At 45.6% G+C, this 72,089-nt stretch overlaps 1 protein-coding gene across 1 annotated transcript; it reads left to right on the plus strand.

The window, feature by feature from the left end:
- Positions 1 to 12,890: 12,890 nt before the first annotated feature.
- Positions 12,891 to 38,895, plus strand: LY86 (lymphocyte antigen 86). The gene is made up of 5 exons (XM_005434889.4): positions 12,891 to 13,163; positions 26,519 to 26,605; positions 28,083 to 28,211; positions 35,197 to 35,249; positions 38,139 to 38,895. Exons 1-5 carry the CDS (start codon positions 13,049 to 13,051, stop codon positions 38,232 to 38,234), a joined length of 480 nt encoding a protein of 159 aa, XP_005434946.1. The 5' UTR covers positions 12,891 to 13,048; the 3' UTR covers positions 38,235 to 38,895.
- The last annotated feature ends 33,194 nt before the right edge of the window (positions 38,896 to 72,089 follow it).

Consider the following 72,089-nt stretch of genomic DNA (forward strand, 5'->3'; position numbering starts at 1 on the left):
CTGATGTGAGGGAGCCAGGCTTGCAAGGGGGGGCAGGCTGTGGGAGCGGGGGTGTCGCCAAGCACTGCTCTTTGCCTGGGGCAGTGTTACTGGATGCTGATTCAGGGAGCAGAAGGGTGGATTTTCCGGCCCCCCTTTCAGCTCTCATCGTCATTCAGGATGCGTGATTTCCAGGGAGGTTGCCAGCGCTGCACTGCACCGCTTGTGATGGTTAATCCTCGTACGGGAAAGCTCCACAATGGAAATTGTGAGGAGAATGCAAAATAAATTAGGAAAACCTAGCATGCCATCGTCAGCCTCCACAAAACGTGGAGGCACCCGGATCTGGCCTCCCCCAGACCTTTTCCAAGGCACTTTCTTGAAATCGAGCTTAAAAAAACCCCATCTGTTGTTGCCCTGGGGCCTCACAGAAAGGTGAGCTCCCACCCCAGAGCCAGGTGTGCGGTGCAGACTTCCCCCCCCCCCCCCCCCCAAAAAAAAAAATCATTTATTTATTAATTAAACGCCCTGCGATAAGGCAGATCTACATGCGGGTCCGCAGCTCTGCAGGCTGAGGGCCCGCCGCAGCCGGGAACTTGAACAAACAGCACCATCAGGTGGCTTGGCTCGATATGGATGTGCAGAGCCACCCAGCACATCTCCAGCAGGACCTGGCCATCCCTCCGCTCTCCTCTTGCCAACCCTCCGAGCCGGGAGGGCCCACAGCCCCTGCTGGGAAAGCCTGAGTCCACACGACTGTAGGAGAAAGCTTCAAAGGGCAGCACGGCACATCCAGGCAGGGCCTTAAGGGAAAACTTCCAGCGTGCTTCTTGCCCCCTGCTCTGCAAGTCTCACGTCTTCTCCTTTTCATTGCTGTATCTCAGCTTTAACTACATAGTTTAACTGACTCGTTAGCAGGCTACCTGCTCTGGCACCCAGACTGCTGGTCTAAGCAGAGTACACGTCTTGATTTCCTCCATCAGCCTCTTCAAATTTGGGGGGCACTGAAAAACTGATGTTTTCACCTTCAAAAACTAGCCCCAGTGTACAAACCTCCTTTGGAGCCATTGCTAGCACCCACCTGCCCCTGCCTGCACAGGGAAGAAGGATGCCTGGTTCAGCCTCGGGCAGGTGCTCTTTCACCAAAGAAATAACTTGGCTCCCTCAGCATTTTTGCTGATTTCTCTTGCTGCTTACGTATTCAGTTAGTACAAACTGGGAGCAGAAGCACTTCCCACTAATGAGCCAGAGCCCCGTTCATCCCCTGAGAAACACGGAGCAGATACAGTCCCAACACACATAAAGATAACAAATGAGAATTCAGCTCCCAGGCTCCAGGCATGTCACAGCCTCTGCCCTCAGACTCCTGCCTGTCATCCTTACCTATCCTCATAAAGAGAGAAGAGCCCTGGATGAGACAATCTGAAGGAAAACAAAATCCTGTTTCATCCACAGTGCTGCAGTGACTACAGCCATGCCCATACTATTTTTGCATGACTGCCAAGGGAGGGACCTATGCCTTCAGTCTCAATTGCTTTTCTCATACCTGTATCATAAAAGATGTCTCTTCAGGGTGTTTTCCACTCCAGTCAATAATGAGGTATTTCTAATTGTCCCCTAGCAGAACGTAGGTAATTTAAATAGACATGCTTATAAATAAGTATTTATATTTAGTTGTTTATACATATATATATATACTTATAGAAGATAAATATTATGTCTTGTATTTATATGAGATATAGAAATAAATAAGTAAACACCTATACAGTCATGTTCACGGATTTAAAGGAAAACTACTCAAACCTGTGGTTGCTCAGTTTCCCTAGGAAACACCACAGCTCAGAGTTTCAGCCTTGAGTGCCCACAGCTAGATCTTACAGCAGCAACCCTGAAAATCAGGACCTTCCATAGTTACGTTTGTGCTCATGCATATAAAAGGATTGATTTACATATCTAATTTCAGGCCTTTAATTTTCAAAAATTTGTGCCTTAAACAGGAAGTCCCATGTTTCCAGTCATACAGCCCCATGGGGCACTTCTGTATGAAGCACATCATGCAGTCACCTTGAAAGGATGTTAAAGCATCGCAAGTTGTTGACAGCCCATCTCAAAAATCTCTGCCTTCTGTAATAAAGAGGCCTCCCAATTCCCAGATATGCTCAATGCAATAAAATTTCTGAACATCCCACATAAAGATGATAACGGAGCACCTAACACAAAAGCAAAAAAAAAAAAAAAAAAAGGAAATGAGATTATATTTCCCATCATGGCATCTGCATTAAGCTCGATAGCTGCTTATTTCTACTATAATTGTGCCAGAGTCATTTTGAATTTTGTTTTCTTTATGCACCTTGCTCTGAAGCTGAGATATTTTGGGAAAAACAATACACAAAATGGCACTTAAATTCACACGGCAATGTCTCGCCAGTTGCTACTAATGATGTCAGAGGAGGTCAGGTGGGCACAGAAGTATGAATTGTCCCTACATTTGTACATTTTTTGAGCAACCAAACAGCACCCAGGAGAACCGAAATCTTCCTGGGAAAGCAGGAACAGAGAAAACGAAGAAGGAATGTCTTTTTTTCCCACCACCTTAATTCTCTTTGCTTTCAAGCCCTTCCTCAGCCCTTGCCTTTTATTTTTCTGTAAAAGGAGAACACGGTGCTAAGGAAAGTCAGCTTGCAGCAGTGTTGGTTCATGGGAAAGCCTGCAGAAGCCCCATCCAGGCACTTCTGTAAGTACATTTTTTCTGTGCTGGGCTGTCAGTTGCGCTGCTCTATTCTAAGCGTAGAGCCATGGAGCAAGATGCTTGGGGTGGATTTGTTGGCAGATCAGTAGGGGCTCATAGTATTCCTGCCAAATTCTTTTTCTCATGTGACCTGAGCTTGACTTGGAACATGGATTTCCTACAGAGACAAGTTTAAGCAGTGCCAGGAATTTGAAGGCCAGGTGGTCTGCAAAGCTTCTCCCCAGGCTCTGCGATCCTATTTCCTCACATCATTCTTTCCAGCCAGCACAGAGCTTGGGCTGGGGTGCTCACAGCAAACTGAGTCCTCCAAACCAATGCAGTTGGCTCCTTCCCACCACCACCAATCCTCTGGAAGAGATTGCAACAGAAGTGGGAGGAAAGATGAGCACGTTTCTGCTAGGAAACGGATTCAGACAGGCTTTGACCAAGACTGCTAGTGAAACTTTTCTCTGCCAGAGGAAACTCTAAAAAAATCCCGCTTTTTCATCTCAGCAACATCCAAATTTGGCTTAGCTAGTCCAAACTGTCATGTCCTTGCTAACTCAGAAAGCCTGTATTTGCCTACCTGGAAGGGAAAGCTATCACAGAAAGCCAGATAGATAGGCTTTTCTGAAGAAAGTTATCCATAGCCACACTGGTCTCCTGGAACAAGAAGGTTCATACATTAATTTTAGATCTCTGGCAATTTGCATACTAGAAATACCTTGTGGCTCTGATCCATACTGCCTTCTATTAAGGAAACAGAAGCTAGAATAAGCTGGAAGCTCTCCCAGATGATGCTCTCTGAATACCCATTGAGAAAAAGCAGCCTACCCTAATATATTACTTGCCCCATCCCTAAGAAAATCTTACTAAAGAAAGTAAGTTTGGCTTCCTGAAGAGGCACAATAACATTGTCAGCATTATAATGTGATATCAAGGCAGGACTTGGACCAAAGATGATGCTCTTCTCACTGTTTTGTCTCAGCACCAACCAGGGGTAATGCAGAGATTACAGTTGTCTGCTTCTGGACTTAATCTTTTCACATCACTAAGGAAGGATCCCTGCTGTCCCACCCCTGACGCAGAACAGGGAGTAGCAGTCTCATTCTAAACTGGCTCCTGTCATTCTCTCTAGAAATGCTACAGAAGTGGCAATGGCCCTTCACACATATAATCCCATATCTATAATTGCTGCCTTGTTGGCAAATTCCCGTCACAGATTGCACTCAGCTCTATCCCACCCTCACATCAGATGCAATCACACCAACCTGTGCCTGCTAGAGCGCCTGGCTGAGGTAGCGGGGTAGAGAACAGCCTCACTGCACTGGCACCCTCGGGAGACTGAGCAGAGAACTCAGATTTCAGCAGGTCTGAGCCCCCCGCCTCAGCTGAAGCCATCTCCGTAGCAGGTCTGTCCCCTGAGGGCCTGAGGAAGGGATGGATCTAGCATATCCTTCCCCACCACCTAGGAAGGAGAAGCCCATACCAGGCTCTGCTCCCTCCTGTCAGCCTTGCATTTGGTTACAGCAGCCAAGTGCTCCCTGCACAGTTACAATAATGCTCGACACGGAGGGAGCGTTATTTTCCATCAAAGCAGCATTTGAAACAATGAGCCACCAAGAAAGGAACCTCCTTGCGTTCTCGTTGGTGTTGTACTGATGACAAGGGGATGCTCAGAAACCCTGTGTTCCTACAGTCTGAGAACAGTAGGATAAACTCAGGAATAGCTTTGCTGGGAGCAACTGCAAACTCGAAGAACTTAGCTAGGAGAACGTCAGCAGCAGCTATGAAATTCATTTGCATCAAACTCACAACTTTTCTGCAGTAGGCTGACCAGTCTGAAATTCACTCTTAAAACCTATCAGAAACCAGTTTAAACTTAGCCTTCCTTCAGCTGTAGTTCCTCCGCCTTCTTTTTTCCTTGCATCCAAACAAATCCAACCTCACCACCCACCAGTCAAAAAGGCGATGAGAAATACAGGTTAGGGAATGCTCAGGTACCAAGAGGGAGCAAACAGCAAAGTAGGTTGATGAAATCCAAAATTCTTGCTTAATTTAAGCCTTGCTTTCTTGCCTGGGAGGGCCTAGCTGCTTCTTCACGATGTCTGTTTCTGGTAAAAGACCTACATCTTCAGTTGTTCTCCCTTTCACAGTGCCCTCAGTGAGCAGAAACTTCTCTACATACCTGTCAACACATGATTACAAGATCATTTTTAAAGATTTCCTGTCAGGCCTGTGTGGAAGTCAACTGGACCATTTTAGGGGAGAAAGATTGTCAGTGCTAGATGATTCAGAAGCACAAAGGCAGCTATTTTGGACATTCATCCCTGCTTGTGGATGATTATTCAGTCCAAACCCCTGCTGAGTTGCCAAGTTCCCCAACACAATACTTGTGCTACTACAAAATTTCATACCTTCCAGGTGGTACCTATCAGGCTATAGGTACTTGATATCTATAGCTATCACTTCTTACCCTGTCGAGTCACCTCTAAACAGAATTTGTCTGTAGGGCCAGAAATTCTGTTCCTTACATCAAACATTAATTAGTCCCTTGCTGAGTCTGCTCCACCACAAGGTCCCAGAGCACATTATGAAAGGAGCTCCTGGACACTGCTGAGCATTTCCCAGGTGAAGAACTGGGCTTATACTACAGAAAGTCACTTCTCCCTGAACACAGAGGAAACTCCATTAGCCAGGATGGAGAAACACACACCTCCACCAGAGTTACAAAAGCCGACACCATACCTCAGTGCAACTGTCCTAGTGTGCTGTTCCAGCACCGATACTGCCTAACTTGTAACAATCTCCATCAATCCAAAGTTGCACACCAGTACTGCAATGCTGGCAAACAAATTCAGGCCATCCAGGAGGGCCATAGGGTTTTAACAAAGGCCATTGATCCACAATGATCCTGATTCAACGTCAATTTAAACATATTGCCTGGCCAAAGAGCTGCTCATGAGCACAGCCACAAAGTAACACAGGAGAGATTGACTTCCTGATGTAATGAGACCTGTGAAGTTCATGCTAAGCCAGAGGCCGTTTCATTAGCTAATTAAAGGCTTCTCACCAAAGCAGTTCCTCACCATATTGCTGCTGCTGCTGCTGCCGTGCACTGAGAGGCAGTCCACCGAAGGTGCAGCACAGCAGCGTGAAACACCCTTCCTCACCCCTTTGAAGCTTGAGGTTTCAAAGCTTCTCCCATTCTGAGCTTCATCTGAACAAAAGGAAGCCACCCCCATGGAGCTCTGTCTGTTAGACTAGGAGAAATCCCCAGAGAAGTCCCTGCTTTGAACTCCAGCCTCCCAAGAAATAAAAGAGTTCCTCGACCTATACAGGCTATTCTGGAAGGGGATCTTTCTGCTAGCTGCAGTGCATGCTTCTGGTGTTGAGAAAATTCCCCTACTAGCATGCACATTCCCACCACATTGTACCAGCAGTTCCATAAGAAGCTTTGGATTTAGTGGAGTGGTATTTTCTGAGAAGAACAGTATTCACTGGAAAATTCCCACCCACCTCAAAACCCGACTGCCACAGCAACAACTTCGCACAGCTATTGAGAGCAGTTGGTGGAACCGAGGAGGGGAGATGCAGGAGCAGATGAATGCTTTTCTCTTTGCACCAAAGCTGGTTTTGTCACTTCCATCCCTATTATGGTTTGAGAGACCACATGACTTCAAGGCCAGCATTTCTTTTCAGCCTCAGGCTCATGTACATTTGCATCATGAACATGCAATGCAAACCACAAATAAACGTACGCATGGATGAGTGCCTCTGCTCTGAGTGGTGCTAAGTCTGTTTTCCTCCTTCCCATTCCTTTATTCAAAGGTGCACACTGTGGATGAGTTGACAAGCACAGCAACACTCATCCAAGAATAACATCTCAAACTGTCAGTCACTCCATACTTGGACATATGTCACCTTAGCCACATCAAAAGTATGGCTATCCTCTTCAGAGAGCACCAGAGCAAACTCATCCTATGTCTTCTTCCTGCACGCAAACAACTGGCAGAGGGACAGTACATAAAAATCACCTTCCTGCTCCACACCTACCATGACTGAATGTTTTCTCTGTCTCTGATACCTTCTTTCCACAGGGGAAAAAGTATCAAAGAGAAGAGGCCATACAGAAGACAACCTATTTCTTTCCTTAGTGCCGAGCACAGAGTTTGTGTCACTACAGAAGAGTCCCTGGTACAGCAGTACAACTAAGGGCAGAAAAATATAGTGATAAATGGAAGGTGGAAACCAAACAACTGCTCTTGCCTCGTTACCACCCATTGACTTTATATCATTGTTTCAAATGCTTCCTCTGCTACCAGTAGAAGTCTACAAGCCCCAGAACCAGAATCTTTCCATCTTGTCTTCCAGCACTTGGTAAATGACTTAAATGGAGTTTTAACAAATAATCTATGTTTTTATATGAAGACACTATTTAATCACAGCACAGAAATTGCATATAAGTCTTTGAAATATTGGATATTATAAGTGTAAGGATTCAAACATTAAAATCTAGAAATATTTCTAGATCCACCATACAATCGTTAGGGGGGACCTTTAAAGCTCGTCTAGTCCACCCCCTGCAATGAGCAGGGATATCTTCAACTAGATCAGGTTGCTCAGAATCTGATCTAACCTGACCTTGAATGTTTCCAGGGATGGGGGATCTACAGCCCCTCTGAGCAACCTGTGCCAGTGTTTCACCACTCTCATTGTAAAAAACTTCTTCCTTACATCTAGTCTAAATCTACCCTCTTTCAGTTCAAAACCATTACCCCTTGTCCTATCACTACAAGCCCTATTAAAAAGTCTGTTCCCATCTTTCCTGTAAAACCCCTTTAAGTACTGAGAGACTGCAGTAAGGTCTACCCGGAGCCTCTCTTCTCCAGACTGAACCATCTCAACTCTCAGCCTTTCCTTATAGGTGAGGTGTCCCATCCTTCTGATCATTGTTGTGGCCCTCCTCTGGACCCGAGGAACATGGTTGCCTCAAGACAGCAGCTTAATTGCACCCTTGTTCCATGACTGTCCACCAGTTTACTCCAGGAAAAGACTAGCTTGTAACCAGAAGGAAGCTGCACAAGGTTTCTCTTTTGCACATACCTATTACAGCTCCATGGCCTAAGGCATGAATGTCGGTGCAAATGCTGTGTGCATTTGCAATTTTGTTCTATTGCAAAAAAAAATTGCTCTCATTTCTAGCAGATGAACCAGGAACGTTTAGTCTGTCTCACAGGCAGTAGACTCCAGGTGGAGTCCTGGAAAGTTGTAACAACATACAGACTTCAATAGTTTTCTGAACATTTAATATAAACGATAAAAAGGAGAAAGTTCTCCTTTTCTCCATACCACTGACTACTCCCTTTTCCTGAAAGATGTAATTTTTATTTTAAAAAGAGCAATTCAAATTAGCAAGGTAGCTAACGTAGTAGCCTGCTACTATTTAAGGTGTCAAAGTAGTTAAAGCCTGACTTGTAGGCTCAAGCTATGTACAAACAGGACCAGTGTTTCATGGGGAATCATAGGATCATTTAGGCTGGAAAAGACCTTTGAGATCATCGAGTCCAACCATTAACCCAGGACTGCCAAGTCCATCACTAAAACGAGTCCTTAAGCACTGCATCTACAAGTTTTTTAAAAACCTCCAGGGATGGTGATTCCACCACCTCCCTGGGCAGCCTGTTCCAATGCTTCACCACCCTTTCAGTGGAGAAATTTTTCCTAATACCTAATCTAAACCTCCCCTGGCATAGCTTGAGGCAGTTTCCCCTTGTCCTGTCACTTGTTTCCTGGGAAAAGAGACCAACTCCCACCTGCTTACAACCTCCTTTCAGGTAGTTGTAGAGAGTAATAAGGTCCCTCCCTGAGTGTCCTCCTCTCCAGACTAAGCAACCCCCATTCCCTCAGCCGCTCCTCATAGGACTTGTGCTCCACACCCTTCCCCAGCTTTGTTGTCCTAAGAAGCAGGTACTCCCAAGCAGCAGTCCAACCCCAGACAGCACAAAGGGGTTGTGCTGAGAGCATATCAGGGCTCATTGAAGCTCAGCCTCACAGTGCTCAGAGAAAGCATGAAACAGCAGTCCCGTCTGCAAGTCCTGCTTGCATCAAATTTTGTCACTTCGCAGCAGTCTCAGCCCCAGCTCTCAGTTTGGTCCTGAAGCAGTTGCAGGGACAAGGGGTGACTGCAGCAGCCAGGTGCTCGCCAAGCAGGTGTTGCGTTGGCAGCCAACAGGGCTGGTGGAGCCCCAAAACTTCCTCACTCTGTGGAAGGAGAAGCCTCAGGGGCTTGAGGCCCCACTGGTCTCTGCTCCTGTGGGGCTTACACAGCCCCAACGCACCAGCTCCATCAGGCACTCTGCTGACAGCACCGCGCTTCAAACTGTGGAAGCACTGTGGAAATCTCAGCAAACAGAACTCACCTTCACTCAGGTGCAGCTTGCATTGCATTTCTAGGCCTTCTTTTTTTAACTAAAAGTATTAAATACGGTATTAGAAGCACAGAAAAGCTGACTTTTATGGGGAGTGAATGTATCTACTATGAAAAGTCTCATTTATTCGCTGACAAATTTTCACTCGGTGTCTTTCACTAGCAAGAGACCCACGGTGAGAAATATGAAGCAGAAAGGTTTGGTTCAGTGAGAATTGCAAGAAAAACAAAGAAATCACTGAAGCTTTTAGTAGTGAAGCTACCCCTGTAGAAATGTTTCATATACAAAGATGCCAAAGACAAGAAAAAAGAATTTTGGCTTGAAAGAACTTAAACTTTGGTTGGGACTCGTCTTATACTGGACTTGCACAATAGAGAGGGGAAATGCCTTTAAATAAAACAAACCCTTAAGAAGAAACCCTGTTGCTGAGATCAGGTGAAGCACTATCCAGGTCTACGTTTGAAAATGTTTTGCAAATGCTTGCAAACTACTTGGCTAGGAGCATAGGAAAAACACCATACCCATAACTATCCTGGCAAAAGTTACAGGGTAGGTGCAGCTGTATGAATGCGAGCAAGAGGCCCCGCTGGAACACCAAGCCTCATGACTAGTTACACCTCTGCAGGGAATCCAGAGAGTAATTAAAACAATTCAAGGGCAATGATGCTGCGTGAGCATAAAACAGCTACTCGGGCAGAGCTGGGGAGCGGGCGTGGGGAGTGATTTGCCAATACAGTTATATCAGCAGTCTTGTACCAGTCATCCCAAGAAGCTACGAACATCAATACAAGATTTATCTGCTTACTAGTCTGCTATCTTTGTATCTTTTACTCTTCCCAATTATATTACGGATATAATAATCTTCATAAGGAACAAGAGGCTTTCTCACTATTTAATACTGCAGAAGCATCCAAACCAGGTGAAGAATGCTCTAGATACACGAAGCCACTGCCTCTCTTTTAGTAAATAGGTTTTACAGGCATTTTTTAGCTGCTTATCTCCATGGTCAAAGCCTTCAATCAGGCAGATAAAGAAACACGCTTGTTGGCCAGCTAAGCAACCTGCCAAAACAGAATTCCCACTGCCAGCAGTGATACCACTTCATTTAGATGTAGTTTCTCATCCCACAGGCTTCGGCTGTTTGAAGGGAAAGCAGTTCTCAGAACAGATGGAGTTGGTAATAAAGCTCCTTCTAGGAGATACAAGGATTACACAGGGAATGAAATGGCGAAACAGTGTCTGGAATACACGTTGTAAACTTGAACCGCTCAAAGTAAAATTCCCTTCCCACTGAGAACAACATGGTGGGGCAAAGTGGAAGTGACAGCACGGCTTTCCAAAACATTAGCTATCATGGCTGTTTCCCTCAGAACATTGGCTACCCAAAAACTACTTGAAACACACATTCCAACCCCGCACTCGCAAAAAATCTTGTGACTTGTCATTTTGAGTCAGTGTCAGGAGCACTGCCAAAAAAAAAGGATGAAGTAGCTGTCTCAAAAGAGCAAGAGAGTATGCACCAGACGGGGAAACAGTGCAGGCACTTGCCTGTGTATAGCAGAGCTCCTGAGCTCATCTACAAAGTCATAATTGGTTTCCGCTAGATCTACCCCAGCCATCCTGCTTTCCATCAAGCAAGATGACTTGTAACCTGGAAGTCCAGTGTTGCTCCGCTTCCCCAGCCTGACTGCTTGTGCTTAGACTGAAATCCCTGCAAGGCAAGGCCCAGGCTCCCGGCTATCTGCAGTGCAGCTACTACAGGGCTTCTGCAAAGACAAGACTGCTCCGAGTCAGCACTTCAGAAGCCCCAAGCACCGGCAACATGGTTACAGCAGGAGGGGGAGGGGCGGCGCAGAGGCAAGGAGAGGTAAAGAACAAGCCCAGTATCCATGTAAACCATTCTAGCCCAGACGCAGGCTCCATTTAACCCAGTAACCTGTCCCCAGGACTGCGGACAACAAGGCATGCAGAGAAGAGTAAGAGCAGGGCAAGCACGTATGGTATTTGTCCCATGTATTTTCCCAGCTTCCAATGATTCTCATCTCAAGAGAGGTCCTGTGCCTGATTTAGTTTGTTTACTTAGTGATCCCCAGCCATCTCTCTTTGAGGCATTTGCCCTATCATTTGATTTGCTTTGTTCATTGTTATTGAGCATTAAGCTGACATTTTAAATGAAGGACCATGATGATGCCATTCCTAAAAAATCTGGAGGTTATGTTCTCACAGTCCTGAAAGTACTTTGCATTTTGTAATAAATTGCTATATCAAATTTTCACTGTCTTTGTAGACCTTAGTGGGAAAGGACTGTTTTTTACTTTATGTGATTCTAGTTTAAAAGTATTACAGTAATCCCAGGCATTGCTCTCCTCAGCTATCAGCTGGGTAAAACCAAAGTTCAGTCAAATCAGACAGATCTGTAACCCAAATCTCTTTACGTGACTTGTACATGTTCCATGCCTAAGGACAGTTGCCTGGATTCTCACCCTGGCCCTGGACATGTAATTTGCCATTATGATAGTATCCAAAACCACAAAGCAGGCCTGAGCCTCATTATTCAAAGCAAGGTCTCTTGGATTGTATTGAATTGGCTTTTAAATTTAATACACCATGGTTGAAATCTTGGCCCTCTCTTCAATCTATGGAATTACTTTTATTACCTTCATTCAGGCCAGGATTCTGCCTGAGGAACAGCTCTACTGTTTAGCATTATTTTGTAATTATCTTGTTAGGTGCTTTTCTGTTTGTTGAAGTACATAGGCTTTCCCCTCTTCAACTTTACCCACTGGCAGAGCAAACAGTACTTGCAGCCTTCAGAGCAAGGAAGGCTGAGATGGCCAAAGTGGTCTTCTATCCAACTCTGTCATCCTGCAAGAGCCAATTTCTCCTCATCTCCAGCTCAGAGAAGACTATTGCAGACATTTGCTTTAGGGTTGAATTTAGCTTGTAGTTTTTTCCCAGTTGGTGCTCTGTCCAGGAAAGACCTTCTTGACAACTGCAGTTTGAAATTCTATTCCAACCCTGAATCTTAAACTGAATTGGAGAGGTTTACTGGAGATGAAGCAACCCTTCCTGCTTTCCTTACTGATCATTCCCTGCCATCTGCAACAGCCACTGATTTCTGCATAAAGCACAGTTTGAAAAACGCTACTACAAACAACAAATGCACAGTGTCACTAGTGGGCAGGTAAAAAACCAGGAAGACAGAAGGAAGAAAATTAAGTCTAGGTTTGCCTGATGGGATATATTGTTACATAGTACATTCCTAAGAACCGTTGAACAAAATGAAGGTAAGTGCAGTATTTAGCATAGTCAAGCAGAAAGAACTAATTCCTGAAAGTTTCAAGACTTATTTGGTGTAAGCTTTATCAGACACCACCACCCCTTCCCTCTAGCAGACAGGTTTGTTACTAAGAAGAACATAGAAACCAAACTGTTCATCTAGCAAAATTTGGTCTGACTTCGTGTGATTAAGATGGGGCGCAATTTGGATCATGATGTTTTGCAGCCAGGAGGGCTAAATAAGCCTGTTTGAAGTCTTGACCTAAGTGCTTTGCCTTCAAGAGAATACACTGGCAGCAAACAGAAAAGCCAAAGTTTGCTGCATTGTTCCAGCAAGCACCGAGGCAGGGCTACACCATGCAGCGAGTAGGTGTGATTAGCTCATTTATCATTAAACTAACATGAAACAGAAAGCAGAAGTCTTCAGCACACGGAAATAGCACTCTCCAGTTCCGATTAGCCTCTTGTTTATACCACGTTGTGGTAAGCTAAGGCTGCATTGGTTCACTTAACCCTTCTGCAGGCGTGACTGTAGTAACTCCTATCTCTCTTGGAGAAAGGAAGGAATACTTCCCTTCACAGAGGGTTAGCGAGAGACAGAGAAGTAATCTTGCAAGCTACTACCACCACCATGAAGACGTCAGATCTTCTCATCTTAGTCCTGCTTTATATCAATGCCAGCACAGAATGGCCCACGCACACAGTCTGCAAAGAGGACAACCTGGAAGTATATTACAAAAGCTGTGGTAAGATTTTTTATATTTCCATTTTCCTTTTATCTGGGCAACAAAGTTGTTCTTATGGATTGAGAGAGGCTTATAAACCAGGCAATGAATGGGAGGATTACACTCCCAAGCCAGCATTGGGTTTCACAGCTAGAATACTTTTAGTCTTTTAGTTATAGCTGGTTTGGTTGACACACACACACAAATCTAACTGCATTTAGAAAGATGATAATGAAGAGGAAATAATGTAACCTAATTCAGAATAATAAACAGCTGTCAAAAACCCAGTTCAGCATGAAAGGGATGACTACATTTTTTTTATCTTGAAGTTAGGGTAAAGAAAAAAAGAAAGAGGGATACCCTAGATCTTTATCTTTACACCCCTGGGACAAAACAGACTCTTCAATGCACTGATCTGCTGTTTTCTTAATGTGTGGTGAGGCTGTGATTGTGTGCTCTCTGTCCTCCCACTTGGAGTGACAAGGGACCCAGCATGACAGTGGGAAGGATTCATGTTCTCCACCACTGCCACTGTGCTAGCCAGACTTCAGCAGCAGCACTTAACAGAGGCATTTCCCAGGGACCATAGGGTTTTGCTTGTTCTTCAAATCTGTAGAGAAGAAAAGCAGCAAGCAGCAGTGGAGTGACTGAAAATGAATTCACTGAATGGTGCCTGCTTTCACCTCTTGCTTTGCTGGCCTTGTGCCTCTCCTATTGTGCTGATCTGCTTTACAACTGGGACAAAGGGAATTAGATTCACAGACGCCTCATTCATTTTCCGCACGTGATGTGAAAAGCGATTCATGGTAAATGAGCACCCTAGAGTTTGTTTTTCCAATTCATCCTGATACAAAGAGTTTCCCGGGGGGCTTTTTCTCCCCTGTAGCTTTCATGTGGTTTTGCACACCCATTAAGATAAAGCCAGTGAGGGACAAGAGAAGTAGATAAATATTTGTAATGCTATTCTTTACTGGCCTGCTCCCAGGAGACTAAAGTCAGGCTTCACATATTATAAATGTGTACACTGCATTAGGAAAATATCTAATTAGATATTGAATACAAGCTTTGGTATTACCTTTATTTTAGTAAGAATTCATTGTATCAGTTAATTCTGTTCCCTCAACAGGTCTCAGTTAGCATGAGATGCCTTGACACAGAGGCACAGGCTACAGTTGGAGTCAGTTCAAATGATGATGAAATTTGTCTGCTGGGCATGTGTCAGTCAGGCATTGCTTCTTACTATGCACACCACTGGCCTAGCTAACAAAGTGCACTTATTTATTGCTTATGCATCACTTATTTTGGTTTGCCATACACAGAAAGGTAAGAGGTATATTCATTTTGCAGGAATTCACAGTTTGAGGAGCACAAGACAGAGATTAATCAGGTCAGGTCCCAACACTGACAGTGGCTTTCTGTTCTCCCAGGCACGGCTATGGGAGATGAGAAGATTGCACAGGCATGGAAACAATGTAAGAATTAAATCAGATTCCATGTCTGAAGCCCAATTCCTACTCCCTTACAGGTCTGGTAGATTCAGTTATAGCAACACCTACGGCTGCTGAAACAATGTTCTGCCCTGCCTTTTTCCAGAGGCTACCACATCTGTAGCATCACACCAGGATGCGCCATCTGCACCTCTGTTGACCCAGCTCATAGCCTGGTAGCTTGCCTAAAGCAGAAAAGTATAAAGTGTTTGGGGCTGAGCCCAAAAATCTACAGGTGGGGAGGATAAATCTGAGTACACTAGTCCGTACTCCCTTCAGAGAAGGCACTGCTCTTACTGAGCTCACTGGCAAGCTCACAACAGCACCAAAGGTGTCAATCACCCCTTCAGGAAAGAGGAATATGTGTCCCCACTGCATTTCACTGCAAACCACAACTAGATGGGCAGAACATAGCTTTGCTCTTTAGCTGTGTCCCACCAAGTGTTCTCAGGGGGGAACAGACACACTAGTGCCTGGGTTTGACAAGACCCTTTCCAAAGAAACCTTCTCTAGACAGCTTTGCAATGTCAGCAAGCACAGAGCCAATGCTAGACAACTGCCCATAGTCTTCAGCTGTTTCAGGGGAAGACTGCCCTGCGTGTCCCTCCAGTCTGAGAAGTCCCTGTGGTATTTCTGGCTCCACTGAATGTGCCAGAGGATGACACATTCTAGGGATACAGTGGCCACAGTGAGGTATCTAGTATGAAATCTCGGGTAAAGGATTCCCTATTGGCTTCAAGAGGGTCAGGATTTCACTTCTGTTGTTGTTACTATAAACTCTAGGGTGTTACCAGTGAATCAGAGTTGAATCAAGCAAAATTTAATGAATTTGAGAGAATTTTAGCCAAGTACTTCACAATTTTAACTCTGGAGCTGAATGCCCTCTATCAACAGATTAATAAGAGTTCAGTCTGTGCATTTAAAAAGGAGTAAGTGTTCATTTTTACTTTGCAGTTTATCAGATCCTCTCCCATATGCAGTAAAAATCTGTCTAAAGCCAAAAATATGAGCTAGTATAGCCGTGATAAAGGTAGTAGAGAAGCTTAGGTGGATAACTGAAGCCAGACGGAGAAAGCACAGCGATCTCCTGTACCCAGGAGCAAATCCCCATTCCCTGTCACAAACACTTGCTCTAGCTGCATCCTGCCCCTATAACGTGGAAGATACAGGCATGCATCAAGCCCCCAGTCTCACTCCATATTCTGGATCCTATAGAAAGAATCCCCATTCCCACCCAGCCGCACCAGACTAAAGGTTCAGTAACCAGGACCCCAAGGAATGCATCAAAAAAGGGGCTAGACAAGACCCTAGGGATCAACATAATCCACTTGTTAAAAAAAAAAAAAAAAGTAATCTAAAAGAAATCAGACAAGAATTCTTAGCAACTAATCCATGATGAGAAACTCAGGCTGAGACACGGGTGGTCTAAAAGTAAAGTAAATAGACAGTATGCTGCCTCCTCTGTGTAACCGCAGGAGACATAGCACTGAGACAGCCTATAAATAGCAAGACATTTCCCATCAGTGCCACTCTTCCTCCCAGGAACAAGTGACAAAAATGAAGGAAGATCTCAAATGACCACAAATCACTTTAGAAACCTGGGCAGGGATCCTGAGATAAAAGCAGCGCAGGTTAACATCTCCAACTGAGAAAAGAGAACTGTAATTGGCAAGTCTATGCAGAGACATGAAAAGAACCTGCTACACAAATGGTTGATTCCTATCCCTTTTAATTTCACAGTGATTCTTACAGTAATAATGCTTTTGATCTTTCCAGCTACATTTTAAAAGGCAATTGTTTAGGTATGGAAAGGCAGGAAGGAAACATTAGCAAAATGCCCTGGGCAGATTCCGGTGCTGTCAGGCATCCACCTGAAAGTGCAAAGTGCAATACGTTTGGAAACTACAAAATATAACTCCTCAATACATCTACCAGCACCTGCTTCTAGACCATTCACATAAGCCTAATTGTCTTAATTAGCCATGAAAACATTATTACCACGTAGTGTTCAAGTGGGGCCCTCTTCATAGGGTAAAGCAGGTGACTACTGCTGCAGACACATGAAAAACATTTCCCAACTATTTTTCACAGCTCTTTCTTGAAATGTTAGTCAGGCCTGCATCCACAGATCAGTGTTTCAGAATGCCTGGTTTTGTTTTGATCAGCAAACTCAGACCAGTGTGCTCAGTGATTAATAAAGCACCACATTTAGATTAGGACCTGGGAGATTTCAGAGCTGCCTGAAACTGTGGATTCCTTGACTGTGCAGAAAAGGTTACGGATAAGGCAGAAGGTTTTTTAGAAAGGGCCTGGAGAGCATCAACCATTAAGGACTTTATTTTCTGTGCATGGAGTAAATAACAGGTAATTTCAGGGAGATCTTCAGGAGAGTCGAAGTAGTAGCATTTGAAGATGGCACCTTGAGAAACATTTCCTAGGCTTTATAAAACACTGTTCAGACCACATGGGATTTTTTACTTTCACAGGCAAAGACATTTCCTAATGCACATCTGACTTTGCTTTTTCTTCTTTTTTCATCTGATGCAAGGTTAATAGCCATCATTTCAGGAGAAGGCAATCAATCAGTATTCATTTCAACCCCCAGAACCTAAATACAAAACTTGTAAAGGGTACAACAAGTTTCATATCTGCATATATATAAATTAAAAAAATAAGGAAACATATTTAGGGATACGGGTGGGTAACCATTTGCTTTAATTAACGTATTCTGCTAAACAAAGAAACAAGGCCCTTTGGTCATCTAGAGAATTATTTTTACATGCCAGTGCCTCTTCCTGAACAGAGTAAAGTCAGACTGAACTTAAGCCCACCGAGTTCCATGACCGCTTGCATAGCCCCATGTCACACTTCAAGCAGGGTCATTTCTATAAAGCTTTTTCCTGCCGTACATTGGTACAGTAGGAGAGAGCAGCACTGCCTGCTTCAGTATGAGCTTGCATTTACAGATAGAGAAACTCACTTGTATTGCTTTTCTTTAAACTTGTGAGCTCAGGTTTGGATCTCTGTTAAAATGGCTCCTTGAAGGCAACAGGGTTATCTGGTGTAGAACCTGCTCTGGGCAGATAGTGCAGTATAGACACCCTCCTGTTACACTCTGCTTTGAGGGAAACTTTCCGTGCTTTAAAAAAAATAAAATAAAAAATGAGACTGAGAGACTGGTTAGGTTATAATCCTCTGATCATTTATCTGTCCATGCTGAATAGTTTCAGTCTTTCTAGGGTCCCTCTCACACGCTCAACCCATTACAGCCTTTATCCTACATACTGAGAGATCAAATGTACTATTTCTCTTAAAATCTTCTTTTTCCTTTTTTTAAAAATAGACCTGTAACACCCATCCCTGCTCAATCAGCAATACCAACTTGTAAACAACCCTGCTAAATTGTCATCATTGCAGAACTAGTTTTATAGGACATCACTTTCTGGTTTTTATTTCAACCAATGTTACTAGTCCTTTTTCCTCCCTGGCCACACATTTATATCCTTTAGTTAAAGGATCTAAGTAATCCGATAGCTTCAGCTGGCAAAGAAAAGTCTGCAAAAAATTCTCACCTCATGCATCTTCAGGGCAAATGTTCTTCTAGACACTTGTTAAAAGAAGGTTCTTTTTCCATTATTCTTTGGCGTTTTGGCAGACAGATTGAACCAGGTGCTTCTCTTGGACTTATTTATTTATATCGCTCAAGCAGTCTCCAGCAATTGCTTCTGCTTCTGAATTATTTAAAGCCACATAACACCAGCTCTCCTCTGATCTTTTGTTGCACAGATCGCTAATGGGCAAACAATCAAAGAACTTTAGAATTTCACTTGAAAAGATTTTTGTTTGTTTGCTCTGTCCAAGCCATCTTGCTGTCATAGCCTTGCTGCTGTACTCATCTGGTATAGCTTACTTATTCCAGGGGGAAGGCCAGATGTTGACATGCATATTTCTGGCACCAGATCCTAACAAACTGAAACTATCATCAGAATCAAGGTAGCATAAATGTAAGTGCACATGCAAGTCATCCTTCAAAATTTTGGTCCCTGCATGAATTAAAACTGTCTATTTAATTCTCCACTTCATTAGAGAGGATTAAAACTTCCTTCTCCTACGTGACCTCTTAAGGTGGTTCTGATTTTATTCTACCTCTTCTTTCAGAGAGGGGAGAGTATTTAGTAAGTTTTAAAATGCAAGTGGTAAGGAGATGCAGGAGACTTTCATATCTCCAAGGTACTCTGGCAAAACCATTAGGTTCAGCATCTAGACTTTGAACCATTTAGCAAAATCAATATTAATGCTTTCACTGAGACTAGTAGTGGAGAGAATTAACCTCAGCTGAACTTTTCTCACCACGCTTTAAATTTTCCCATCTAATTTAGTTCTCAGAGTTTTCCGCACAGTGCACATTTCTTCACCAAATCAATGAAGGTCCTACATCATGGACTGCAAAAGAGGATTGTTTATGTGTGACAGCCCCTCCTGCTTCCCTCCAGCTGCTACATCTAGAAGACTAGACACCTTTTCCACCTATTGCCTTTTGCCACATCTTTAGTTGTGGCAGCCAGAGTCACTAAGGCATCACAAGCAGGAGGGGTGACAGCCCGCAAGGCAGGCCATAGGAAATTGTGTTCTCCCATTTGGAAACAAATAGGAGAGAGACATCCCTAGAAAACTGCATATTGCATTACAGTCAAGAAGTACTGTGAGCAAGGCAGAACTGTCATTTGCTGCTGTGTGCTGAACTGAGTGGAGGGAGCAGTCTAATATACTAAACAGATGTCACAGCTATAGGAACAGTTTTCATGGCAAGTTGAGATTAGCTCCTGTATTACATAAAGTAGAAATTACCAAAAGGCATATTCACTGGATGAAGTCAGAAGCAAGAACAAACCACAGTTGCTCATAATTGCTCCAGTATAAAGCTTTCTGTGTAAGTACCTGAAGCACTGCTAGGCTTTCTTGGCATTGCCACATCATCTCATCTAGAGCTGTCATCAAGGCCTCAGAGTGGTTCTGGACCCTACAACGCTTAAAGTTTACCAAAGAAAACAGAATCAGGTTCTCGCAGCAATTTAACATCCATCAGCAAAAATACCCAGAATAATCTAAGAAAAATTGACATACTTCAGAAGAACCCATAAAAGGACTTCAGCGTTATTGTGTGTTGGTGTGACTGCACCAACTTCAAGGAAGCTTATGGTAACCTAAAACTAGGGAGAAGCAGTGGTCCTTCGGAACAAATGATGTCCAAATACCCTGTACAGAACTACCACGTACCGAATCCAAAACCTTTGATCTGTCCCTGATTCCACTTTTAGACTCAGGAGAGCTTCAATTGGCCAAAAGCTAGGATCTTGAAAGCTACCACAAATTAATTCAGTGCACCAGTTTCCTCTTCATTTGAAGATGGATGGCTCCTGTCAAATAACCCAGCGGTGATGGGGCAGGAGGGAACCCAGCTAGTTTCCTCAGCAGAGGGAGCATGCCATTCCAGCTATAGCTTACTGTCACGTTCCTGCAGTGGATTTCAGCTCATCCTGGGAAAATGGGAACATTTAGCCCATTTATATGCTGCTGCTAACTGTTCTGTATAATCAGCAGTAAAGCCTGATATCCCAGAGCATGGCATGTGTCTAACAGTAGGGCAGTTTCTAGTAATGTTTGGTTCTATTTCTGACACAAGTCTGCAAGTCTGTTGTGAATCCCCAGTCATGCTGGCAAGCACTGATGTCCAGAGATCTCTGTTGAGTACAGCAGTATAAAGAATGATGAAAAAATGCACGAAGAGAAAAGAGACAGATCTGATTAGGAATACAGGCAGTTACAGTATGCATCTTACTCATGCAGCGCGTGTTTTCTTACCAACAGAACAGGGGAACAAAGACTTTCTCTCTCTAATACATTCCCTGCTGGGCCCAAATTGATGCAGTATTTTCTTGTTACACTGCTGTAGCTGAAGCCTGCCCTGCCTCCCTTTCTCTCTCAAGCTAACTAGGACAAATCAGGATTATCAAATACAAATACAGATCTGTACGTGCTATTTCTCAAAGCCAGCATCTTTCAGTTTTGTCTTTTTAAAGAGGCTTATACAAAGCTTTGTCATACCACACAAAGCACAGAAACCTCCCTTTTCCAAATACCATCACTGGCAAAAGCAAGGAAAGCCTCCATGAACCTTCAGACACCGGGCCTCCCCTCGAGCCCTGGCAAACAGCTCTAACAAGCCTGCTGTCAAGAAAGGTGGTTCAGGCAGGAAAAGGCAGTGAGGCTCAGGCCAAGTCTTCGGCGAAAGTGCTTTATGCATGCTGGTGACACCCCTGTCCCCAAACACAGCCCTCCAGCTGCAGAGAGCCCCTCACACCTGCCGTCTTTACAGGGGCTTCCCTCCAGCTTATCACACCACCCAGCTCCTCACCCAGGCCACCAGCAGCTCCACGGCGACAGGTGGCAGCTGGGTGACCTCAGCCTGGTACCAGGCAAATCTCTTCTCCATCTGCCCCACTTCAAACCTTTACTTGTGGGCTGAGCCCTCCACCATCTGCTCTTCACAACCCAAACATTACTACTGTTGCATTCAGTGCCCAGCAATAAGTTTGGAGAAGCTACCAGCTTTCTGAGTTACTGTTTCTGAATAGTTTCAAATTTGGACATCAGTTATACTCAGAAATGAGTTTTATTTGAAATAGCAAGAGGCAAAGTCTTTGTCCTTTATTTAAACTCATTTTGTAAGACATTGGAATTGCCTTGCTCCAAAACCAGGGCCATAAATACCAGTCAATAATGCCTGCTCCTTCATCTAACCAAGCAGTATGTAATTGCTCTTTAATGCAAAGATGTGTTCAGTATTCTTGAGAGAGGAGTGGAAATTATTTAAATATTGCATAGACACTTTTTCTTTTTTAAGCCGTATTTTAAGTTTCTTTTGCTAGTGTTGTGGGGTTTTTTAGCTTATAGATTATACTGTGACCAAATCTTCCGACTTTCCTCTACAGCCGCATAAGTTTTATCAGAAAGGAAGCAGAGTTATTCTATTAGACATCTCCAAGACCTTCGGGTTTAAGTAGACCTCAGATCCACAAGTTGAAAGCTCTGTTTGCAAAGGGGAATTGCTACAGTCTGCACCTCCAGGACATTAAGGATATGTGAGCTGTAATCTTCCCTATTCCTTCACCTCCATGTTGCCTAAGCAAGCCAGAAAGGTACAGGAGATAAAACATACCATGAGTTCTGCAAAGGAGAGCAGAATGCCTGTCCAAACTAGGCAAAAGCCTGGAGCGGGTCATGTCTGAGGTGAGTGTCTCGGGATGAAGCATCCTCCTGATAAACTAGACTCAACCAACACAAGTCTCACAATTTATTTTGCTCGCCCTGAACAGAGGGTCACCTGCTCCGCCCTACCATGTCTGGACATGGCAGTGGCATGCAGTGAAGGCAGGCCCAAAGGGAAGTTCATTAAACTGAAGGTGCTCAGGGAAATCCAGATGCACAACCGGAGAGCTGCTAATTCACCGGATGCTTCTTCCTCAGTACCTTATAAGTAGATTGCAGTGTCAAACATAACCTTGAGCATTCAGGTTAATTTATTTAAATAGACATTAAAGGGAAAATGTTGAGTGAATACATAAAGCCTGACATCCCAAACAGTTCCTCATTCTTTCCCTCTCCTTTCATCACCTTGAATGTTGTAAGGGCTAATGATTTAATTTTATTAAGAGCTTTGAAGGTGAGGAGTGTTGGGTGATTACTAAATATGTTTCTTCCTTGTGCTAATTTCCAGCTCCTCTAGCACTGGTCTGTCCTTGTATGACCCTAACCAAGTGCAGCTATGTCATTACATTCACTTCTGTGGCTCATCTGCTCCTAAAAGTGGTATTTTGAAACACCCAGACTTACCAATTTGCAGAGTCTCCTCACCACTTCAAGACTTACAGATGTGGACTCTTACACAAAACGCTTGCCTGTTTGCTGCACCTATTCACTCGTACCACTGATTTTCATGCTTATATGGAAACAATGTGATTTTAGAGCAGATTCAGATGAGAGTAAAGCCAGTAGAGGATGGTTAACAAGATGGGGGAAGGGAGAGAAAAGGATAAAAGACAGAGGCTGTTGTACACCAGCCCAGAAAAATTCCTATAACAGGTGCTGCCCATCTGGCCATGCAGTTTCTGTAATGCCCAGCTAGTCCTCTAGCTTCTCAGGCTCTGAGGGGCACAACCACAGTGGGTTAGCATGTTCTCATTCCCAGCTGTCTGCTTCATCTTCGTGCTGGAGATCGCCTCCCAGAGCACAGGACGCTGTGGGCTGTAAGGGCAGACTCAGCTCACAGCCCTGTGGCTTGGTGGACACCCACGTTCAGCAGAAGCATGAGCCAGTGGTCCCACAACTGCAATAACTGAGACATGAAAGTGTGTTGCCATCTGTTGTCCCTGTTACTGGGGTAATAATCTCCATGAAAGGTACAAGGCTTGCAGCCAGGAAGGTCACATAGATACACTGCTGTAAATTATGTCTGAGCTAATTTACCTATGAACCTTCTGCCAAGAACAAGAGCAGGAAAAGAAACTAGGAAGAAAAGTTCAGGAACTCATCTGAACTTCTAGGCTGTGCTATACATGTCTACTCAGTCTTGTAAAAAAACCCAGCCAAATTCATGCCTGTGAGCACCTCACAATAGTAAGCCAGGCTGAAATATTGCACTCTGGTGCCACTATGGGTTGTATATAAGGAAAACCACATACGAAGCCAATATGTCAATAAATCTCTACCAGAGTACATAGGTATGGGTGACAGGGCAGGTGGGATGTATGGGATCAGCTGGCACTATGCCATGTAAGTGGTGATCAGTGGCAAGGTGCCAGGTACAGCCCAAATTTACCTCTCACAAAGCAGGATTGTGCTACAGAAGCCAGTTTTCAGCGAGAGATGTACATTCAGTGCTAGATAAAGCATTAACCACAACATCAAGTTCAAACAACAGGTCTAAGAGATCTTACAGTGCATTGATTGTTTACAAAAGCCAAAGACTTGCCTTTTCCTCAGAACACTTGCCTGAAAGATTTAGAACTGTCTAGACAGAAACTTCAGTCAAAATCCTGCTCCCGGGCACCTTCATGCTGGCTATAAATACATTGCAGCCCAAGACCTTCTCACTAGATGGGGACACAAAAAATGCCCTTTTTCCCCCCAGTAAGCAGATTTTCACTGATAAACCTCAATGTGTTTGCAAAATTGCCAGCAACGTTTAAAGTGTTGGTAATATATCAAAGCTGAACTGGAAAAGAAAAACTCTGCGATCAGTTGAAGAGCTTCTAGCTTTAATTATGGAAGAGGGAGCAGATTGAAGGGAGTGGGTGGAGGGAAGTCTAAGAACATACAGTACTGTGCACTATGAAATGTTGCAGGGAAGTGGAAGGCTGAAGGGCAGCCCCACGTATTTTAGAGATTTAACAGTAAATGTTATTGCTCTGCACATGTGAAAGACATAACATGTATTTTTTTCAGTCTAACTAGCTCACTTCAGACTGAGGCAAACAAGGAAGAATAAGTATTAAACCTCCATAAGAGAGAGACAGTGATTCAACAGTTGTGCATCTGAAATGAAACACAAATGGCAATTGCCTGGAGTTATCTTTGCCACACGAGGGACTCCTCAACATTTAAAGAAAGAGGGGTATGGCACACTACCTTATTTTACAGTGCACAGCTGAATTTATGAACATCTTCACTTATCAAATGGTTAAAACCCATTCTTTTCTTTAATTTCCTTTTAGCAGCAACCTTTCCTACAGACATGTTTTAGAATCCAGACTCCCTGGCACCACAGCTTTAACAACACAGCCATCCTTGCAACTCATTTCAGCAGGAAGCCCCCATGTACACCACAGTATCTAAGATGTTGGATTGCAAAGTCATAGCTGGAATTTCCACAGGGAGATAGTCAGAAAATTAATTGGGGTTTCTTTTGCCAGTGGAAAAGTTTACATTTCTCAGCAACAGAGTAACGACACAAAATCCAAGTGCTCTTATTCACAAATTTTGCTGGGATTTCTCATGTGAGTGCTTCCACACTCTCTTCCACTCTGGGGACCAGACAGCACCTCTGTGGATACACCAGAATCCTATGTTGCGTCACTAGTGGAGCAGTAGAAGACACCTATGGCTACAATGCACCAAGAAATATGTCATCTGGCAAAAGAGCTCAACCTACAGAAAAAAACAAACATGCATGAGACATCTAAACTAAAACAGCGCTGAGGTCAGATTCATTGTAAGAAGCCCATGCTTTCCAGAGAAGCTTGGATTCATGAACATCCTGTTTCCATCCAAACAGTTACTGATGAGAAATTTTGAGCTAAAAATTCGACTTGGAGCCCAAGTACCACAATTTAATTTTTTGACTAAAGCACATCTTAGTCTCTGAAAAAAAGAAGAGCACCACGTACATTGCAGTGCCATTTTTGACCATAGGTCACTCTGGAAATTACAGAGCTGACAACTTTAGTAATTTGAAAACCAGCACTGTTTGTTGCTCTGAATCTCAACAGCTGCTTCCTGAACCTAACCACACCACACAGAACAGAAATGAGAGAGGCTCTTGCAAAAGTCCAGAGAAAAGAAGAAACCAAGCCCTGAGAGGTGGTAGAGACCAGAGGGGAAGCAGGCACAACGGTCCTGGAGAAAAGAGAAGTTTGACATGTTTTCTGGCTGGAGCAGGAAACTGCTCTCCTACCCAACCACAAGAGCCTCTGAAGCTGCAACAAAAAAGTGGCAACTGATAGGAATATGGAAAGGGAGGAAAGATAATCCTCTGGTGCATCACACTTGAGCCAATAAAGAACTCCAGGCACTAACTTTTTGTCCCAAGCAGACCATGCAACTGCAGAGCCTGCTTTAGTGATGTGGAGGACAAAAATCCAACACAGGGACCCAGATCTGTGGCAAACAGCATTGCCTTTTACCTCCTCCTTTAAACCTGGAGACTCAAGATGGTATGTTTCCAAACTAGCCAAATCTTTCGCAGCTAGCCACAGCTCTGGAAAACACTTGCACATGCTGTTGGTTGTGGCAGCTGAGTTGTCAGTTGTCGCTGCCACCTGTCACCAGAGAGCAACACATTGGTAAGCCTTAAGGCACACCACATGGAGTGCCATGGAGGCTAGCAAGAGAGAAGGGGGAAGGGGAGGGGGGGAAGCAATTATGTTTGTACAAGGGGTTTGGAGCTTAATGCAGAGAAAGGGGTACTGCAGGAACTGGTGAGAGCCACATTTATGTCAGTCATCACCCTTTGACCCCAGCTCTGCTAAAGCCTTCCAGAAAGGGAGAAATGTAGAATATTTCCTGGGTTAGAAATATCACATGATGGTGGACCCAGCATGAAATACTGCAGGATCTCAGTTACACCATTTTATTTTCATTTTAAGACTGTTCATCCCACTTTAGGATTCAGTTTCCCAATCACCCTCACCAAGACATCTTGTGATACGAGTGAATTAAAAAACATCATCGTAACCAATTGCTCTTCAGTGCCGAGGAAGGAACGGTGATGTGCAGAGCCTGGGAAGAGCAGCTGTGCTAGGACTTCACAGTTGAATGAGTAGTGGCTACCCACCACTGTGGGGAACTTGCTGTCCCTGAACTTGGCTCATTTTTCCACACAGCAGGTTTTAGCCACATATAAGCTGTCATCTGAATGTGCTTCAAGTGGCAGGAAGGAAGAAGTTACATATTAAACACAGGGTATGGGAGCTTTGAGCACATCATGGAGAATTTTTAAGGAATATCTAATATGTTTTTTACAACACTTCTATATTTTATTGTTTTCTTCTATACAGCCAGTACCTCATTAAAAATACAACTTGTTACCCACTGCTTTCTGTCTCCAAACAGATCCTCAGCAAGATTTTGCTTTCAGCATTGACCGTTGTTCTGATATCGCAACCCACACCTTCAACATCAGAGGTGCAATAGTCCTAAGTAAGCGAACTACTATCTTCTCACACCATAAACAGGTAGCACATGTGTGAGTGCTGGTATTAAGAAGTAAGGGTGACAACCTCCTATAAAATATGAATGGTTCTCATTTCTGAGAAATTTCAAGCCCCTGTGCAAGGCTACAGAAATGTCAGCTCTGTTATCAGCTCAGCCTCAGACTACATGTGTCATCCTAAGCAGGTCATAACAGCCCTCAGCCCCTGTTCCTCTCCTACCCTTCATTTGTACATATGGATAGCCAAGGTGGGGGCTGCTCTAGAGCTTGTCTTCACAGCTAAGTCTTCTGGGCAAGTCTTGTTAAATGAGACAGCTACAGCACCCATGCCCTTGCAGCAGCACCAGCAGTGCTCACCAAATTGCTAAGGCTCACCTTTCCAGGCAGGAGACTGAAGGGACTCCCACAGAGCAAGGTGTGGGCACCTCTCTGCCTCTCCTGGGCATGCAGAGAAGCATGCTGGGGGAGCGCTGGGGAAGTGCTAGCCTGAGGCAATGCAGCCATGCCATCAGCTCACCACCTATGCTAGCTGAAATTGTCATTGTACCCTTCAGCACTTGACTGATCAGCAATAAAAGGTCAAAAGCAGAACTGCGTTTGAACTAATGGGCTGGGTGGGCAAGTTATCAGCCATACCTTGCTTTGTGATCTTTGCACAAAAGCCACCTTCTGGCAACCCTGTTGGCCCCAAGCTCACCTAGAACCTCTACTACTAGAGCATAAATATGAGAGCTCTGCTATATGCTCCTGGTGCTGAAAATAAGTTTGCGTGCCAAGTGCCTTAGGGCTTGGGAATGCTCCCTTGCATGCAAAAGGTTTCCCTCCTGTGAGACATGCTGCCCTTTTGCCTGGGGAGCATCAGTTTTCAGGTGGCTGCAAAGTCAAACAAGCCTGCAAAAATCACATTACAGTCATTTGCAAATACTTTTCCGGTAACTCCGAGTTGGCCCTCTAAATCCAAATCCAGTAGCCTCACTGGCTGTATCTATATTAGCAAGCCAGGCACAAGCAAGCAGCTTCCCAGTACTGGCAAGCTGCTGTGCTGGTCTTTGGCACAGGCTGGCTCAGGCCACCTAACGTTTTCCCAAGCAGCAGGTACAGGCCATGGGTTGCCCCCAGGGGTCCACTGGACATGATCCCTCTGCTAGGCTCAATAGAAAGGAATGTTTAGATGTATGCACGCAAGATTTACTGTAACAGTTGGCCTCCAAGTCAAATAAACTATGCCCATAACCATTCTCTAACAATAAAGATATATGCTATTATGTCCCCTGTCATATACCTTAAGGAACTTAGAGACCTGTTCCAAAAGCATGGATTTCTTATGTATCGTGAGTTCTCAGTGAAGAGGAAAACATTCAATGGCTTAAACAGCAGAGGGGAAAAAATTGAACCTCTTAAAAAGCAAAGTGAACCTGTTTACCCTTGCACTTTCTCTGAGCTCTCCTTCTGCTTTCTGTGTAGGACACAACATCAAGGAACTGTACGCCAAGGTTGACCTGATCATAAACGGGAAGACCGTCTTATCCTACTCAGAGGTGCTCTGCGAGCCGGGTCATTCTAAACTTATTTTCTGTGGAAAGAAGAAAGGAGGTAATTTAGGCAGCACTCTAAGTGTTTGATGGCTACTGAATACTCCAAGCAGGATGTACCTGCTGTGCTGTTGAATGCACCAATACATCGTAATGTTCTGTTTACTTCAACAGCATGTTAATGGATGACAGAAACACAGTAGGACAGAGACGTTTTAATTTCAGAGCCTGCTTTTTCCCCTAACCTGTTCGCTTGCTTTTCTTTTAATCACAGAATATGGCATGCATGTGGGATTTCAAGTCCATAAAAAATAACTGTGGTAACGTGACCCTATCCAACAGCAGAGACGTTCATAAGCCTTATTTATAGCCACATGGTTGTCATGTGAGCAAGAAGTATGACAAAAATAAAGGCCGGTTCTGTAAAAGAAATGGCTGAGCAAACAAACAAGCCCTTCTGAACATGTTCTTCACTATTAAGCAAGTAATACTTCCTGACCTTAAAGGCAATTCTTAACTCACTTTAAAAGGAGTTATCCTTGGATAAGGATATTTGAACCAAGACACCATTTGATATCATCTATAGTTTGCATCTTGTTTCTGCTCAGCACTTGCCTATGCAACAGTCAGATGACTTCAGTTTGTGCCACTCAAACTGCCAACTGGTGCAGACTTGCACTAGTTGGTTTACCATGGCATTAGCTGCCCCCAGAAAGCAAGCATCTTTGGTCCCAGGTGAGCTTGGGCACCTCAAGGTCTCCTCTGCCACGACCCAGGCCAGGCAGTGCAAAACTGGAAATGCTACGCCCAGAAGACCTATGGTCTGTCTATGCCTCTGGACTGTAATAGCCGCATGTCTTAAATAGTTATTTTGAAATCCCTCTTATGTCACGATCACCTCTAGGCTGATTTTACAATAAACAGGTAGAGTTGCAAGGAAGTTTCAAAGTTGTTAGAGCACCAGTTAGTTTCAGAAGCTCTGCTTTCCTTCCATTCACATCCTGATAACACTGCAGTAATTCATGTGCAAGGGCTATGAGTTTAAAGACCATGCACAGCGCTACTGCTAAGACAGCCCTTGGAAAATTATTAAGACATTTCACACAACATAGAAATATCACAAAGGATAATAGAGAAATGCTGCATGAGCAACCAATTATGCAAATCCTGGAAGCCAGACAGACAAAAAATTCAGAGGTTTCTTCAATTGTGCATTGAATTACAAGGGAAAAATAACCACACACACCCACAGACCTACTGAAAAACCACCTTGTTCTGATGAAGCACTAAATAACATCCTTTAGAGAATACATTAAGAAGCAGTCAGTCCTGAGCTGAGCACAAACTGCTATTCACACATGAAGCCACAAAGCCAAAACCTCCTGGGATTTCCAAGTCCCTTAATCTTAAACTGACAGGTGATTGTTTCTACTAATTAAAGTACATGATGATAAAAAATATATAGTTGGTTGTTTAAATAATACTATATATCTTCATATAGAAGCCTCTGTAAGTTAGCACAAGGACCGCTGCCACACTCTTTAATACACACGCTCTTGTTCAGTAGCTGTTTTTATTTAGTAATTAAGTCACAGTGGGAAAGAAGTGAAGTTTCTCAGACTAAGGTTCAAACTGAAAATGTGGTATTTCTTAATTAGTTGACATTTGATTCTAACCTGTGTTTTAGGACACAGAATTGAGCTAAAGACCAATTTGAGGCAATTCAGCACAGCCATAATTTACCATATTAGCACAGCTGTAAATCTGAGCTATGCAGAAAGGACGACATTGTGAATGGCCAAGTATGAAGCCTAGCAAAGGTACAGAGGAGCAGACAGCACTTTCAACTGAAGCTTTTCATGCAAAGCCCCCTTTTCCCTGTTTTAAAGGCAGTATTTCCAACATCTGGCCAGATCCAACATGAGTTTATATATAGTTCCACACAGAATTTGCTTACCTCCACATGGGGCCAAAAATTGCTTGCTCCTCCCTCTCCCAAAATGAGACTGAACGTAGTTCTGCTGCAGGCTTTGTTGGTACTCTCAGTCATGTGGACAAGCAGAGCAGAAGTTACAAGGAAAAGAGACTTATAACAGGTGGATGTGGTAAAGTCTTGGGTGTTTGGGGTTTTATTTTAATTTGCTCTCCTATAACGTTACATTTTTGCCATGACTGGGAAAACTTCAGAAGACTTAATATAGCCAGAGGTTTCATGACCACCATAATCATATAGTATTTACTATTTATGTTAAGCAAAGGTCACATCTGACACTGCTCACTGGGACTCCTAAACAGGATTCCAAGATCTTTTTCTTTGAGCTATATGCCTATCGTGAAGTTGTTAGCTCAAAACTTGCAAGGAAATGGGTCGTTGTCCATTTAAGAACAACAACAACAAAACTGCTAAATTCTTTGTGGCATAACACGAATTCAGGTCTTCCTCTTTCTTAGTAGAAAATGTGGATTATTCCCCATTTCCTCCAAAGAAAACAGTTGCGTAAGATTTAACAGATTTCCCAATGCAATCACTAAAATCAGAGAAAAAGACCTACCAGGGCAATATTTAGCAATGTGCCAACCACAACTTGCAGGCTTAAAGAAAGCTTCCTGACAGAAGACAGTTGCATCCTCTGTATGCCCACAAATTTTCTTTCAGGCCCAACTGCTGAAGGCACCATCAGAACACTTACACAATTCCTTGTGCACACTCCCAACCCACAGAGAAACTCCTCCTTGCTTCAGACCTCCATTCTTTACATTATTACCTCTTTTAGTAGGTGTTACAGTGAGCAAGTTCCTAAAATAGTATTTGTGAATAAAAGTAGAGAACGTTACATGAATTACAGAACTGGGTATCACGCCGAGAGCAGTTTAGATACATGTTTCTGAGAAAGCAGCTACACCACAGAGCTAGGCCTTTGGGCTGACTAAAATGCCAGTTTGCTTAGCCCCTTCATCTCACTTTTTCCTCCCCAGTAAAGAGAGTGGATGTTTCTTACTGGGCTATGTATTTATATACATTTTTCTCACTCAAGTATACATCTATAGCTGGCAGTTATTCATATCATTCCTACATCCCTAAAACTCACAGAAGTTGTGTGTCAGTTGCATGGGTGCAAGATCATGTCCCAGAACAACTCCAACATGGAGCATTTAAGTTCTAAAAAGATTTAAAACATAGAAAAAGGAAGAGGTGGGTGCAGATGTACAGGGCCTTTATATAGTACTAGAGTGTGAGAACATATAAAGATTTTCAGTGCAAGGAAGATTTGAGAAAGAGGAGTGAGAATTTCATTATAGGTGTTTTGTCAGGAATGAGAGGCATCTTCACGATAAATGATAACCAGCAACTTGAAGTAATCCTCAGGAACTTCTTTCTTACACATTTGAAAGCTCTGCTTCAGACTGGAAGCTACTAGAGGCCTGCTCACTGGCAGGGAAAAGGACTAAGTTACTTTTGGTAGAAACAACAGCAAAAGGCTGCTACAAGCAATACAATAACAACAGCTTGAATCAGTGGTACATTAGAAATGTTTTCCAGGATGCTTTACGGAAATCACTTTCAGTTAAGTCTTTAAGAAAAAGGGTTGAAAACGGAAGGTGGGCTGAAAGCACGTCACTGATGACAGCATGCTTGACAGATACCATCACTTACCAGCAGACCAATAAAGACATAAGGGAATTTTTAATTGGAAAAATGCCCTCCTGATTTATGCCATTCCCAATGTTCATACATTTTTTGCAACTACATCTGTGCTTGCTCTAAAAAGACCACAGAATTCTTTCAATGAGCTCGGCTCAGTGTTTGTGACAGTTACACTTACTGCAGCAGATGTGTTCATCCTTTTTCAATGTAGAAATGCAAAATTGTATGAATATATGGAGAAAAATGTAAACGAAGGATGCTGTAATAAACTACAGTCCTTAGAGCCTTGGAGGATGTTTACGCTTCTGGAATTATAGCAGAAATCCTCATGTGAGAGGAACATTGAAGGGGCTTTGAAAAGCCTGATCCAGCCAGCACAGGCACAGAGGAGGTTGCCATGGTACAAAGTGAATATGAACGATAAAATTCAGCAGATCTATGGATCCATATTATTTCCTGGCACGTCTCAAGTAGCTGAAAATGAAAGCTGCCTGTGCTTTCCTATCAGGACATACTTTCAAAGCAGCATAGTCCTTTCCCCCCCAACTGTTGAAGTGAGAAAGGTCACAAGAGTTTTCTAGAGGCCTGGTTACAGAGCCACAGAATAGCTGAGGTTGGGAAGAACCTCTGAAGCTCAGTCTAACTCCCACCTACTTTAAGCAGGGCCACCTACAGCCAGTTGCCCAGGACCGTGTCTAGGCAGAGTTTTTAAATATATCCAAGGATGGAGACTCCACAACCTCTCTGGGACACCTCTGCCAGTGCTCAGTCACCCTCACAGTAAAAAAAAACAAAACCAGAAAGTCTTTCCTGATGTTCAGAAGAAACCTCATGTGTTTCAGTTCGCACCCACTGCCTCTTGTCCTGTCACTGGGCACCACTGGGAAGAGCCTGGCTCTCTCCTTTTTACACCCCCTTCAGGGTGTACATATTGACATGCTCTCCCCTAATCTTTCTGTTCCCTAGGTTGAGAGCAGCTCCCAGCTCCCTCAACATCTCCTCAGTGGAGAGACATTTCAGCCCCTTAATCATATCACTGGCCCTTCACTGGACTCTCTCCAGTAGCTCTGTATGACTAATAACTGTGAACCACTGTAAGACTTCTGGTAAGAAAAGGCTAAACAAGGGCAATGCTGAAGTAAAGCAGCAAACATGGACCTCAGACCAGACACACAGCACCTAGCTCCACCTATACTCCAGCCTGTGAGAGTGACTCCATTAATTATCAAGCAAAGGCACAGTTACCACACATCAGAGCAATCATAGATAACTTCTCGGAGAGTAATGAGGCAGTGTCCTAAGACTGCTTTCATCTAGCTCTGATGTAATTATTACTTTGTCACAGCAAAGTGTATGGGAGGGTGGGATGGGGTGCTGGGGATAGCTTCTACCTACACTGAAGGAGAGATTAGCATTGCTATAATTTCAGAAGCAAATTTATGGCCTGATGACTCCTACTTAATTTTAAAATACTGGCTTTGCAGAGCTTAAATGCTTGTATCTGTACGTTTAGGTGAGACCCTAACAAGCCATGTGATCCAAGAGGAGTTGCCGTGTCCCTTATGGAGAAGGACTTTGGAGAAGGCTGATTATGCACAGCCCAGTTTCCTCTCCCCTCTGCTGCCATCCAAGATCTGCTAGGCTCAGAGTTGACTGAAGGAGAGACAGTCAAACAAAGTTCTCTGAACGAAAGGACACACAGACCATAAGCCACACCACTGCGTGGTCCACAGCCCCCTGAGGGGGCAGCTCACAATATGGTTTAGCACACATCAACACACATACAGCTCAAGTCCCAAGGGAGTCACTCAGCACCCAAGTTCTGCAGCCTGCAGTGCCTTTAACTCCCTTTTAGACTCTAATGAAGTTGTGAACCGAGAAGTGGGTTGTACTGTATTTTTAAAATTCTTGAGTCACCGCTCTCTGCAGTGGAGATGTGTCAGACTTCAGGGCTTTTGCTTTGCGCACAGAAACAAGCAACAATGGTGACTGCTCTTTGAAAAGGACAAGACTTCTTGGTGTCTAGGTGAAGTAGCTAGGGATGCTGTTACAAGCCAAACGTACTTGCTCTATTCTCTGTTTTGGTATTCAGGTTTTCAGGGCAACACTGAGAAGTTCTGCATCTTCTCCACCTCCCAAGATCATCAGGGCATTACATTTAACAAATTCCTCATTCATATAAAGGTGTAGAAGACCAGTGATGTCTCAGGTTTCTCCTGTTCTTTTTCTAGTTTATTTTATAGTCATTATTCTTTCATATAAATTTCTTACAAGGCATTGAATAACATTTGACAGCATGTGTGGGGAAGGCCCTCTGTGGACTCTTTTCCAAGTCAGATATCTACTGCTTGGTGGAATGGACCACATGACATAAAGATGTTACAAACCTTTTGTCCAACATTTCACAAGAAACAGTTTAAACCAGCACAGTGAGAGTGGACTAAAACAACTCTCTAGAAGTGACAAGCATCAAGATGCCAGCACATACTCATATAAATATGATGAAACACTTACTCCTCTGTCACTGTCAAAGTAAAGAGTATTTCATGACACCTACAGAAGAGAATCCTTAAACAGTTTTTAGACTTTTCCATGACTTGTGGAGGGCAAGTTGTGCAAGAAATTCTGAAACATCCTCAAATTTTATTTTCAGTAAGTCTGCACAGTTTGGCCCAGTAAGCTATGAAAAAGTAGGAGGAACTGCAGAACAGCTTGCTAATTCTGTCCATTAATGCCAAAGTTGCCCTTTCTTCAACAGCAAAGAGCAAGCATGCCTTGCGATTAGGGAGATGAGGATTGGAAGGTGGAACTCCTGGGCTCTATTCCAGTCACCAACAACTTGTGATGGCTTCAGTACATCATGTAACTTGGTGAACACTCCCTCAACAGCGAGATAGACATGTTCTTATTACTTTAAGGTCATGTTCAGCAGGCAGTCAGAAGTCCACACCTACAGAAACACTCAGCTCAGATTGTTTTTTCTTAAATTTAGCAAAGCAGTATATGGTTGAACTATTGCATCTGCAGGTGTTTAATAGATCATGCTAAAGGACTTGTGTCCAGCAGTCGCTCTCCCCTTTCTTTTCCCCATTTGCAGGATGCAGGCTGACATAGGAACACGCACCCAGCTGTGCAAAGCCATGCCCCCCTCCTCCACTCAGACAGAGGCTGCAGGTCCTCCTTGAGCCCAGACTCTGCCCTGCTTTCCCCGTAGGGCAGTACGCATCCTGACATTTCTCTCAGAAGGGCTGGGGCAAGACTATACAGAGCACCTTGCAGTTCCGTAACACTTGTCACTGGTGCACTTCGAAGTGCTATTACAAAAATGCATCTACAACCAGTTGCCTGCTTCCTTCACGTGTTGCATGTCTAACTACCCGTCACTATTTTTGCTTTTCAGAACACCTCTATTATGAGGGACCAGTCACACTGGGAATCAAAGAAATCCCACAGGTAAGTTGATCACAGCTGTACTCCGAAGCAGAAGGGCCTTCTGGCTGAGGTATGATCAAAGGACTACCAGCAATCACATCAGCGTATTCCAAGCTCCCACAGCTGGCACACTGGATCTGATAGTGATTACATGACTAATCATTTTCAATATGACCTGGTTTTGTTTAAAGCATTCGAGAGCCGCCATTGTCCAGAAATGGACAGGTTTTCTTAGGACAGCTGAATCCTTCCACCAGCACTAAGTCAGTTCTTTAGTAGACTTCCCCTCTATTACTCTTAAAATAGCAACAAAAGAAGCAGCTCCAAGGGACTCCTGAGAGACCAAGGCTGCAATTCACCTCACTCCTTAGTTGGCTGAACAATTTGGAGAAGCTCATTCATCCTCACTGGCTATAAAGGAAATTTAGATACATAACTGCAATTATATGTCTTCCAGCATACAGATATGGTGTTAGATACAGAGGTCTTCTTGTACTTGCAACTGAAAGTACAGCTTATTGGGCCGAGAACACTTTCTCTGGACTTATGGAGCCTTAAAACAAGAAAATAATTTCTTAGAAAGGTGAGAAAACAGGCGGTACTTTAAGCACTGCTCTGAATTTCCTGGTCATCCATTACAGATGCTGTTTATAAGCAGTCTTCTCCATACTCAGCTAAGTCTCCTTCTAGAAGGTCAACCAAATCACATTGCGAAAGCAAGAGAGGTCTGAAGTGCTGAATGCACTACAGTGTCTCTTAACTGAGCACAACATGAAGCTATATTTGACCAGGAAATAACAAAGGACCTTTAGTCACATACATGAAGAGACTGAAGGGAAGAAGGTAAGATCTGGATCATAAAAGCATCTGGCTGAGAATGTGGTGAAGAAAAGATCATGGTCAGCACTGCAAAAGCATACAGTTCAGGTGGTCAGTCAAACACTCCTTGGATTACTCACATGGAGAAGCACAGCATGAGCTCTCAGTTCCTCAGCAGCAGACACAAAATCTATGTCAGAGCTTCACAGATGAGGTCTGGGGCCTCCTTAGCACTGGATTGGTCAGGTGGAGGAAAAGGAGAAAACAGGATCAGAACAGGGATACAGAACAAAGACATGAATCTCAGAGAGCTGGGCTTGCCAAGACCTGCAGAGGTGATAAGAATAGCTGACTTCTGGGAGGACTGAGCCTTTGTAACAGCTACTGTCTCTTGTATTTCAGTCTCCCCTTAGTGATAGCAGCAGCCACAACCTTCATTTTCCAAGGCTTTCACACAGGGAGCTGGGCCCCCTTACGCAGGCTGTTACAGCACCCTGACCAGCCTGCTTCCCCAAAGGCTATGCCTAGAGATGCTGTGTTGAGCAATACCTTTTGATGTTTCACACTGGAGCACCCAAGCTTCTGTCAGTCAGCAGGAGCAGCTGTACTACCATACCAAGGAACAGGTCTTTAGACCAAGAGGAAGCCCTAGAAACATCCACACAGAGCAGTACAGCTCCAGTTCTGGGAGTATTAGCTGAATCTGGAGCCAGAAATTTTAGAATGTTCACAATCCTCCTTTAATAAGAATTTTTACCTATGAGCAAAAAACTATTCTGGAGGAAGAAAAAAAAAATCTAATCATTAACAAGCAATCATAATGAGTTATTACAAAATCCCTTCCATGAATGAAACTATAAGCTTTTGGACAGCTAACATCCATGTGAGAAAGGGAATAGGAAGCCTTTTTTGTCAATTAATCAGGCAAATAACACCCTCCCTCCATGCCAGCAATAAGGAGTTATTCCATGCAGCAGTCATCGTCTGCTCATTACAAAGAACAGCCTCATCTGAACAGCCTGAAGAACGTTTGCACAGTCCACACAGCGATTACGACAAGGCTGTATTCTCATGAGCATGTTGCCACTGGGTATCTCTAAATTGGATGTTATGTTTAACCTGAACCTCTCTGTGAAGACACAGGCCGTTTATTGCTTTAGAATTCCATGGTAAAGGGAAAGTGCCGAGAAAGCCGACTCATTCTAGCTGTGACTCCTTTTACTCCACAACCAGAAGAGTTCTGAGCAGGGCAAGAGCTTCCTATGGTTCAAAGCCAGGAAGCCACTATTGCCAAGTTCTCCTATGCCAGGTTTTGGTCCCCTCCACGCTCCAGAAAAAAACAAAAAGAAAACCCACAGTGCCAGCAATCTACAGTGAATTAATTCTAGCTCACCTCTTTGTCCCAATTTAAGTGAGCCTTGTCACCTCCCCTGCCCAGTGCTTATTCTCCAAGTGTCTGGAGAGAGCAGTTTCGACCAATGCAAAAAAAAGTGTGGCTTCTTGAAGGTTGAGATTTTTTTGCACTGCATGATACAAGTTGTCCCCAAAGCCTGAATTACGAGTAGTTTTAACTACACAATTTGAAATTGAACTATCTCTGGTTCTATTATATAGGAATTAATCACAGACTGAGTCACCTATACACACACATCCCCCAAGGTGCATGCTCATAAAAATTCTTATCAATAACAATGTACACACTGAACAAGAGCCAAGGAGGAGAAGTGCCAGACAACCAAGCACCTCTTCCAGTTACTAAACAGCACAGGCCATATTGTGCTTGCTCATGAGAAATATGAGAAGTTACACAGATTCGAAAGTAATTTTTATGCATCAAAACATTTTGTTCTCCTTGCACTGTTTTAATTTTGAACTTGTGCTGTCAGCATTGATATCCCTGATGAGAGTCTTTTGGCAGAAAATACGGGCAAGTCCTTTACCAGTTCTGAAACATTGGGACAGGAAAGGTTTTGGAGGAACTTGATAGGAAAAGTGTTATTCTGTTTCTAAGAAGAGGGCTCCCCCGTAGAAATAGAAGCAGTCGTATGCTACTGATGGGCTAATCTCTTGCTTTGTGTTCGTCTCATGCAGGGAGATTACATTATTTCAGCAAAGCTGACTAATGAAGATCACGTCACTGTCGCCTGTGCCGATTTTACTGTGAAAAATTATTTAGACTATTATTAGCAACAAATCAATTTCAAGAAAGCTACATACATACAAATACTACAAAAGCTATTCAAGCCAAGTGAGCTGCTTGCATGCTACAACGATTCTGAAGGAAATAATCCCCACGCGGTGGTTCTGATGCTATTCATCTTTATGATTAATTATTTTCAAGAAGTCACTAGACCCTCTAGTGGTAATTTTACCTCTAAACAAACACTGTAACCCACTTATTGCTTCTAATAGGTACAGCTGCAAATAGAAAGTATCCAATACCAACATTCTCATCTTAGGATGAAAATAGCATCAGGCAGAACAGGAAGAGCCTAAACATCTTTTTTCAGTAAGTTACGGAGGTATTCATTTCTAGCACAGGCTAAAGACTGTTTTCATATGTATCACATATTATGCAGTTACAGCACTCAACATTTTCAAACTTCTCTGCAGCCTGTTTGAAGCTTTCACTAGTATAGATTTTGTTATAACCACAGAACAAGACCACATAGGATGAACATGGCTTTTTTCCAGTGATCCACGTCCTGCCACTAGATTCATATCACAAGTCTTCTGGAATCTACCTGGAATTTTTTGTTTTTTAATGTCTTTTAAGTGATATGCGAATCATTCTGTACCTAAGCTATGTGCTCTTCTTGCTTCTCAATAAATTCATAATGATAGAATATTTTTTTTTCCTCACTTTTCTTCATGATTCTAGGATCTATCCAAAGCTTAAAGGGGGGAGGGGAGGGGGGGAAAAGATTGAGGGAAACAAGTTAAAGGAACACTTTTAAAAATATGAAATATCAGTCATGTTGACACACATTGTACATTAGCAGAGGACAAACTGTTCCTTGCTTTGAGCACAAAGCCCCAGGAGAGCTAAACACAAATTACACTTCCAGGTGCAGCACATCCCCAAACTTTCTCATTCCAGGAGCCTTTGCAGCTGGCATAGTCGATGGGTAGGTAGATAACCAAGCACAGGGCAGCACATGGGATTAGGATTTATGGGCTGGAGAGTGCAGAGATCTGTTTGGGAGACTCAAAGAATAGGAGAAGGATCAGGAGCAAGGTTGAGATTCAATTTGGAAAGGTATGGGCAGGAATCAGAGCCACAAGAGGGTCCTGGAACTGAGCACAGGTCTACAAAGGATGGTAAATGAGCATTGGGCTGCATGCCCCATCTTGGAGAGGTTCAGCATGTACAGCTAGGCCAGCTGTGGCTCACAGCTGGCCACACAGAAGCTCTGACATATGGCCTCCATCCTACACACCCACAAGCTGCGGCTCAAAAATTCCTGAGCAGCAAGAGCATCCCTGCCGAACAGATGACCAACTCTGCAGAGCAGCCAACAGCTAGCGGCAAGGGATAGTCCCTTGCTTGCCTCCCATGCAGTGAAATTCTCACCTGCCGTCCCAGCAAAGGTGAACAAGTCTTTGAGGCCTGACTTGCATCAGAGAGGCTTACCACTGCTGAACATGAACCAGCAAGTGCCACAAAATAAGATGGAACATGTTTAACACACTGCAGCTTCAGCCCATTTCTATTACACCCTGATTTGGGGGGTGGGGGGTACAGTGGGCAGGGGGGAGGGGGAAAGAGAGAGAGAGAGGGCTGAAGGGGTTCATCACAGCTTTGGCCACCACTCCTCAGATCAGGGTTCAACTCTAAACTGCTGATGCCATTTTGGAAGCAGTTCATCCACATCACCTTCATTGCTGTGTTTTAGGTCTTCATAACTAATAAAAGAGTATCACAATACAGACAAGCTCAGTTTTTTCTCTTCACATCAGTAGCTTTTTAGATTCATCTCTCTCCCCATAATTCCCATGAGATACCAGAAGAGCAATACCACGAGAAGCAAATAAAACTGGATTCAGCAGCAACACTCACACAAGAGTCCACTTGCTCAGCTCCATTCCACCACAACCACACAACAAAAGTATGACTAAAACCCAAATTCCTGCCACCAAGCTTCTTGGTCTGTTATCCGATGAAAGATTCACCAGATTAAAAACAAACCCAGTGCCAGTTTAAGCACTTCTACTTGAAATTTATCCCACAATAGCCAAGATAATCTTAGCCAAATTCACCAGGCTTCTTATACCCTGGGGCACACCTGGAGGGACCTCAAGACCCACCACAGCAAACAAGCCAGCTTTGGCCTTCACATGGTGAAGGGGCTCCCCTAGAACATCTGTAGCAGAAGCTGCTGCAGGAGGCCTCAGCTACCCAAAAGGTGGGAATTTAATATCCAAAGCATCAGACTTCTGGCCCTTGAGATCTTCCATCATGGAGCCCTCATTGCCCAACTCACACACAGGCATTGCAGAGCTTCACTCCCAGCATCAGCTGAACAACATTTAGTTTCCCATCACAAAAATTGCTTGCCATTTTTCTCTTGGAATTAAAAGCTGAAAATCAAGACAATCTTAAACCCACTCCTAGGCTTTAACTGGAGCTTTCTCCACAGCACGAGAAAAGTATGTTTGCCATACCACAAAGCCATGGAGCTTCATTGTCTAGATATCATTCAGGGCATGGCAGCTCAAGGTCTCAGCTGCTCTCTAAATTAAAAAGGGCTTTGCCCCTTCAGCCTAAGAAATGCCTCTGTTTCTTCCTTAAATTCCTGTTTCTAATCAGACACCATTGTGTATGGCCAAGCAACAAAAACAGAGCTGATGTTCACTGATCCCAGCACAGCTAACTAATCCCTTGCTGTCCCAGAAGGTCTGTGGTGTATTCACACTATCACACCAGAATTCAAATACACTTGGCAGCTACTGCAGTTGTCTTTCTGAAATACCTCAAAAAGCTTAGTAAGGGTGCTGTAGCAACACCCAGGCTCTGAACATAGCTCAGCTGTGCAAGGGTGAGAGCAATATCCTCCAGGGATTTGCAGTCTGGGCAAGGAGGCAGTTGGGTTTTGCCAAAACAAGGGTCTGCTCATTTCCAGCCAGCTCTCCTTAAAGTCAGAGGGACCAGGCACAAGTGAACCTCACAGCCAGCTGCTGGGCTCTCAGCCCTTGCTGGCAAGATTTCCTGAACTGGAAGTGTCTTTGTGCTGTTAAATCTGTTATGCTGAAAGATGCTACTCTATGCATAAAGATCCACTGTTTAAATTTCTCACACACCATCCCCGACACTCTCTAGTGTAGCCCTAAAATAACCCCAGAGTAGCTCTATTTTACTCTTCTGATAGTGCTCTGCAGCATGAAAAAGGGGATCCTGGGGAACAGGACATTTAAAAGATGTTCCTCCAACAAAAATCAAGGTTTTGTCCCAGAGGATACTGGGGAGGTAAAGCATGAAGCTGTCTTTACCCTCAGCTCTTATGCAATGGACTACAGTGAAGAACTTGCCTCGCACATAGACCTCAGTCTCTTTAGTGTATTATTCTGAACTAGCCTTCCCAGGACTGACAAATGCTTCAGTGAGACAGATGGGATGGGAGTCTACTCCCCAGGAGCTCCCACAGGACTCGGGCAAACACCTTGATCACTGCGCTGCAAATGCATTCAATAACCAGTTAAAGATGAGATAAACCAGCTACCTGCAATGTTTCTACCAAGTCACACGCAGCCCAGTCACAGAGACTACTGTAGCTCAGCAGGCCAAGTTCAAGACTGCCAGAGATGAACAGACCTCCCACCACTCACTTTTTTTACACCAGCACATCCCTCAATCAGCATGAAGGTCCACCCACAAATCTAGCTCTCACCCACCCAGCCTTGTTACATGGCTGAACATGGCTGAGACCCTCAGTTCTGTACAACAGTGGGACGGGCTCCTCTGCAGGACAGCTCTCAAGCTAATGTGGCACACACCACAGCGCTCAACCAGCCTAGAACAGGAAAGCCTTCCTGGACCTCACACGATGGATGCAGTACCTTCCTCACGTAGCCTGAGAGAGCTGGTTGTGGCAGATGTAAGGACAAAGTCACACATGGTCCCCTGGGGACAGCAAGGGGAAAGTCTTGCTTGGATTGCTCTGCTGGCCTGCCAGATTGCTCCAGCTTCCCCTCAACACCCACACCTCCAGGGAGGCCCCCAAAAACAAATACTCTGGCCTAGCTCTGGCAAGATATTGCAGAGCCATATAAAAATAAGAATTGGAAAAACACATGCTATGAAGCAATCCTCTGCAGACCAACACCCACAGGGTCGATCTCCTGATGTCTGCTCTCTTCCCTTGCTGCTCAGCCTGGCCTCGCCTTCAAAGGAAGGACACTGATTCTTCAGCACTGCCCTGTCCAGTGAGGAGAGCCATGGTGTTAGCAGGCACATTCAAGTCCAGCTCCCCACCTGCCCCTCTAGTGTAAACACATTAGGAGCTGGCCTTAAACTGAACCTGAACTCAAGCACACTGGTGGGGTACAACAATCTCCCCAACAGAGCCCCAGAAAACCCCAAAACCAGAAGATACAAAAAAAGGTGAGAAAAACCATGGAAAGAAAGTCAGAAATAAAGCTGCCTTTGTTCTGCTCTTAAAGTGAGAGGCTAGATGTGTCCACAGAAAGATCCTGCTCGTGAGGCCTTAAAACTTTCTCCTCCCTCTGCCTCTATCCATGACGCTACTGCATTCCTTATGCATGGTACCTCCTCCTCGAAGCTCTTTTAAGTATTTCCCCAGCAAGTGGGGCTGAGTGAGAACGCCACATCCAACAAATGAGCCCCCCCCCCTCCACCAGACACCAACCACGGGGCCTGAAAGGATCAGAGAGGGGCAATTCATTTCAGCCAGGAGAGTCATTGCCAAGAGGTATTTGAGCATCACTAGTTGGAGGAGAAGAGGGGAACCTTGAACAAAGAGATCAGACAGAGATGAGGCTCCCAAAGGGCTGAGCCTGAGGCTCAAGGTGACTTCTGCCAGCGGGGTATTTCGATGATAAGGGTTGCAGAGCTACTCAGTCTGCCAGGCATGAGCCTGCAAGATGGTAAAGCATTCCCTGTTGGCCCTGTGATAATGCCTGTACTATCTAGTTATACAATAAGCCTTAGGTTGTTTTCCTAAACCAGGCAGTGGCTGGCAAAGCTAAAATAAGCCACTGTTGTCTCACACTGCAATAAAGCAGCCTCACACATACTTTTCTTCTCCCTACTGATACTTTCCTTCTTCCACTCAGCTGCACAGAGGATACTGATGCCATCAATACAAGAGCAAGGCACTCCCAGACCAAGCAGGGAACAACTTAAGAGGTTCAAACTCCAACTGCTTTGATGAGGAGAGTGGCTCCACCAGAGCCAAAATAAATGTTTGCCCATAATTCCATGCCCTCCGTTTGCTTGTGTGGCTCCCATTTTATTAGCTTTCTGATGGTAAATTTTACAGCTGGGGTTAGCAGAGTGATAAAATGCACAGATTATTCTTCCCTGTTGCTGATTTGCTTCTCCCCAGTTTAATATAACTTTACCTTCAAAAATCAAACACTTTGATCCAGGATATTCTCTTGCAAAACTTCTCCTCCTTTACTATCTGACAAACATCAGTTTGGAAAACAACAGGCTGCTCCGGGGCAGGAGGAGAGCAAGTCATAATCAGGTTTCCCTACTGAATGCTTGAGATGCTCTCTATTAGAGCACCCAAATCACAGATCCTCCTCAACCTTTGCACCACTGTGCTAACAGTGATTTACCCCTTCCTCCTTGCCTCCCTCCCAACATCGCTCTGCCTGGACTCGCACAGAAGCCCTCAGGTGCTGAGACACAAATAAATACAGGATCAGGACCACAGAAAATTATTGGCATCCTATGATTTGATTTCTCACCCCATCATCACTGAAGCAGAAACTTCGGTGTCTGCGCAATAGGTTTTAATTCAGCCCAAAACACAATGCCATAGCTTTCATCTGTTCTTTCTACTTCATTTACTCAGGTTATGCCCCAGCTATTTCCCATTCTGAAAGCCAAGAGAGAAGCCAACAGAAGGAAGGGGCTTTGTTTTGCCTTTATTTTTTCAAGTTCAAACTGCTCAGATTGGAAACTACACTAATCTGAATCACTTAGCTGGAGACATCTTAGCTATATCTAGATAAAACTCAAAGCTGAGCCAATTTATTAACTGTGGCACAGCAAAAGGCAAAGAAGCTGTCAGTAGCTTTCTAGTTCCAACATGGAGTTCCTATTGCTTTGCAGGAGGCTGAGAAATTACTACTAAGTCTTTACTGTTGAATTTTATGAATGGAAAACAGTTTTGCCCCAGACCCTGTATTTATTATTCATGGTTTGGTTTGTTCCCTAAGAAACAGAAAAGTAGCATCAAATTCAAGGTCTCCCTGGATGTTAGGGAACTGCAGGTCCAGATCAGGAATACACAATACTTTTCCATTGCTAATTCTTTCATTAACATCTCTAAGGGTAAACACACGACAAGAGACATAAGAGTTCAAAAATACATCAGTGTCTTGTGGATGATGAGTACAAACAAGCCTAGAGCCACTACTACAATGAGCTCTGGTACTGCAGTTGCAGAAGGTAGCAAGCAAACAACACCGCAGGATTTTTTTCACCTCCAAGTCACTGCTGCTTGCTCACACAATTCTCTAATAGTAGTATCTACAATAGCAAACTGCTCCCACTGGCCAGCAAAAAAAAAAGTAATGTGGACAGAAACCCCAGGTACAGCCAAGGTAAGAAACAGACTCAAGTAGACTCTTGGGTACCTCTGGATTTAACCACACCAGATTATTCCGGGGGGTGGGGGGAGATAATATCTTAGTCCACCTGTGACAATGACCCAGGGAAATTTTTCTATGTTGGCTTCACTGAAATAACAAACTCTGTGCAGACCTTCACACAACAGATATCACCATGAGGATTCAAGAGGTATTTTATCTGCAGATTTTCTGGGTTTTGCCTTCCAGTTAGGATAAAGCCCCAAACACAGGTGAGACAGAGTTAACGGACAAAAAGTTTGAGTACCTTCTGCTTCATGTCAGGGGATGCAGCTAGACCAAGCAAAGCACTTTAGAAAGGGTGGTAGCTAAAGGATAGATTAAATGAAGAAGCCTTCCAGACACAGACTGTGGTTACACATGACAAGACTCATCATGAGCTATTTGGAAGTCAGTCCAAAACTATTAGGCTGTACCTTGATGGTATGGGGGCTTCAGCAGCAAAAATGGTTGAAGGAGTTCCTGGTTGTGTCAACACACTGGACTTGTGCTGTAGCTTTATTTACTTTTCTTAGGCTCAGCCAGTTCTCTGGCCTGGCTTATACCGCAAATCCTTCAGTCCAGCTGAAGGGTCGAGGTCCCAAGATGCAGCATTCCTCACATCAAAAATTTTGCTGAGCTTTCTGCGTTGCCCCACCATGGGCTGAAGTGCTGCTCAGGAGGCATTACCACACTACCAGGTTTTTCCATCACAGCCATTTCAAGACATTCCTGCCACTCCTGCTTCCTCAGTAGTTACTACACCCACAGGAAACACCATAGGATGAGATGATAGTGAGAAGGATGGAGAACACCATGGGATACAGCTATAAACTCAAAGAATTTGCCAAAGTGGTACCACAGCGGGAAGATTAGAAAGCTGGTCTACTGGATTGCATAAGTGATTACACTTTGTACCATCCAGAGGGAAAATAAACCTACAACAAAATGCCATGCTGTTACCAGAACTTCTGCAAATATAAATTGTTCCCTTAGAGAGACAAAATGCTGTCTTTAAGGTCCTGAATATCTTAAGAGTACGTTGAAGCAGCTGATGTGCCTTAGGAAGTGCACCCTGCTGCTGAAGGCCTGTCCCAGCTGCACTGGGAACCATCGCAAACACAGCATTCAGGGCACAGCAAAGCACTGCGGCCACTGGAGCTGTGCTCGCGCCCATGCCACCTCAGCTGTGCATTCCCACCCCTTCCCTCGCACCCACGTGAGGTTCACCCTGCTCTGCTGCACGCCTGTTCACAAAACCACACCAGCAGAAAGCTGCTCACCTCTGCCTTGTGCGTTCTGCTGGTTTAACTTCTTGAACTGGCTCTGCAGGGGTCATAGCAGTGCTGGAGCCAGGAGTGGGGAAATGAGGTGGGAGGTCAAGAGCTGCCTGAACTGCCCTGGGGCTGCCATCCATGTGCAAGGCAGTCCTGGATCCTGCTCAGCTTCATGGAAACAACTGCAGCAGGAAAAATAAGGCTGTGAGCCCAATCCTTCGGGGAAATCAAGGTTTTCTCCAAAGCTGAGACCCTATTCTGCTGGCCTTCCTAGGGACAGCCTTTTCCACAGTGTCTCCAGCTCCCCAGTCCCATGCAAGTCCTTGCTCTCCAGCTGACACCCCACCTTCAGGAGGAGCCCAGCCATGCCTCCCTCCCATCATCCTGGCTCAGGAGTCATTTGCAGCAACACCTGGCTACATCTATGTAGACTCATGCAGCAGCCCATGTCCTGGGCTAATTGGTGCGAACAGATCAGGCGCCTAGGGGATAGGGCAATGGATAGCCCCTCACACCGGGAAATCCCAGCCTGTTCCCAAGGAAAAACCTTTATACCAGTGCCGTAGGAAGGGGCTTTTCATTTCAAAATGCCTGTTGCCTTTAATTAACACTTTATGAAATTTAAATATCAGCCTTTGGACAATTCATCTGACCTTACCAAAGAGGATCTGTCCTGCCCCACTATGAATCAACATGTTTTGTGTTCCGAGTGCCCTGTCCCTGGGAGAGGAGGCAAGATCGGGACTTCTCTTCATCCCACACAGATGAAAAATACCGAAGGCTCATGGCGTTTGCACATGAAGGGGAAAAATGCTGCCTGGGCCAGGCTTGGCCCCCCAGGGACCCTTCCCGGCTGCTGTGCTGACCATGGATAAGCTGCAGCCCATTCCCCTTTGCAGCCCCGCACCGTCCAGCGCTTGGCGAGAGATCCGTGCGTGGGACTTCAGGGCTGCTGCTGGTAACTCCGAAGTGTGGGACACGTCAGTGCGAAGCTGGGCCATCCCTGCCTCTCACGGCCATCCAGGAGGTGGCGCTGTTAAACTACTGAGCCTGGCCGCACGTCTGTGTCCCACCCCCCCCCACCCCCACCCCCCGGTAATCTTTTTTCCTGACTTGAGGATGGCGATACACCCTTGCAAAAACTTGGCTGAAAAAACCCCACCTTCTTAAACAGACGATGGCTTTATGACTGCGCAAGTGTTTCTCTCTCCCATCAAGCTTTTAAAGACCTGGCTGGCTAAGATGGAGCCGTTTACTCGGTGTAAGATTCAACTTTCTCCCTCCAATGACTGCCGGAACTGCTCTGGTTTAATCCTCTGAACCTGGACCCAGCCCATTCAAAGTCCCTTTTTAAATTTTTTTAAGCAGCCTACACCCTTAACGCACAGCAACAGAGCACCTACCTAGCTCCAGCCCAGCAGGCAAACGACAAAACAGCTTTATCAGGAGGGACACGTTATCGCCGTGACTCCCACTCCCTGGACAAACAGCAGCAGTGGCCAGGGACAGCAGCACTCCTCTGCCCAGTGCCCGGGCTGCCGGCGAGTGGAACTGCCTGGCCCTACCCTCCTCAGCACTTTGCACCAAGATTTGCTGAGCCGAGGGGACATACTTTTTCCTGGGACTCAGCGGGTCCCTAATCCCCAGGGAGGAGGCAGTGATGCTGCGAGGGTTGCCAGGACTCATCTGTTGGCACTTTCATGTCCCAGCAAGGCCCCGTGGGAGCATGGCTTGTTCACTGAAGGGAGGTGACTGAACAAGCTGCTGCAGCTCACAGCAGTACTCTGTGAATCTGGAATAAAATACAGAGTGGGAAAAACATTGCCAAAATGTCCTGAAATTATCTCCACTCACACTTTGACAATGCAGACACCAGCTTTCCTCCGACGCCCCCCACCCCTCCATTTGTAACACTCACTGCAGTGCAAAGCCTCATCATCCAGGAATTACTGATATTCCTGCATCTATTTCACTGTTTGTTTGCAGGAGAAAGAGGACGATGAGAACGTGTTTGCTGGATTTTTAGTTCTCAGACTTGTTTAGCAGCAGTGGAAGCAACAGGTGGGAAGAAACTAGCCAACCATGACATGCTAGCTCTCCCTAAGCTGCATCTGGCCACGGCTGGAGGGAAATCAGTGGTCAGAGGCTCAGCATGGGAACCCGCTCAGCTACACCAATTCTGCTTTCAGGGCTTCAGCAAGTTCTCAAATGAGTGCTGCTCCCTTGAGCAAGGAGGTCCACAACTGCACAGCCTGCCTTTTTCAAATAACAGTCCAGATGAGTCATAGCAAAGATTGCAGTGTCTGTGTCTTTTTTTAGTGATTTAAAAGTTCTCATGGCCACTTTTTTTCCTCCCTGAAACTTGGCCCTTCTCTACCATAATTGCAGAAACTACCAGCAAATGAGGCTCTGCACACTACATGCTCTGGGACCAGCGGTGCCCAAATTTCAAGCTGGAGACAGGCCACAGCTTCTTCTCACCACACAAGTGCTACACACCTGACCTTCCCTGAACATTACATATCGCACACAGGGGGAAGAGCTGAGCTGTCTACATGCAGTCAGCTATACACCTCTCAGAAATGCTGCAGGCATTCATACAAGCCTGTAAACCACCCTGCTTCCCATCAAGGCCATCAGAAGGATGGTCCCAGGCTGGTGATACCACAGCAAACTATTTTCCAAGAGCTCCTGGGATTCATTAGAGGAGCTACCCACAAGCACTGATTTTTCTGGAAACCAACCTAATTACCAGCTTTCCTGAGGACCCGGCAGCCCCTCCCCTCCCACAGAGAGAGCTCATGTCTGGCCTCCTGCTACAGGAAAGACCATCATGAAACCAGATGGGGCTGCAGTGCCTCAGCTGCTACCTCTGCCATCACCAGCAGTGTAAGAGTAGCATACTCCCTGCTTTGAAGGGCCCTCCAAACAGGCGACAAGGACCAGACTGCAAGCCTTATGTATTGGCCCACTGGACCCGTATTTGTTGGACCAAGTCTAGTGTTGTGTACCAACCTTGAACATAGAAAGTTTCGAGTTAAGTCTTTATTTTCATTAAAGCCACTTTTCTAGGACTTTACCATAGTGAGGAGATACTTATCACTGAAGTGTTAATGGCTTAAATATCATCTGTGTCCATAGTAAGAGATGATTTCAGCCCATGTTGACAAGACAAGAGCTTCCTCCTTATAAATAGAGCAACACTAACCCCAGCACAGCGCTACTGTTATCCCTTCTGACCTCCGCAGCCAGCCAAAAATGCAGGGAGCGGTAAGTTTCCGTTACAAGCAGATTCTGTAGCTGAATGAGGTGTTCCCTTCATTCCTTGCAAAGAATGCACGTTTTTTTTCTCCCCCCCATCCCGCACAGTGGAGGTCAAACACCACAAAGCAACGTATTTGCTCACATTCTCATGTCACCTTTTGAAATTCACACTCTGTTTAAAAGCTTCTTCAAACCTCGACAACAACTCTGGCTATTCCTGCTGCAGAAATCAAGGGTGCTGCCAGCTGTGGGCCACTAAGCCCTTCTCTGCCAAAGAAGGCTGCCCTGCAGAGGGGACAGTCAAGCACAGCATGTACCTGCTCCCAAGCCACCTCCAGTAACAGGCTGGTGCACTAGCAAACCTGTCAATACAAGGCATTAATACAGCTGCCCATCTCCTGCAGCAGACCCACAGCCAGTTCATTAACAGCTTCAGCTGCCAACACAAGAATCAGCAGATTATTTTTTTTTTTTTGCTGAGAATCACCCTCAGATCCCTGCCTCTTACCTCCTCACAACCCTCATCTGCAGCTGTGCTCCTCCCTCAGGCCAGCAGGGCCACCCCTCAGCAAGCTGATCCTACTGAAAAAAGATAAAAATCACTGTTGGGAGGGTGAAGCATGCTTGGTTTGTTTGTGTCTCCTCAAGTAGCTCACTTCAGACTCGGGAAGGAGGCACAGAGGAAAGGGGAGAGCTTGATGATGTGATCAGCAGCAGTTCAGCATTAGGACAGCCTTCCTCTATCATTAAAAGAACACCATCATTTTTCCCTGCTCTTCTCAGTCCTTCTGTACTTGAAAAGTCAATAGCCAGCTGAAGCCCCTGTTGCCTGTATGTTTGAGGCACGGGCTGCAGTATTTCCACCTTTCAAGTACTATTAGGGACCGTGTCTGTTTCCTAGCATGGGGGAGGGGGCGGTGCACATATTCGTCCTCCGCAAGTTTTACTGTGGTTTAGTCTATTTGCAATTTCACCTCAGTCTATCAGTGTTTGTAGCAGCCGTCACTGAAATCAAGAGGAAAGAGGCCATTTCACTGATTGAGGTGGGAATTAAATTCCTTCTCTTTCCAAGCAGTCTTGAAGTATTGCTTTCTGCTCTTCCCCACTGCTGCATCCTGCAAGGATGGGCTCAAACAGACCCTTCTTCTGCTCACTTTCACAGAAGCGGTAAAATAGGGGAAGACAAGTCTGATCTGAAAAGTGTACTGCAACCTGTGTTGCCCCAAATAAGGTCAAGGTGATGTTTTCAAGAGGTTTAATTCCATCTTCTTCTGTTGAGATTTTAAGTCTACTTGCAACAACTTCATTATTAAATTGTGTTTCTGCTCTTTTTCAAAGGAGTTTCTTGTGGCTTGAGAAATACTTGAGGGGCAGGAAATTAAGTGTGCTTCCTTTCAGGTTTGGTGTGAGATTTCCCCACCCCCCCAGCTTCAGGAATACCAAGAAAACTAAACATGGCCTTTCCTGGTTTTGCAGAGATCAAGAATTTTTTAGGGCTGTGTACTGAGTGTTCTTGTAACTTTTGTGAAAAAGAGTACTGAATGCTTAGGAAAGCATGTTTCCTAAACACTTGTACACCAAAAGCACTTACTGAATTTGTGCCCTCATTGCCAGGATGCCTTTCAGGCTGGTCAAAACCTCTGTGTTAAGCTTTAGTATTGAAGACCCATTTAGTGAATCCTAACAAAAAAAAAAAAAAGGAATACACTTTTTTCCTGCAACTATCACACAAAAATTTTAAAGTCTTAATCATTCTTATTCTCACACCTCATTAATAGCTGATGCAGAACACCCTGAACTATTTTGTCAACTGATTGAGCTCAATAAAAGAATAAGCAAGCTAGCTACACAATGAAGAGCCTGTTAGATCCCCAGATTATTTCTATTTTAGTAAGTACCAGTGTTGCTAATAAAAGCCACAAAACAAGTGACAGTCCCATGAATACTCCCTCAAGTAATGTTCAATATTCCTGAGCTTGAACTTCATGATAAAGTAGTTATTAGCCCTGTTTTGTTTCTAGGGGAAGCCGAGGCCAGTAACACAGCTGGGAATCTCTTCCACTTCCAGATTGCCAGCCCAGCATCCTCACTAGAAACAAGCTCTCCCTTTACCGTTTCTAACATACCCCTGGATCCTCAAGCAAGATGTTGCCCCAGGAGTGAACGAGGAGTCAGCCCCATGACTCAGCTGCTGCCAGCCTAGTTTCACCCATCTCCCCCTCCAGCAGGGCAGGAGAGGAGCCGTGCCAGCTGCCCACCCGCACAGGCTGGGGCAATGGGAGACCTCAAAGCCGTGCAAGCTCGCAGGCCTGCTGGCAGCTGAAGCCCAGGTGAGCTGCGGGCACGCTGTCAGGGGGCTCTGCCAGCCAACACCGATGTCTTTCCCAATCGCTGCCAGAGCAGACAGCACCAGGTGTGCTGCTTAACCAGCCCGGGTGCGGCTCTTATCCATTACAGCCAGTCCCGGAGATACTTCGCCTGGAGTCAGGTGCTGGCAGGGCTCCCGGGGAGGCAGTCTGCTTTGCATCTTCCATCGCAGGGCAACCCGGCAGCAGGGAGAGGATGGGCACACAGTGGTACAGCATTACACCTCCTTTTTGCTAATGTATACTTTTGTAGGAAGGAACAAGCAGTGTCTAGAAGCAGTTGAATCAAAACAGGGTTTGAACTGTTTGGCTAAACATGCACAAACCCATATGAATGCACTTATGCGAGCTGACAACCGGTTTTTATCTGGTTAGCGCTCAACAATTAATTATAGACCAGCATGTCCACACCACGATTTCTCTGTGATTTAGCCAAGTCAATTTTCCAAAACAATTTTAACTAACCCAGTCACAACTCAATGTGTAGAAACATATTTTGTTATCTGGGACAGCACAGTACAGTCCAGACTCCCAAGCACATGGTACACATAAATGCAGCCCTTCCAAATCCATTACAGAAACTTGCTAAGGCTACTTACAATATCCATGCCCATCCCAGCCCTCTTGCAGGGATTGCCAAGCTCCCCAGCCATGCTTGGCTAAAGGGGCACATGCCTGTGTTTTGTTTGCTTCAGGTTAGAAGCTGGTACATTAAGCCGAAGCTGCTGCAGGGTTGTGCTCGGACCTCAGCCTGCAAAGGGAAGGTAACAAACAGCTGAGGAGCAGTAGCATCTTAAACAGCTGCAGCTGTTTCCCCAGTGAACGTGATTCAGAGCCACAGTGTTCAAGAGCTGAAGCTCAGAACATAGCAACAATTCTTGCAAAATATTTTGCTTCTTGTATTTTTTTTTTTTTTCCTCCTCTCTTCTCCCCCACACAGCTTTTTAACCTCTTGGTGCCTATGCAGGGTTCCTCCCTAAAATAGGTTTCAGGGTGGAACATACTTGCCACTTGATCCGTGGCTTGCTAAATTTAGCCAAACACAGGCTGCCTGTATAAGATGGTTCTCTTGAAATGTCAGTAGCCACACATAAAGTTGCCAATGTCATCCAGGAAGTGGGGCACCACAGCAGTTATATTTTTTTACTTAAACTAATAATAAAAAGAAACTTTCATACTCTGTGGAGAAGCAACCATAAATTTGATTCCAAAAAAAGAGAGAGAGAAAAGAAAGGACAGGCTTCAGCAAAGCACTACTTCAGCCAGAAGAGAACCTTTGCATTTAACATATGTAGAAGATATTAACTTACTGAATTTGACTAGAGTCACTGAAAGCTGAAAAAGAGAACAGCCCATTTGAAATAGCTTTTTGTATTACAGTGTTGAAGTAGAAGACAGACTGGTAGTCTAGAGGAAGGGAAGATGTGGAGAAAAAAGAATACACCCCCATAACATACAGTTCTATCTTCTTAAGTGACCAAGTGTTTGATGTCAGCATCTGACTTTGTAAATATGTGACTTCTGGAGTATCAAATACACAACTGCTCCTCCATCCAGCAAGGTACTGACCCATGGAAACAGTTTCTCCAGGATCTTTGCAGAGGTGATCCACTGGCTGCTAAAGAGCCTGTCTTTCACAGTCCATAGGCAGCTGTTTCTCCCTGTGCTCCCTGCAGCATCACAGACAGCCAAGTTCTGTACTGAGCATCAGCCCGGGTCTAAGTGCTCCCAAAGCAGCTTGCTTTGTTTAAAAAAAAAAAAAAAATAAAACCAAACACAGCACTAAAAATGACAGTTGCCTATGAACTTCAGTCCATAAATAGAGAATTAAGAATAAATAAAACACCTTCAAAATTACCTGGCAACAGTACCTTCAGAATCAGAGAAACTCCAGTAGATAGAGGGAATATCAGGTCAGCTTGTGTCTCCATGAAGGAGAAGGCAGGAACCTACACTAGGAACAATGTCTCTAGCTACCTCATCTCCTAATTCCATCCTTCCCAGAGGGAAAGCTAGAGCTGCTAGCAAAACAAAGCCCAAACTCTCTCTTGATTGCTGGAGGGCCCAATATAAAGGCAATGAAAATGTTGGGTTGCACCAGCTGCTGCTTGCCACCTGACTAAAAGCAGGTGAGCAACTTGGGACAGCCTTAAAGGCAAGAGAGTGCTGAATTAACCCCATTAGCTCCACTTTGCAAATCCAGCACCCCCCTAGCCTACCACAGACAAACCTGCCCAGGCTCTGCTGGGCCTTATAGCTTAGAAATTATCCTAGCTGTAAATAAGCTTCTCTCTATCAGCATGTAAGACTGGTCACCTACTAGACATTCAGGCCCATGATGAGCCGCATGCTGTGAGCTCAGCTAAGCTAAGGGGAGGAGGCATCCAAATACAGGTGCAGTTAAGGGATTGTTAGCATGCAAAACCATCATGGTTCCCACCCAAAGCCTATAGCAAAGCTAAGGAAAAGCAGAGCTAGGTTGGCCCAGGGCTCCTGAGGTTCTCATCCCAGGATTTACAAAAAAAATGAGGGGCCTAAACCTCAGGGGAGGCTAAAAAGTGTCTCTGGATGTAGAGCTCCAAGAGGAAGCTGGGGTATAGGCACACCAGGGCTAGAGAACTGGCTTGCTGTGTCACCAGAGGCAGCGTCTTTTGTCTTCAGTCAGTACAATGTGATGTTGCATCCTACTGGTAAACACTATCCCCAGCCTTAACGATGCCTCTGTGGAATAACCTGTTGCATCTCAAATTTAGCTAACTTGTCTGGGCAACGTAGAGCTGTATTCAAGGCTAAGATGCTTGAACATTTCCTCTCAGAGACTGGGGCAAAGGAATGCGAGATTAACTGTGAAAAATGTATGCATATCAAGAAACAGAGCTGTTATTCAATATCATGCAACGTCTTCCCATTTGAAGAGCTGCCTGACTCTTCAGATAGATAAGCTTTTGGCTGTGATGGGATAGCTGTGGGAAGGGATAATGCAGGGTTTTGGACAGCAATGGGACAAGAAAGCATTCACCATACAACCAGCGGTACAGATGCTGCAGTGCTTTGTCATCAGTATTTTGCAGAACTCTCCATAAACTAAACTGTTGACCTACTTGCCCAAAGTCATGGGTAATTATCTTCATATCCAATATAAATTAGCAAGATGTGGGTGTCACTGATACTGGGACAGTGTAACTTGCATCATTTCTGGCATTCAGCGATCTGCAAAATAATTCTAACTACGTGCAGAGAATGATTACAGCAGGAAAAAGAGGAAGATGCATGATTAAAACAGGTGGGTGGAGCCACGGGCATCAAAATTGTGCTGATTCATCTCCATATTTTACATTTTAAACTTTAAGCTCTTTTCTTCCCCCACTAGATATCCTCAGGGTCAATTGAAGATCCAGCAGGTATACAGTTTCATAGTCTCCAAGGCAGCAACATAAAATCATTCAACTTTTTTTTTCACCTTACTTAGAACTTTCAGAGTCCTGATGGCTTGTGGCACAAATCAGAAAACTCAACTGAGTCCCTTGGAGATGTTCACTAGAGTAAAAGCTGCAAGCTAAAAGGGAAGCAGGGCCTTTATTCTTAATTAATTCTTATTTAACTCAAATATCTAGCAATCAGTTGGATGAAAATCTCTCTTTGTTTAACATTAAACAGCTGCTGTTCCATTAATGCCTGTGTGAAGTAATAATCTGGGTTCCCCAAGGAAGACCTCCAGCAAGAAAAATCTGAAAGAAATATCAGATCTTAAAACCTGTGGGTCTTTCTTCTTTAAGAGGTGGGAGGGAGGGAGTAGGGGGTTCAGAAACACTTTGCAAAGCTTTCAGAGGCTTTGCACAGTCACACACTCTTTACGTTTAGAGTTCCTGGCTAGGCACTTCTACATTTCACAGTCAACTGCAGCAGCAAGCTCCATGGATGCACAAACCCCACAACCAGCCTGAAGAGGGTAAGCCTGGCAGGGAAACATAGGGCATAGTCTGAGCAGTTACTGTCTGTCAGATGTGTAGACCTGCAAATTTCCAATTGCAAGAAAGAGACTTGAAGCATCACCTTGGATCAGAGCTCCCCCAGGTGCTAATGGTTTCAGAACCTGAGGCACAGCCTTTAACTGCCCAGCTCCTCCTGTTGATGGTGTAAATCTCACTGTCTGTTAAGGAGAGAACTGCCCAAGCCATGGCAGCACTAGTCAGGTGACACTAATGTCTTGGCTGACAGTGGGGTAAAACAACCATCATTTAGTCCAGTGCAAATGTTATTCTCATTAAGCCTGTGCCAAGCGATTTGCTAGTTCAGCTCATCTGAATTGGCTGTGGGTATCCGAATGCAAAATAAGCACTTTCCCCTCTTTAATTATAGTCTTTATGTTTCATGATTTAGGTTGCTCCTGTCATTGTTTGCAAGGGAGGATGGGTTGCATAACAGTGTGTAACGCGATACAGCTGCAGACCAGGCTGCTCCACCAGCACAAGCCCAAATAGAAAACAGCTTCTTCTGTTAACCAACAGCTGAACAACAGCAGGGAAATCTCACCCATCCCTCTTCCACTGGTAGGGGCAAGAGAAGGCCTGTGGGCTGTCCCTTTGCCCTGTTTATATCCAGCTTATTACAGCCACCAGCATCTTGGCAAGATGCAACAAAATTCTCCCTGGTGGGCCCTGCCTAGGAGAGGAAGCCAAACTGGTTCTGTGCAGAGCGTTGCTTTTGCTGGGAGTGTTGGCCTGTTTATTTGAAGAAAATGGGAAAGTCACCCCAACAATTTCACCAAGTGTCAAACCTGGTAGGTCTCCCTCAGGCAAAAATCCAACCTGTGTCAGCAAGACTGTTGGGTTTGTCTGTTTTGTTTTGTTTTAAGCAAGGCCTGTAGGAGCCAGTCCAGCAACTCTTCAGCCATCGTGTTTGGGTCTGGGATCAGTCTGTACTTGACCAGATCCTCACTCTTCTGAGGCAAATTCTGTGGAAAGAAGGGACAGTGTTACACCAAACAAGCATCAGTTTGCTTTAAGTGCTTCTGGGGCCTGCAGGACGTTCTGAGATCAGAGCCTGGGACCAAATTTTCTTCCTAAGTTCTTCAGTGTAGTTCCTCTGAAGTCACTGCTACCAGACAAGCTATGGAGCATAGCACAGCGTTATGTGGACTCTTGGATGGAGTAACTTATTTTTAGCTCAAAGCTCTACCTTAAGAGTTGCCTGTTCTCATAGTCCAGCACAGCCCTTGGTACCTGTGAAACTTTCCCCACACGAGGTGTTATGCCTGGGTGGTACAATACTAAACTAAATGAATTTAAGAGCATACAACCACTTAAAATGTTGCAGATGCATGTGGATGTTCAGGTTAGTTTGTATGGCACCCTGAAACCCAGTGTTTTAGCAGAAGAAGCTGCACAGATGTAGCCATTTTTAAAATCCATGCAGCTTCTGGGGTAAAAAATACACTGCAACTTACTTGGTTTACTGTTCTACCTAAAATAGAAATTTTAAGTCTGTTGACTGTTATTCTGGAATATGAGGTGTAGGATTTGTCAAATGAAATGAGTAGCTGCACATGCTCTTTGCTGTGCAGCCACAGGCTGGGGAATTCAGAAGCTGATGAGTGCTATGAGATATAGAAAGATCACCTGAAAACCTCACAGGTGCAAATGGACAGCCACAGAGATGTGATCTAGAAATCCTTTTCACACATGGCTCTTAGTTCAGTGTGTTGCACTGACCTATAATGGCAGCTTGGAAGAAGCAACCCATCTAACAGAGCAGTTTTTTAACCTGGTGCATGCCCAAACCTGATCCAAGCACATCCCATAGCGCTTTGGCTACCACGTGCGGATTGCTATTAAAACGACTGCTGCCTACATTAGTCAGGAACATTGCTTACTAAGTATGTTCAGAGTTCTGGTTGTCTTGCGCCCGGCTATTATCTGATCTTAAAAAGCTACCTGGCGTTCCCCTGCCAGTGAAGGCATTGCAGATGACTACGTGTCAGAATTGCAGCTCTCTGCAGATCAGGTTGGTCTGTAGCACATCATTCTCAGTTCAGGCAGCAGGAGAGGAGATGGAAAGCACAAAAAAAGCATCTAAAACATGGCCAGCTAAACACGTGACTTCTATGCCAGTTCAGTTTCCTTGGGACTTTCCCAGCATTCCTACCCCAACTGTTCGCAGCAGTGTTGAGATTCAAGATCTTTTTTTCTGGCCCAGGCATCCTAATAGTTCTTCAGCCTGGCTGCAAAACTACATAAACAACGATGAAACTCTGGCCCATGCAAATCATGGCAAAACTCCCACTGATTTGAATGAAGCCAGGCTTTCACCCCCCACCTTCCAAAATGTACAAATCCAGATTTAAAATACATTTTATAAATAGAGCTCTAAAACTGTTCTTTCCAGGCTGGATAGAAGAGGGAACATCAAAGATTGCAGCCTTGCTGTTTTCATTAAACTTTCACTGAGGCTGGCTAACTGTGATGAAACAACAGTCGTGATCCTGTGTTCTCATTGAGATTGTTATCAAAATTAGCAAAAGTAGTTAAGTCAAAAGAGGGAGAAGACTGTGAATGGAGTTAGGCTCCAGCCCCTGGAACTTTCCTCCAACAGCTCTCAGAGTGCTTGTTTGTCTGCTTAACTGCAATTCATCTTTCGTTCTCCCCTGTCGCTTACAGCCTCCAGTCCTCAGTAGGACGCTAGATTCCTTGGCAAAGAGATGCAGGCTGTGTCGGTACCATTCTTCATACTCCACTGATCATTAACTCATCTGCAAAATTCTGTCCAGATATCTTACTGCTTCTCTTGTGCTGCTCCAATACAGCAGTGTACCTCCAGACAGTCTTAAAGATTTTGGTTTTGGAGAGAAAACCAGAAGAATTCCACAACACTCGATGAGCACCAGGCTTTCCAGGGAGCCCGTGCTGGTTCAGGAATTGCTCCTGAGGGAGCAGCATGCTGTACCTTGCCTGCAGATAAGCAGCAGCAGGGAACTGCATGGTCTGCACTTGGTGAGAAATGTAATCCCTCTAAGTCAACAAGGCAGGCAGGGCACCGATAGCTTTCTCAGAACACAGCAGACATTATTACACGTCTGGTAGTGGACTAGCAGAAGTTGATACTGTGTCTTCGTTACCACAGTAAAGCATTTCACAAATAGAGCTGTCTGAACTCTCTCCAAGTGTTTGGCAAGTCCAGAGCAGTGTCTCTCCGACCACATGCTGCAGGTCTCCTGTGGTCTGCACAAAGCTGATGGAGTTCAAGGGCTGTGCTGTTGTTATTCTTCTTTGTCTACCCTCTAAACCGCATCTAAAGCTGTTCGGAAAGGCAAGTACTTCCCTAACAGGAATCAAAGCAGGATGGGATGTGGCAGAAGCAAGGAGGAAAAGATGGGGGTTGCACTGAATCCAGGGAAAAGGAAGAGGTGCGTTACACCATGAAGAGTCATGAAGAGATCTCTCCACACTCCCTCACCAGAGATTTGCCCCACGCTATGAAAAAGGTCTCAGCTAAGCAGATTTCTTTCACTGAATGCACAAAACCTGTGAGGTCCCAGGGCTCACAGGGACACGTAGCCATTAGAGGGCAGCAGGTCTCTAACACATGCACTGCCGGGTCCCTTTCTGATACAGGATGTCCCAACCAGCAGAACTCACTGGGCAAAGCAAGAGAAGAGGTATTTAATAATCATAAAAAAAGTTCTTTCCTTAAAGAAACACTGTTACCCAAGCACCTACCCGCAGGCAGTACAGCCACATACCAGCCTATGCCAGGAATAAAAGTGTTGTAATGTCTCGTCCTGAATGAGCCATCCGCCATCCTACCCGGCTATTATCCTGAAGATGCAACAAAGAATTAAATTTCTGGCAAACATCCTGACTTTATAGCTGAATGAAAGTCCAGAGTGAAATATTCATCCCATGGGCTGCCCACAGCTTCCAGCAATGAAAAGAGAATAGGGGGAGCAGGGGGAGAAATCTCCAAAACACGTGAGCTGGGAAACTTGTGACCACGACATTATTTGTTTTACCATGAGAACTAACAGCTGACCCTGCCAGCTAGGTATGGTCTCCATTGCTTTATGTCACCTGGTCCTCAGGTGGGTGGCCTGGCCACTGAAGGTGGGGGGTGCTCAGAGCACTGTACCAGCAGAGCATCCCAAGAGCAAGCGGCAGTACCTTCCTGGGGAGGAAAGGCAGGGCTCTGCCCTGGCCAAGCATGCTTCAGCAGGAGGCACAGCTTCACTGGCAGCCCCTCTCCATCCCACTGACCCGAAGGTGAAGTATCTCAGCAGGCATATGTTGCAGGGTGGAAATAAAATCGGACTGGCAACCCAGCAGCCCCTCAGCTCCCATCACCAAGAGTAATCACTCGTCCACTCGCATTGCCAACAGTTTTAGGCAGCAAGATCTTTTAGGCAGCCCAAGACAGAAATTTGAAGCACAACATGATGCTAGTGATTTCAAGTGACAGACACGCCCAGACAGCTTCTCGGCCATGGGCTGTCTCCAGCAGCTGACCACGCTCTGTGCCAGGAACAAAATGTCTGCGGCCTCCTGGGGATGCCCTGCGCTGCTGCAGCACCAGCCCTGGGCAGCCAGATGCGCTCCCAGGCCTCGGTCCCGTGGCCAGTGGCAGCCATCTCCTTCCATACCCCAAAATCCCCCGTCACAGCCATTACAGGGAAACCTTTCGTCACTGGACACAAAACATAGCAGGTGCCCGTATCAATGGCGCTTCTTCCTTCTCCAGGCAGGCAAACTGAGACAACTACGGCTATTGTAACCAATGGGCTGATGGAAGCCCTGTGTGGAGATGAGCACGGCCCTGCTGGCGGGGGCCTGTCCCACACCCCCCCCCAGGCCCAGGGAGGGCAGTGCCAGCTCCGGGCATCTGCATCTCCCGGGGGACAGGGACAGGCCTAGGCCGCGTGTGAGCCAGGCTGTGGGGAGCCAGAGACTGGCCCTGCTGCAGCGCTGCTAGGCCAGGGGCTGATGGCCCCAGGGGGCTGACATGGGGGAGCCTTGGGGGGCTGGTCAGGGACATCAGGGCTGTTGGTGCCCTCAGGGTCCGGGCAGGGTGGGAGCTGCAGCTTGGCTGGGGCACCTCCCCGGCACACCACCGAACGGGCTCATGCAGATACTCCCTGCTGGGGTCTTGCAAGCCCATGGCTGCGGCACCCAGCCTGCGTGCATGGGTAAGCAAAGCAATACAGCCCCCCCGGCAGCTCCCCGAGCCCCCTGCCCTCACCCTACCCTCACCCTGCCAGCAGCAATGCCTGACGTCTACCTAACTTCCCACCCCGGGTTTCTGCATGCCACGTTTATGATGCCCATTTGCTTTTGTGTCAGCATTGTCCTTTAACTGAAATAGCTCCTCTTCCTCCTTAGCATTAACCTCCAGGATGTATTTATAGAGAGCGATCATATCCCTCTCTCAGCCTTCGTGGTGCTGGACTAAATAAGCCAAGCTCTTTTAGTCTACTTTTATAACCTCAGCTCTCCAACGCTCTAATCCCCCTGCTGCCTTTCTTTGCACCTGTTCCAGCGTGAATCAATCTTTTTTGAACGTGAATGACCATAACTGCCCCGCATTGTGCAGATGGCATGTCACATCGCTTTCTACAACAGAATTAGTATTTCCCTCTCTCAAGCAGCAGCGCTTTGCAGCAGGCAGCCGGGGACCTTGCCTGCCTCTTTCCTCACGGACGCAGAGTCATCCTGAATAACAAACCTGGTCCTGAGAAGACCGCAATGTGCTGGGGCAAAACACCCCTTGGTAACAGTGATACGAAGAAGCACGTGATATAAACACAGGAGCATCACATTTTAACAACTAGAAGAAGTTATTTGGGAATAATGCTGTGGACAGGATTTTTTTGAATGTTCAAGAGCCAGAAAAAAATCAAAATTATTTTTCTGTGACAATCTTACACTTAAAAACCTGTCAAGTTTAATATGGGAAAAAAATGTAAAAGGGCTATATGGAAAAGGAGCGTCATGAAACCCGTCCACAGACGGTAAAATTATTCTTACAACAGAAGGGCTAACCAAGTAAAATGTGTGTTACAAAGAACAAACGATAGCCACTGTCCCACATGCCTTTTGAAGCATCTCCAAGTGACTGCGTTACTGTTCCCATGTGGCTGCTGTGCTGCTTTATCTTCCAGCATCCTTTTTGACACCCATCATGATCAATCCCAGTATTTCCATCTTTGATCCTTCCATACTCTGACAGGTAAAAGGAGCCAGTTTTCTCTCTGTACGTGTAGGATTCTGAACATCCACTACTTAGAGCAACTCCAGGGCTTCTCTGCACTCCAGTTTTCAGTGGTGCCCAGCTAGGGATCCCAGACACAGCCCAGATATACTGCACTGGAGCTCGTATCACGTCTGACCAGAGAGCTGCGTTCCTTTTTGAGCCCCCCAAACACCAGATGCCTGCACTGATACAGGAAGGTGACTGTTCCACGTGCTTTCAGCTACTGTCTTTATACTGTCCATCAGGATGTTTCAAAGGGCTGGAAAAGCCAAAAAACAGAGTGTGGACTCTTGTTTTCCAGCAGATCTGGGGAGGAGCTGAGGCAAGGTACCTTCTGCCCAGCCTCTTTGAGACCTCCCTGCATTAGGAAATGATCTTAGTGCCACCAAAAAAAATAAGGGTAATATTGCAAAGCCACAAATCTTCAGGCCCTTCCATTGCATCACGAGCACAAGCATTTTTCTTCCCCCATTTGTTTTCGGTACTAGACGGGTCTTGTCTGTTTACCAAAGGCGACCCCAGGGGAGTGCGTGCTGACCTGCCGGGGGGGACCAGTGCCCTCCCTCCTGCCATGCGGCCGCCCATGCCCAGCCCGCTCTGCTGCTGTCACTAGAGGCCACTCTCCGAGCTGCTAAGAGCAGCCAGCAGCTGTGTCTTGTCACTGTCCTCCCCTCCCGCCCCTGCCTGCTGCCCTGCTCGCTGGAGCTTAGCTGGGAACCGGAGGGGAGAGCTGGGAGGGAGGCAGAGACAACTGGCAGGGATGAGGAGCAGGGCTGGTAGTGGCTGCGAGCTGTGGGAGGGGGGAAAGGAGAGGAGCTGAGGCTGGGAGAGGGAGAAGAAAAACATGCTGCTGCAAGTCCTTCCCCCATGGAGCCTGAAAAGTAGAAAGCTGATTGCTGACAGGGAAGATTAGGAGGCCCTCCCTTGCCCCTGCCAGCCCTTTTCTGCAGAAAACTGCCGCTCGGGTCCTGCCCTGGGACCTGTGGCAGAGCAGAGCTGGACCGGGTCGTGGGAACGGAGGGGCCTCCAGCTTGCTCCAGCGCAGATGGGGTGCAGGCTGCGTACACCTGATTTTCATCTTCCCCCAAATTACAGCTGGAGGTAGCACCCCTTGGGCTGCGCATCACCCCAGGGTGTCCTCAGCAAGTGAGGATCCATAAAGGAGAAAAGGGGAGGAAGAGGAGGAGGTGCTGGGGAAGGCAGAGAGCAAGTGAGGCCAAGATGGGCCCTTGCCCCCAGAGAATCCCAGCAGACAATTCTGAGACGCTCTCCTTAATATAGCACCGTCTACCCAGCTATTTTCTCCTCTGGCTCGCACACAGTGATCTCCACATTACAATCAGCGAGGCTGGCATACTTGAGCTAGCTGCAGCCGAGCAGGGTCGGGCAGGGAGCAATCACAGCAGAGGCACAGCAGCGAGGACTTCAGCCCCGGCTCGCAAAGGCAGCCAGTTCTCCAGGTCCCTGAACTGTTTTTTTGCTGAAGGCCATGCTGCTTCCTCTTCCCTGCTTTGACCTGTACTGACTAGATCTGCCAGCGTGTGCTGCCTTGCACCCGTTTCAGAGCAGCCTGGTCCCTGGGAGCATGGCTTCATACAGCAGGGGCTGGTGTGTTGCATAAAGAACAGGTAGACTCGGACACAGGACTAAGAAACAGTTTGGCAGGTCTCGTAATTTTGTCACATCACATTATTCTGTATTTTCTCATCCCACCTCAGAGACAAGAGCTTCATTCTTTTGCACAAACATCACTTTACAAAAGAAGCCAGTAAGAAGAACACATTTGTAGTTTGCTGTTTATTTATTTCTCCGAGCCTTGCAGTTTTGAAGGCAAATTAATTTTTCTCTGGTTCAGGATGGTGGTAGAAGGAATATTAAAAGACAGCACATGTCTGTTCTTGGAGGGTGTGCTTGACTACATCTTTTTATCTTCTGGGTTTTTTTATCTATGCAGACTTTGTGCTCTCTGATGCAGAACCAGGACTTCACCTGTTTCTATGTTTACCCTGCATCTCAAAAAGTTTGAGCTGCCATACAAATAATAATTACAACCTTTTATATGGCTGAGCAAAAGCCTTATTTTTCTTTTCCCTAAAATGGGTGTGACACAGGGACAGCCTGGGCAAAGTTTGCAAAACATTTTGTACTGTGTGCTGATTGCTCCATCTTTCAGACCGAATTAGGGCTCTCAAGAAGAGAGGGAATTTGCCAGGGAAGTTCCAGCAAGGACCAGTGACTTGCCTGGCACAGGGGAAGCCTGTGCTTTCCCTGCAAAGATAGCATGATGTCCATCTACATACACTGAAACAAAACCTGATGATAAATTTCCTCTCATATGAAGTAATCCTATAGCACAAATCAAGATTAATTGACATCCTCGTGCCTACCACAGCTGCACAAACGGTTGGTACAGCACAAGTGGGGCCTATTCGCTAATCGTGAAGCAGCTCAGAGCAGACCTTGGATTACTGTGGTCTATGGTAATATATCACTTTCCATAAAAAGAAAAGAACATTGTGCTCTCTTTCCCAATACCGTTTCACCCCAGTTCATCAGTTGCCCAGCAGCCACCCTCCTCTCCCAACACTTGCATGGCAGAAAGAGCAGCTTTTAATCCTGGAGAAGTTCTGTTGCACTAAACTAAAGCAAAAGGAGCAGGGAGAAGCAGCTGGGTTCAAGGTGAAGTTTTTTGACAATGGGGGGGGAGGGGTGGAAATCAGTATTATGGGAGTTTCCAGGTTTACAGAAGTCTAAAGGCCATTCTGTCCTTTCCAATGTCTTCAAAGTGCTCAGCAGCAACAGGGACAGGGAGAATATTTGATGGAGTGGACTACTCTCTGCTTAGACAAATTTCATCTCTCACTAAACACTCAAAGATGCTGTTGAGTTACTGCTCTGTTTCAGTTACAGTAGCCTTTTAAGGCACATACGTTATGTTCTTGTGTTGTGAAACCGATCATTTCGCAAACTGGCTCAAGTTTTCAGTCATTTTGCAAAATGCCAGGAGATAATAGGTATGCACATGAAATCCTCACCCTCTGGCTATTACTAACTCCCTAACTCAGAGAGAGATACAAAACTATTCTTATGTTCATTTCTACAACCAGGCAATCTTTTGTAATTACTTCTAAAGCAGGTCAGCAACAACAATCCCTTGACAGAGCTAAGGAGCATTTTCACAGCTGAGCATTGTAACATCAGCCATTGCATTTCAATCTTGCCCGTAACATCTGCCTTTGTCTCCTGGTGTTCTGGCTCACCACAACTCCATCACGCAAGCTGGCCTCCCCCAAATGAGCATTGATCAACTGTCTGAATCAATCATAAATGTTTCTTTCCATTAACCGCAAGAAAACTAAAGAAGCCATCACAGAGAGAGTGCATTTCAAGGGGCCCAAGCACAAGGAACTATATGCCAAGAGAAATACATCAGTTCCCAGATCCAGGATGGAGACACCACTGTCTTGGTACACATTCTGCAGGGGAGGATCAGGATCATACACTGAATGTCAGTCAACAGTGCAACACCGTTAGGAAAAAGGCAAACAACGTGCTGCATGTATAAACAGGAAAAAATCCCTCAATGCAAGTGAAGTAATCCTTCCACCCCAGACTAACCAAGGCTGGAGCTGGACTGCTCTCTGGTTTTGGACACAACTCTTCAACACTAACCAACTGGAAAGAGTCCAGAAGAGAGGTGTGAGATAGACCAGAGGTCTAGAAAACATTAGTGATGAAGGACCATAAGACCTGCATCTGAGAACATTTGAGTCAATACAAAGTCAGTGGAAGCACAGTCACCCACAGTATAATCTATTTTTGATAGCTGCAGTGCACCAGGATGCCCAGGGTGCCAGCGCTCGCAAAAGTAGCGCAATTACAATGCCAGGCAGCTTGTGAATGTCTCCTGCTTTCTGTCATTTGGTGTGGTGATGGAGAAGAGAAATCAAGCAGTGAGGTAAAAAGTCTGCAATTTGTGTCAGAAAGAGACTACACTTTTAGTCTCTTTTGTGTGCAAAGTCAAAGAAAACTGCAGTCATTCCACAAAATTATTTTACAGGATGACTAACCCCCATATGAAAATACTTCTAAAAATTGGGCCATGCTGTCATAATACCTGGACGGTGTGTAATCCCAGCGCTCAGCGGAGACTACCAAGGGCAGCTTGCCCCTTTTGCAAAGGGGCAGAAAGCTCCAAAAGCTGATTTACATGATTTGACCACAGAAAACACAGGAGCCTTTGGCTGAATCAAGATCCAAAATGAAATCTTCTGAAGTTCAAGCCCACTGCCCTCTTCTGTGCACTCCCCACCTTTCATCCTGTTCTTGTTTCTATTCATCCATTAGTGCAAGTAGTGCTGTAACTATACATTGCCCAGCACAGCAAACTACCTGAATCCTATGGGAGGTAGCACAGCTTATTCCCCCAAAACAGGGCTAAAGCTAGTCACTTCTGACCTTGCAGGGAAATTCATATTCAGAATCCAGGCTGGCGGCTGAAATCACCTCTGACCCCAGCCCTTGCAAGGCGGATGAGCACCCATACAGTCTGCACCAGATCAGGGAAAGCCTTTCCTCACTGCTGACATGTAGGCAGAAACCAAACATGAAAATATCAAGAAATATCAAGAAAAAATATCTGGTTATCATAGGCCTTGAACAGGGCAGAAAAGGCCTTGCTGCTTTCTGTTTAAATCCTTGCTTGGCTCAAGGCATGTGTGTACATAACTTTCATTTCCTCTCCTCCATCCCTGTGCTCACCCAAGCACACATTTCCCTGGAAGAGGTCTGCCTGGCACTCCACAGGGTTGTTTTTTGACTATAACAGCCTCTCTGATAGGAAAAGAGAGATGTCTGGAGTCAGACTTTTCCTAGCAGCTCTCCTCTGGTGCCAGCCGGACCCTCTAACGAGAACTGCTTCCACATGGCTGCTGGCGCTGCAGTGCAGTGGTCCCCAGGCTGGCTGCCTGAGGTGACAGGGACATGCATAGCTGCAGCAGTGCAGGGCAGCAGGGGCTGCAAAACTCTGCCGGGCAAGCTAGGAGAATGCTTCGGGGGTGAGCCCAGCACTGCACTGCCCTGGCTGTGCTGACAGGCCAGCCCAGGCTGGGGAGGATGCCGGCGGGGCAGATTGATTGCAGTGCAGACACATCCCGAATTTCTGAGCCTGCCCGGTCAGCCTCAGGACTCGGCACTGATGCATCCCCAGAGAAATCTGAAAAAATAACTGATTCCATAAAAGTAGCCTATTGGCGTTAACTTCCAAAAGGCTTTTTTGCTCCAGTTTATGCTGACAAACGCAAAGGCTCTGCCCTCCCAGGGGGGAGCTATCGCAATGGTCTCATCCCACCAGGACCCGTGGCTGCCGAGGCGGAGGTGCGGATTTACAGCACTGGCTTTTGCGGAGTATAATGCTGAGCCTCAGGGATCAGGGGTTATGACATTTTTATGGCCTCTCTTCTCCCCCTCATACGAATATGAAGCAACCGTAAGGAAAAACATCTGGTTTCACTTTTCTTTTCTCCACCACTGTTCCCATCTGACAAAACCTTCAAAACTTGCCAGTGCTCTAGCGAGCCGCGTGTGCCAGCAGCCTGCAGGAGCCAAGGCTTTTTTGGTGTCATCGCAAGCAGGAGGTACACTGCCCTGGGAAGGACCAGCTCCTTCGTTTCTAGAAGGCAAGGCTACCCAGACCTTGTCCCACTGACGGGCGCACTGGCAGCCCTCCTCCATTGCTAGAGCAGGCCGAAGAGTTGCTAAAAGGCTGCCCCTCCATCTTGATCTCATTACAGCCTGCATCTCCAGAGGGAAACACGGGCCACTGCGGGGAATGCTGTGAAAGGAGGCAACCCCTGCTGCAGGCAGGGAAAGCAAGCTGCGAGAAGTCCTGCCTCCTCTCAGAGTCCTCAGAGGGGTTCTTGCAGGGTGGCAAAATAGGCTCATTTTATTTCTGAAGAGCAGTGTGCTGAGGAAGGCTTGTGCCTGCCTCTGTGCTCGGGGCTAGTCTACACCAGAAAAGAAAGACAAGCCCAAAAATCCAGGTGGAGGCCCCCACCTGCAGGAGCTGCCTGCAGAGCTCCTGGCACCAGGTGGGACCCACATTGCCATCATGAGAAGCGGCATAACTACAAACTCCTTGGCCAGGCCGGCAAAGGTGGCCATGTGCCTGTTTCCACAGCTAGACACAGAGAACATGGTGTAATCTGTTCCCTCAGGTTATCTTATTTATCCGAGAAAAGACAAAATATTTCCAGGAATCTGAATGCATTTCTCCCTTATCTATAGGAGAGGAGGGCATCTGTGCAACAGGCACTGTAGCGGCTCAGGAAAACCTCCAGAAATAATCTCCCGCTCTGTCTCCCATCTCAGGACCTCCCATCTTCAAACCCCCAGAGGAAGCCAGGTGGACTATTGTGACACTTGTCCCTAAAGAGGGACAATTGCTGAGTGCTGGCCCTGGGGACATGTGGTCGAGTACTACCAGCTGCCATAGAGGCCGTGAGATGTGAGGGTGCTTCGCAGGGATGAGGTCCCAGGACTGCACGGCAATGGAGATCATATGTTAAGCATTAGAAACAAATCTTAACAGTGGAGCACCCAAATAATGAAACTGGCCTCCAAGGAAGGTCTCTGAGAGGCAGGAGCCAAAAGGGCTCCTGGAGGAGGATATTGAACATCAAGGCATGCAAAGAAAATGTCTGTTCTGTGCTGTGGGCTGCAAGAGAAGACCCAGGGTATTGTTTTCCAGTTTCTTTCTCTCTCCTTGACTGCCCTTCTTGCCTATGCCAATAAAAAAAAAACACCACTCCCTCCTCTTATTCTTTTTCTTTGTTTACTTAACTTTTTTTCCTCATAGCAACTGCATAAAGCTGAAGCCATCTGCTATTTCCAAGTAACCAAGACCATTATTCACTGAAGGCACTGGTCTGGATCCTAATTGCTGCTGGTCTTATACTCAATACAAGTGTTGCAAACAGCTGTAAATATCTCTGTACAGGTCTCCACTCATGTCAAGCTGACCCTAATTCTAACAAACTCCCCTAGGATACAAATAAAAGTTCATCCACACACTGCCAGAGAAAATAGGTGTGCTGGGTACGCTCTGGAAGGACAAACAGCAGCAAGAGCAGAGATAGGGCAGAAATGCAGTTTTACATCCTTTCCTGAGGCTTGCAAAGGGGAAGCAGGTGATAGGAGTCAGTGGTCACCAGTATCTGCAGGCCACGTGACAGGATGAAGAGACCTTCCAGCTGCGTGACACTAGGACAATGAGGACTTTCCAGATCATGTCACAGTGCCCAGAGAATGTTTGAGGAGGAGGCTGGAGCATCCCCCTTTCCACATTACCCTTCCAAGCTTTGTTCCAGGCATGCTGCTATTCAGGCATCACCCGATTTCTTCATCCTGTTTCCCTCTATTCACACAAAGGGCCTGTGTTTCATATGAACCTTTGTTTGAGGCTAAAGAGCATCACAACTGCCAGGTAACAACACTGCATCATGCGGGTGACGAGGTCAGCGTAAAACCCCTTCTAAGGAGGAGATGTCTGTGCTTTGCACTTCTCCTTGGCAGAGTCACAGAAAGGAGAAAAGGACAGGGCACCAAAGCACATGATGAAGTGCAAAATACAGTGCTTTTGTTTTTAATCTACTTCACTGTCATAACCAAAGGAATGCAAGGAAAAAAATTCATAGTGCAAGAACCTGGCTATTTCTCAACAAAAAAAAAGATAGTCACTAAAATATCTTTTTGTGTTTTTTTTTTTCTTTTCAAAATACAGTCCAAGTCAGAGATGAGGGGGGAGGGACGTCCAATTTCTTACTAGCTCCCCAGAGAGTTAGGCACTTATAACACTCCCTCATCTTTTATTGCCCTTATTCTACAGATCCTGCCCATCCCCTGTGTGATTTTACACTGCCCTTCTGCTCTCCTTCCCATCTATCACACGGTATCTCCCTTTTCCGGTCGCTTCCTCCTCTTCTCTGATCCACTCATGCATTCCAGCTTCCCTCGCTCATCCCAAAGTTTGTTGGAACATCAACATTCCTCCGATGCCTTCAGCTCCTCATCCCACGTGGCTGCCTGCACCCTGCCAAGGGGTTCCCATCCTGACAGTGGGGCTGCGGGAGCCTAAACCGCTGCTTCTCACGGCTGAGTCGATTCAGCCACACAGAAGAGCAGAAACTTTGGTGAGAGATTTCACCTTAGCTGGGGGAGGCAAAGAAGGCACAGTGTGAAAGTCCACTGCTACATACCAGGAGGCAGAAATCAGTACAGCTGGTACTGTGTGTTCAGCTCTCAGCCAAAGTCCTTTCTCTCAAGGTTGTGCTGACAGACTACAAAAACAACGGCTGAAAGCACAGCATGAATGCGAGCGATGGGGAGCTCGCCCCAGAAGTAAGAATCTGTGAAGAGGAAGGTTTAATGTGTTTTGTTTATATGTCAAGCCCTTGGAAGGGACTTGTCAGGGGGGAGAATGAAAGGTGTTAATCCAATGCACACCTAATGCTTCTTGATGCACATGTGTATTTCTCCCAGCTTTTCCACATAAGTGCTCTCTTTAAGACTCAGTCCTTAATGACATTTCAGAAGGGCAACCCAGACTCCCCCATATGCTGCAAATGAAGACATGTGGCAAGCAAATTTTTACCAGAAACAAATATTTGCCATCGTTCTGCATAGCTGCTATGCCACACTACATTCTTCCTGGCACACTAGAGTGGATAAATATTCTCGGAATAGTAAGTCGATTTCTGCCATTGCAAACAGCTGACAAACACTTCAGGCCACTGAACCCTGGGTCTTCATTTCTTCTTGTCAAGTTGGAGGCCCTACCCCAGGTCGGACTATGCACACAGCTGGCTTCTCGTGTGCTGGCGGGATGAAAGAGCTGGAGAGTCAGATAAATAATAGTTGTTAGAAAGGTACAGACACCCAGCATAGTGAAACCTGTGTTAAGGGCTTCAGGCACATGCCCTGTACTGACTAGCTGCCTCGGAGGATCTCTCAAGATTTCCACTGCCATTTCATTTAATCACTTGCTCAAGTGCCACGTCAACCGGGCAAATGAATTCCCTCTATTCCCCTATGCCAAGTTTCACTCCAGCATGTCAAAACCACTGCCCTACACTGCAGCATTCCTTTCCAAGTGAACTATTCCCCCCCTCCCTCCCGCGGGTCCCGCTGATGGCAGCTCGAGCTTGTATAACTGCGCGCTCCCTCCTTGACAATAGCGAGAACCAGGATTTCCTGGTATGCCAGAAATGGGTTTGCCACTCCTGCCTGTTTGAAAGGGGTGGGACAGGAGGCGAAGCAGCCATCGGGTGTTACAGTTCTGGGTTGTGTCTGTGCACCTTGACATCCCGCCAGGCTATAATAAGAGAGACCTGCAGGGAGCAACATATGTCAAAGTTGGTAATTTTCCTTCCTGCCTTCAGTCCTCAAAACCGCCTCAACTGGATCAACGCCCGCCTGGTTCCTTCTTTGGATAGCCAACGAAGCATGCACACCGCAGGAGCGGCTGCCAGCTCCGCTGGAAAATGTACAGACCGAGAGATCACCTGTGAGTGTGCAGCCTTGGCGTGAGCTGCTCTGCACGTCTGCAGCTTGACAATGCTGCTGCGGCTTTGGGAGGCAGCAGCAGCCAACCACAGGACCAACCGGCCACTGGCAATCCACAGCCAGAGGTGCCTCTAAAAACATGCTCCCTGCAGTGGGGAGACCTTGCAGAAGCTTCCCAAACCTCCCTTCATTTTTAAGCTGTACTCTGCTAAAAACTCCTCCTCTACCCTTCCCTTCCATGGCAATTTCCAGCTTCCCTGAACAGCCATGGTGTCAGTCTACATCTGGAAGGGGCACCCCTGGACCATTTGCAGCTGGATTGGAGCCAGATGTAGGAAAGGCTTGAAAGCTCCCTTGCACTGTCTTCTGTCAGGCTCCCTTAGCACATGCTACACTCATACCAAGACCGCAAGTGACTTCAGGTTGTGCTTACTTGCGCTGCCCTGCCACACCAGGCATTCAGCTCTGGTGCTGGGGAGCTGGTCTTGGAGAACTAATAGGTGCCATTTTCTGTG

This window comes from Falco cherrug, chromosome 3, assembly GCF_023634085.1.
Source record: "Falco cherrug isolate bFalChe1 chromosome 3, bFalChe1.pri, whole genome shotgun sequence".
NCBI lineage: Eukaryota > Metazoa > Chordata > Aves > Falconiformes > Falconidae > Falco > Falco cherrug.

Coding starts and splice junctions, on each gene's coding strand:
- LY86 (XM_005434889.4), top strand. CDS start 13,049: ATGAAGACGTCAGATCTTCTCATCTTAGTCCTGCTTTATATCAATGCC. Junction 26,606..28,082: donor CAGAGGTGCAATAGTCCTAA/GTAAGCGAACTA, acceptor CTTTCTGTGTAG/GACACAACATCAAGGAACTG. Junction 35,250..38,138: donor GAATCAAAGAAATCCCACAG/GTAAGTTGATCA, acceptor CGTCTCATGCAG/GGAGATTACATTATTTCAGC.